At 33.2% G+C, this 57,741-nt stretch overlaps 4 protein-coding genes across 13 annotated transcripts; all 4 read right to left on the reverse strand.

Annotated features, from left to right (window-relative positions):
• Positions 1-1,951: 1,951 nt before the first annotated feature.
• Positions 1,952-4,511, reverse strand: LOC105115707 (pentatricopeptide repeat-containing protein At2g36980, mitochondrial-like). Its single transcript, XM_011012673.1, has one exon. It carries the CDS (start codon positions 4,256-4,258, stop codon positions 2,321-2,323), a length of 1,938 nt encoding a protein of 645 aa, XP_011010975.1. The 5' UTR covers positions 4,259-4,511; the 3' UTR covers positions 1,952-2,320.
• A 1,245-nt stretch (positions 4,512-5,756) lies between these two features.
• LOC105115708 (bifunctional 3-dehydroquinate dehydratase/shikimate dehydrogenase, chloroplastic-like) lies at positions 5,757-10,093 on the reverse strand. 2 transcript variants are annotated; one of them, XM_011012675.1, is made up of 11 exons: positions 9,933-10,093; positions 9,597-9,847; positions 9,410-9,515; positions 9,100-9,318; positions 8,541-8,887; positions 8,260-8,323; positions 8,040-8,148; positions 7,803-7,946; positions 7,066-7,214; positions 6,257-6,419; positions 5,757-6,164 (listed from the first exon to the last, which is right to left on the reverse strand). In XM_011012675.1, exons 1-11 carry the CDS (start codon positions 9,954-9,956, stop codon positions 6,124-6,126), a joined length of 1,617 nt encoding a protein of 538 aa, XP_011010977.1. In that variant the 5' UTR covers positions 9,957-10,093; the 3' UTR covers positions 5,757-6,123. The 2 variants fall into 2 exon arrangements, with proteins under 2 accessions (XP_011010977.1, XP_011010976.1); XM_011012674.1 differs by having other exon boundaries at positions 9,091-9,318.
• Positions 10,094-18,797: 8,704 nt separating this feature from the next.
• On the reverse strand, positions 18,798-40,242 carry LOC105115709 (chromatin structure-remodeling complex protein SYD-like). Of its 8 annotated transcripts, none has more exons than XM_011012678.1 (37): positions 39,508-40,242; positions 39,153-39,276; positions 38,995-39,056; positions 38,072-38,187; positions 37,299-37,952; positions 36,660-36,940; positions 36,147-36,313; positions 35,962-36,026; positions 34,927-35,535; positions 34,428-34,705; positions 34,194-34,291; positions 33,843-34,028; positions 33,492-33,672; positions 33,224-33,418; positions 33,066-33,109; positions 32,663-32,719; positions 32,372-32,468; positions 31,903-32,075; positions 31,597-31,810; positions 31,279-31,404; positions 31,071-31,160; positions 30,798-30,914; positions 30,608-30,688; positions 30,267-30,374; positions 29,786-29,955; positions 29,017-29,095; positions 28,854-28,928; positions 27,742-27,839; positions 27,537-27,644; positions 26,573-26,630; positions 26,266-26,496; positions 24,907-26,155; positions 24,214-24,818; positions 22,958-23,938; positions 20,049-22,199; positions 19,410-19,901; positions 18,798-19,214 (listed from the first exon to the last, which is right to left on the reverse strand). In XM_011012678.1, the coding sequence occupies exons 2-36, from the start codon at positions 39,264-39,266 to the stop codon at positions 19,464-19,466; spliced, it is 10,356 nt and encodes a 3,451-aa protein (XP_011010980.1). In that variant the 5' UTR covers positions 39,267-39,276; positions 39,508-40,242; the 3' UTR covers positions 18,798-19,214; positions 19,410-19,463. The 8 variants fall into 8 exon arrangements, with proteins under 8 accessions (XP_011010980.1, XP_011010986.1, XP_011010982.1 ...); XM_011012684.1 differs by having other exon boundaries at positions 19,410-19,778; positions 20,220-22,199; positions 33,843-34,031; XM_011012680.1 differs by having other exon boundaries at positions 19,410-19,925; positions 20,220-22,199; positions 33,843-34,031.
• Positions 40,243-48,355: 8,113 nt separating this feature from the next.
• On the reverse strand, positions 48,356-54,505 carry LOC105115710 (lipase). Of its 2 annotated transcripts, XM_011012685.1 has the most exons (11): positions 54,323-54,505; positions 54,173-54,244; positions 53,857-53,945; positions 53,698-53,763; positions 53,564-53,611; positions 53,351-53,418; positions 51,589-51,661; positions 51,341-51,502; positions 49,351-49,545; positions 48,874-48,962; positions 48,356-48,748 (listed from the first exon to the last, which is right to left on the reverse strand). In XM_011012685.1, the coding sequence occupies exons 1-11, from the start codon at positions 54,342-54,344 to the stop codon at positions 48,544-48,546; spliced, it is 1,089 nt and encodes a 362-aa protein (XP_011010987.1). In that variant the 5' UTR covers positions 54,345-54,505; the 3' UTR covers positions 48,356-48,543. The 2 variants fall into 2 exon arrangements, with proteins under 2 accessions (XP_011010987.1, XP_011010989.1); XM_011012687.1 differs by lacking the exon at positions 53,857-53,945.
• Between the last annotated feature and the right edge of the window lie 3,236 nt (positions 54,506-57,741).

The following is a 57,741-nucleotide window of genomic DNA, read 5'->3' on the forward strand; positions in this document are numbered from 1 at the left end:
TATATAAAGTAGACCTAAATCCAAGATCTATAACTCTAAATATGACCCAATTACCAAACAGTGTTTTGATTTGGACTGCACCAACATCTTTTTTCTAATTTTAGTCATCTCTTTGTCCTTTCAATTTCAGTTCTTAAACTCATTAATCAATCCTTTTATTTATGTGATACGCCTGCATTTAAAATGAACATTTATCATAAATTAAAGGTATCTTATATCATTAGATATCTTATTATAAAACATGCTTTAGTTAAGGAGTTATTGATACTTCAAGTGTAAAATGATGATATAAAACCTTATTAAAAATGTACTTTTAAGTACTAATCAGTATTGATTAGGAAATTCTTGGCCAAGATGGAATAAGGTTTGAAAAGAATTTCAAATCTTATTCAAACTATCAATCACTATTATGTAAAGAGCAAAGATGATTTAACATGGCAAACATACTTTATGCTCTACCATGTTAAATCGATGTCTGCCATGTTAAATTGAAATATTATTAATTAAAGGATATCAATTACATTGAGAAACCAGTCACTGAAAGATTAAGTCAAACCACTAATGACTTTTCTAATATTTAGGGGATTATGATATATTGTTAAACGATATACCTGATCTTCAAATATAAATTAATCAATTTTTGAGTTGATAATAAATTAATTTGCTTACTTTAGTTAATTCTATTTAATTATAATTATAATCATAATTATAATTTATGTTTGGGTCAATATATTAGAAACCTAATAGGTCACACACAATAAGAATCATTAGTCAAAAATTAAATTGGAATGATTTGATTAAGTATGACTTGACTAAAATATATTTTAGAAATTAAGTACTAGAATATGATGAGTACAGAGATTATATTTCTACACCTAGAAAAATCAAGGACTTGATTGAGTTAATTTCTAAAATTATCTTGAATTAAATATGGATATTATTCAAGGAAAAAATTGATATTTTTTCAATTTATAAGGCTTTCATATTTTTTTTATAAATAGTAAGGTATGCCTTTTATTTAGTATAGTTGTTTGTTAAACTAAAAAAACTATGTAAACATAAAATTAAAATTAACACTGTAGATATAGCAATCCCTCTCTTCTAAGTTATGTCTCTTATTCAAGAAAATTTAGGATATTTCTCATGGGTAGTTCGTGTAGATTATCATTTGAGGCTAGATAATTAAATAACTAGTTATTTATGACAATATAGTTTTTAAAGAATTATGTAAAGCCAAAGAAGATCAAATTTTCAAATAATAAATTCCTAAACAATTCTATATTTATCTAACAAGATGTCGGGGACTCCCAAATAATTTTATTTTATAGTTTATGTTATGTATATTGTATTCAAAAAAACTCAACATTCTAAAACTTCCTAAAATAAATGAAGAGATAAAAGATTTTTAAATTTCAAAAAAAATAGAAATATAAAAGATTCAAGCAAGGAACTTCCAAGATGTTTTGAATCCAACGACAAAGCAAACGTCAATGTAAATTGTTTATTTTTTGAAAACAAAAAGAAAAATTATCATCACAAAAAAACAATGAAAGCTATATTAAATGATGATTCGGAATAAAACTCTAGCAACGAAGAAGAGCAAGTGACAAACATGTACTTCTCACAACTGAAAGCAAAAATGAGGTTATTCGGATGATGAGTTTTGCACCCGATATATTATAATCACTATATACACCTTAGCTAATTGAATAGGGTTGCATGGAAAGTTTTGTTTATACAATAAAAGTGAGTATCGACTTAACTTAAGTTTTTTTTTTTTTACAGAAAAAAATTAATATTAAAGATCAAATTCTAAAACATTAAATCATGAAATTAAAAAATTTGCATCCATGGACCATTAATTATTATATTGTTATTATAAAAAAAAATGGAATTTTATAATGTTATGTCAAATTCGCATCCAGAATCTTTCTTCTCTACAAATGACAATATACAAGATGCATAAAGAAGCTGTGATACTTGCCCCATGACTCGAAAATGTAAGATATAAAAGAATACATCAATCCTAATCTCATCACTAATTCTGAATAAATGGTTTAGAATTGAACTACCATTCTTGCCAGTCTTTTTCTCTCTTTTTTTAACCTAACGACAGGGGAGCCCACATGCGCAAACGTGCCCGTCAAGATCTTGAAATGACCCCCCCGGCTCAAGGAAGGAGGGTTAGTGAAGTACTGGTGATAAGCAAGAAGAGACGAGGATGGGTGGGGAGAGGGTACTTACAAGGACAGTTTCGTCAGTTTGTATCAATAATAAGATTTCGCAGGGAGGAGTAAACTTCAGTGGCCTGGTTAGTTTATCAGAGTGGCAGCTGTTTGATCACTCTGATACTAAAACGATCGCTAGAGTTTAACACGAGAATTTCTTCAATTTTCACATCAATGAAGCATGGATGTCTCATTTCTAATTCCAGGAAATGTAATGTTGTGTGCAACTCTTCCATGCATGGTTGTGACTGTCCTGCTACAAATGCTGTTACCTTGTTTCCCACTTCAATCCAGCTACAACCAGGAATTTTCTTCAACCCTTCATCTACCATTTCCTTTCTAACCATCTCTGCTTCCTTCCATCGCCCGCTAGCGCAATACAAATTCGACCGCAACACATAATAGCTTGTCTCTTTATGAGGTTCTAAATCCTTTAACGTTTCCCCCACATTAGTCCCAGTTTCAACTTCACCATGTGTAGAACATGCTCCCAGCAGAGGTTCACAAGAGCTGGTCTTAACATCACCTGTTTTTGAATGCTCGATAGCCAACTCTTTTGCTTCTGCTAAGTAGCCACCTCGGCCAAGCATATCCACCATGCATGCCACATGATCCAAGTTGAAGGATAGCCCGTGAACTAACCTCATTGATTCAAAAAACTCGAGACCTTTAACTATTAGCCCTGAGTGGCTACAAGTCAGAAACAAGCCAATGAAAGTCACTTTATCTGGTTTTATCCCAGATGCTACCATATCTTCATACAGCTGTAGAGCTTGAGTACCCTTTCCATGCAACCCAAACGCAAACAACATGGAATTGAAAGAGACCAAATCCTTCTCGTAAATATCATTGAATGCTAGATTTGACCCTTCTAAATCTCCACACTTGGCATACATGTTAACTAAACCATTTCCAATATACACATGGGCATGAAAACCATGGTGAATTACACATCCATGGACCATTCTCCCATGCCCAAGTATTGCCAAACTTGAGCATGCATGAAGGACAGCTCCAAATGTAAAATCATCAGGAAGCAAGCAATTCCTTATCATTCCAACAAAAAAGTCAAGTGCTTCTTCTCCATACCCGTTTCTTGCATACCCTGTAATCATAGATGTCCACGAAACAACATTCTTATCAGGCATGCGCTGAAATGAGAGAAATGCTTCACTGGTATCTCCTGCTTTCATAAAAACATCAATAATGGCATTCCAAGACACCTGTGTCAGAGTTCCCATGGATTCAAACACCTTCACAGCATCATTCAAGGAACCAAGTTTAGCATAAAAGCTTAGAATTGAATTATTTGCCTCCATTGCTGAGCTCCAACCAGTCTTAATAACAACAGCATGCATCATACATCCATATACCAATTCTAATGACTCGTTGCAAGCACTTATGAGGGCACTATAAGTCCATTGGTCAGGCTCACAGAAACTCTCCCTCATCTCTTTGAACATTTCCAAACATAACTCAATTTCACCATACTGACCAAGACCAGAAATCATTATATTCCAAGCAACATCAACCTTTTTAGGCATTGATTTAAAAACGGAAGCAGCTGCGTCAAACTGACCAGAATTTGTATACGCAAACAAAAGGGAACCCCAGGAAACTTCATTGGAATCGATCATTTCTTGAAAAACTTTATTGGCACTAAACGGACACAAACACTTCCCATACATGTCAATAAGCGAGTTATTAACCGGAATCGAAGATTGACATCCCAAAACAATAACTAAAGCGTGAATTTTGGTTCCATTTCGAAGCGAACTTGAAGCCCCACATGCATTTAAAGTTGTAGTGAATGTGAAGTGATCAGGCTTGGTGTTGCTGGTTCTCATTTGGTGGAAGAGAGACAAGGCTTCTTGGTGAAGACCCAGATGAGAATAACCAGTAAGCATTGAATTCCAAGCAACTGCATCTCTCTTTGTCATTTCATCGAACAGTTTGCGGGCATGTGTAATGTAACCTGATCTTGCGAGGGAAGAGATCTTGGAGGTGATTTGGAATAGGATAGAATGCATATCATTTCTTCTTCTGAGGTTGCAACCAAACAGAGTTCAATAAAGCTATGGATATTAGTCAAGGATTTGATGTTTCTCAGGCTTCGCTGTATTTTTTTTTTCTTTTTCTTTTTCTTTTTTCCTGCTGTCTCAAAACGAAACAGAAGATATCTAGTGGCCATTTGATAGATTTCCCTTTTTGGAAGACCTCAATTTAGTCCCTAACTGTATATTAATTCTTAATTGCATGCCAAACTTATAGATCTTCTCAATTAGGTTCCAAAAATTTCTTAATTGGATCCTTTTCTCAATTTATTTTTTTATTTTTGATAAATTTCAGTTTTAAATTAATGTCTTTTTTAAGAAGACTTTACAGGAAACTTAACGAACATTGATTGAAAGACCTGATTAGTAATTGTTTGAAAGATTTGGGATCAAATTGATACCATTTATAGGTTTGGGCCCAATTGAGAAAGATTTACGTTTTTTTTTTTTTTTCAGCTATCAATCATCAACGATGAATATCTCAAGAGTGGTTATTTTTCCTTTATAAACTGAGTTGTTTACTAAAAATTTTATTATAATAATAATAATAATAATAATAAAATGAGGATTATGTTTTCAAAGTTTCTAAAAGAAATTGAGAATGGTTTAATCTTTTTAACGGAAATTAAAGAAAATCAATTATGAAACAGAATAAAGTTAAATTAATATATTAAAAAAATATTAAAAGCAGATGGAATGTTTTAAGTCTTTTACATCTGATTACCAAGCTAAATTTAAAAATTTTAAATTTAATAATCATACTAAACTCAAAAATTATGAATATTATATTCATATCAAACCTAAACTTATTATATTTGATAGTTATGTCAAATCTAATAAAATCTAATATTTAAGTCAAATATGTTGCTTAAGTCAAATATGTTGCCAAACTCAAGTAAACTTGAGATAAGCAAAGTTATCAGACTTTAATTTACTTTAATAATAATAATACCCAGACTAATAATAATAATAATCATATTAATAATACTAAAAATAATAATAACAACAATAATTATTAGATTGAAGACACTTAAATCTAGCAAATATATCTAATCCAAGTTGATTGGATCTTCCAACATACTAAACCCAAATAACTTGAATCTAACAATCATATATGATTTACAAACAATTAAAAAAAAATACACACTTTAGTTGTTAAAAGAGAAAAAAATATAAACAACTAAAAAAACATCTCATGAAAAAATAAAATAACAAATTAAAAATAAAACTACTATTATAATTTATAATAAAAAATTTATTAATCTACAGTTAGTTATTTTCTGGCACCATTTAGCTTTTGTTTTTATATATATCACTTAATTGGCATGTCGAGAAAAGATGCAAATTGAACAGATTCAAAGATGATCACAGAGATTGACAGAACAAGTTACCAAATTAAAAAACATGAGAATAAAAACGAATATTTGACAAACATTAAGATAAATGTAGGGTTTTGCCATAAAAGATAGGAAGAAATTACTAAAGACCACCAATGTTTTACACCCTTTTCACGTGAACATGAGATCCACTATAAATTTTATTCACCAATCCCTCCTTTCTATTAGAAAGCAGGAAAAAACCAAGAGTACTGAATAATTTTTTGGCAAGAAGAATCCCTACATGCAGCTGTGAACACGGGTTTGGAAGGGATCAGAAGAACGGTCAGACACAGCAATTGACCGAATAAACTTTCATCACTTCGCGATACATAAGGTTTCCACTAGAGATCACATAAATCCTAATCTATTTCATCAGTGAAAAATGAGTTACAGGTTGTGGGAATTGAGCCACAATGGAAAAGGAAACCAGCTGCAATATAATATTGGCGTTGCACCACCACTCTAGTACTTTGACATGATCTTCTGAAAGAGTTCTTTGGGTGCTGCAAAGAGAAAATGACAGATATATAGATCTGAATGAAACAAAAGAGTAATAGGGAGCCATAATTGTACAAGCTATAATCACTAAGCTTACCAGGTAATTCAGTAAACCTCTCAAACTGTTCGTATGCTTGCCCAATGAACATCTCTAACCCTGTGACAATCTTGGCTCCAGATTCTTCTGCTTCTCTCAAGAGTCTGGTTATTTTGGGGGTGTAAACAGCATCAAAAACCAGGGAGTAAGATCTCAAAGCGTTCTGCAAACACATCAAGCCTCTCAATACTATTTATCTCTGAAGGTGCTAACAGAGCAACCATATGTAATAAAAGAATCTTTTATTTAAACAGGAAGTCACTAAAAACCTTCTATAAACTTCTAAGATGCCAAATACCATTGCAAAGTGTCGAGCACGCAATCCCCCTTTTGGTCCATGTTTCCCTTGGCTCAGTGCTCTGTACTATTTCATAAGCTATCATCATGCTCTCACATCTAAGACACTTCTAGACCATCGTGACTCAAGCTCACAACATATTTTTCTGTCATTGGTTCATGTAGGCCATAGCACATGAGGAAACAACTATATGTAGCTTTCTTTTATCTCAATCACCATGCCCTCACAACTCACATGCCAGATTTAATGTTCCCTTCAAATAATGAACAATGATTTATCGATGTAGGAATAGTTGGTGATGTACAGAACATTTGCAGTTCAGCAAAAGATTAACCAGTAGGATGGGCACATATCCATACCTATGTTCTTAAGACTTCATAAATCTATGCAGAAATGAAAGTGCTGGCAAAAAAATTATATGGATGATCCAAAAGAAAACAACAGTACATTTTTCATTCAAGGAGATGCATAATAATTGACCAAGAAAAAAACAGCATGATGGTAGGGAAACCTTGGAAACAGGTGTTTCATCGACTTTTGGTTGCATTCCAATAGATGTTGTGTTTGCAAGAATCATGCCATCCTCTGGATGGAAATTCTCCAGATCAGCAAGAGTTATAGCAGCTCCTCCAATTATGTCAGCAAGTACTTTTGCGCGCTCTAGAGGGAAAACATATAAAATTAAAAAACTAAATCAAAATAAACAGGAAAAACACAGTTTGGGTTGGTAACACAGTATCCCGAGCAGAGCAAGGAGAATAATAATCCAACCACCACAAATGTACTGTGGAATTAAATCCTGTATAAAATTCACATGCACATGTGTATCAGACAAGGGGGGGCATATAATATGATTTTCTTTTATCAGCATGAGCATATAATATGATGGCTTAAGAAAAACAAAGTCACCCTTCACCAATGAGTGCCTTGAGTTTTCACAAATTTCAACATGGGAGTTTAAAAGAAACCAGTGAAGAGCTTTGGTTGCAGAAAAGAAACAGTGAAGAGAAGTTGAAAGAAGCGAAAGAAAAATAGTTTCCCCATTGCAAGACAGGCTGAGAACAGGGAGTATCAAACATAAAATTAAAAAGGCATCAGCCAAGATGGTCTCTAGACTATTGAATAAATGTCTTCAAAAACCCATGATATTTCCTCTACCAAGTATTGCTGAAACACAGATATCATGAATTAGGAAATGGCATGAGCAGGTAAAAAATATTGCACAAAGTGAATGTACAGGAACCTCACCATAGGTACGATTGGCAATGACAACTCTTGCCCCCTTTTCTTTTGCACCATAAGCAAGTGCCTTGCCGGCACCACCAGCACCAATGACCACAAACAACTTCCCAGATAAGGGTGAACCAACTGTATCGCTAACATTTTGTGAGGCTGCAAGAAAATGAATGGAACCAAAACAGCTTAGTGTCTTAAAGGAAGATTCTATCAAGAGAAAAAATGTGTGTTCTCTTAAGAACTAAATACCTCGCAGTCCTTCCTCAATAGCAGAAATAGCACCAACATAATCTGTATTGTAGCCAAATAGCTTCCCGTCATTTTGTCTTCTTATAATGCAATTAACAGCTCCTATTGACTGTGAGAGAAGATCAAGAGTAGATAAATCATTCATGTACAAAAGGAAATGTTTCAACACCCCAAGGTGGTCATAAACTTTAAAGTTAATCAAAGAGAGATAACACATTACCTTTGCAACTGGATGAACCTCATCACAGCACTTGACAGCATCTTCTTTGTGAGGAATTGTGCAACTGAGTTTTAAACATCACACCATCAACAATTACCACACATTGCACTTATATATACAGCACAAGTTCCTTTTCAGTTTGGCCAAGGACTCATTAGAAGACTACTTACCAAAGGTAACAAAATCACACAAAATGGTTTTTGATAAAAATAAAGCAGGCAGGATATTATTAATATGAAAGCTTTGTATTTAACAGCCAGCGATGCAAATAGAAATATAACCTGAATCCTGCAAAATCTGTGGATGAGTAAGTCTGGAGAAAACGTGCAATGTCATCCACTAATAAATGCACATAGACCCCATTGATACCAACTGACTTGAATGCTTCATTGAATAGAAGAGGTGATTTGCTGTGGCCAACAGGCTTCCCAATAATTCCGAATACTTTAGTATCAGGTCCAATTTGTCTGAAGTTGTATAGATCCAACAAATCCTTGATCGTTGGTTGACCAGGGGCTGAAACAACCCCTGACTCAAGGGTGCCAAAGGTGAGATAACCACCGAATTTAGCGCAAAGTATCCGTGAAATCAATCCCCTCTCACCCATGACAAGTCCAATTATTGGAACCTAGCAATTATAATTCATGTTACTAAAGTAAATTTAGTTGAAGTTCCAGAAAATCATAAAATTTTAGAGTTACTATTCACAACTACTAATAATTTTAGTTAAACCACCAATCTTTTAAGATCCTCTAATAGGAAACATATTGTTAACAAAATAATACAGCCTCCACCTTGCTCTCTAATCCATAACAAAAGCATACTACGTACGCTTCTTACTTGAGAATGAACAGTTATTTGAAAAATGCGCGCAACATCAGAAATATCCAAAGCAGTCGTGGCAATCTTAACAATATCAGCACCGGCAGCCTGTATTCTTGCCACAAGATTACCAAGTTCCTCAACCGAGGGAGTATTCTCATAGTTGTGAGAAGAAACAATGAGCTTGCACTTCCCAGGCTTGTTTCCTCTTAGCAAGTCATTGAATTCATGAGCAACCTTCACCAACAAAAATCAAACCGCAAATTAATAGTTTTTTTAAAAATAAAATCTAGCTTCTAGTTTCAAAGAAAAAAGAAGAAGGAGCAACCTTGAGCTCAACATCAATATAATCAGCTCCGAGCTCCATGGCTAATCGAAGAGCATCTAATCGCGGTTTTTCATCGCCGTTATACTGACCACCTTCCCACATTGGCCTGCAACAATAATTAAAAAAAATAAAAAGAAAAATCGAAAAAAGAAAAGGAAACGAAAAGTGGGGGAGGTAGGTAAGGCACCTGTAAGTGAAAAGAGTCGGTAAAGGAGAGTGAAGAATTAGGGTTTTGATATCGGAGTTAGGATTGAAATCCTTTAAACTATCCAAACGAATTTCAACCAAATCAGCACCCACAGATTTAGCTTCAGCCATAAGAATCGCCATCTTATCAACAGAATCAGCCATGATCGGCGTACATATTAATGTTGGATTCCTCCTTACTGCCCCGCTCCCCATTCCCACCACGGCAGCAGCAGAAGGTGATGAAGCCAGCTGTTATAGCTCCAATTTAAGTACCACTTAATCAAGCAAACAAATGCACAGCTATAATAAAAGGAAAATAAATAATGTTAGTTACCAGGACGTTGCTTGCAGAATCCATCTTTTCTTTCTTTCTCTTTGCTCTGAAAGTGCCTGTGCTGTTGTAGAAATGTTGACCGAGAGTTGGCAGGGGAGGGATAGAAAAGAAAAGAGAGAGGAAAAGGATAATTTGGTGTTTGGTGGAGTGCTGCTATTGTTGTTGTATGGTTCAATGAGATGGGGGACTAAATTATAAATTAATAACTTTTTTTGTTCATTTTATATTTTTTAATTTGTTTTGTTTTATTTTTATTTTTATTTCAATGAAAAAAAGAAAAAAAATAGATGACATTGAAGATTGATAGGAGAAGAATACATCTTTTGAAACAAATTATAATTAAATTAAGCATTGTAAACACTAATTAGTTTTTAAAATTAAAAAGGATTATTTAATTTGTTTTGTAAAATTTAAAGGACTAATTTATAATTTAATTCAATAAGATGATGTGTTGGTGTTTGGTGTGTTTGGGGTTTGGTGTGGTATGTGGTGTGCCGTTCGGAGTTCGGTAGTGTCGCTTTTCAAGCCTCTCTCTTATTCCCTTTTGTTGTTTTACGAAAGAAACAAGTCTATGTTTGGTCGGGAAGTGGTTCTTCCAAACGGAGTCGTTTCGAAATCTTTCTCTTTTCTTGGCAACGTCAGATTGGTGACTTGTGAGTTGGGATAGGCATTATTAATTAATAAAGTTTTTATTTACCGGAAAGTACTTGGTAAATTCTTAAAAAATAAATTATTTTTTTATATTTGATAATATTACAGAAAATGAGTTAAAAAATTATAATAATTGATTATCTCATAGAAAATAATTTATTAATATTTTAATTTATTTTCTCAAATTTATTAAAAAGTAAAGATCAAACTTAATTGATGAAAAAAGGTGAAAGATGATGAAATTGAAATCTAAAATCTAAAATAAAATAAAGACTAAATTTAATAGATGAAAAGGTTAAAAGATGATGAAATTGAAAAAAAAAATCAACTTCATAAATTGTTTTAAATAAAAAATATTAATAAAAAAATAAGGATAAAATCTTATAGATAAAAAAAAAATTCAACTAAGAAAAGGATAAGAAAAAAACAAATAACAATTAAAAGAATGAAGTCCAAGGCTGATATAAAAAAAAATTAAATCAAATTCTAAATGATAAAATTAAAAAAAAAATAAGGATTCAAAATAAAATTTATAGTAATCAAAAGATTAGTAACCAAATTTGATATAATCAACAAATAAAAAGATATTTTTAGATTTTTTACAATCTTTGAAAAGTGTATTACAGCCAAAATAAAAGAAAAATATTTTTTCTGAAATCTAAGTCAAATTTTTCTTTGACTTAAAAGATTTTTTTATTGACTAATTTTTCTAATAATAAATAAATATGAAAAATTGTGTTCCATGAACCAAACAAGGCGTTAATAGATAAAACTTCTAAAATATCATTGATAATTGTTAAACCTCATCGATTGATCTAGAAAATTCTTGATGTAAAACTTGATTCAAATTAAAATTTAAGTTAGAATGGAAGAAATATTGATACGAGAAAGTTTTTAGTGATCTGGTCAAACTTGACTGATATAACACTAATAAGTTTTTTTCTTGTTAACAAAAAATAAAAATATCTGATATGATTGACTCGATAACTTATAAATTGATTCTAAATTATCATTCTAAATTCTAATTTTGAATAATAAATTATAAGAAATTCAAAATTTTATTTTTAATAAATTATAAATAAATATAATTTTGAATTCAAATAAAATGAATAAAAAATTTAATTTGCTATATAAATTAAATGTATTACATAAATCTAAATATATAAGTTGGTGATTTAAAAGCTAATCCCATTTCAACTATCCAACATTGAGGTCATTTAACAAGGTCTATTTGTTCATGTATGCACAGACATGCTAAGTAAGTAATGCTGAATGCCATAAATTTTAAAATAATTGCGTAAATGTTTATATTCATTACTTTATAAGGATGAGCAAAAAAATTAAAAAATCAATTAAACTGAGAAAATTGGAAAATAAATAATTAAAAAAATCAAACTATAACAAAAAAAAAGATTAAACTTATTAGAATTTTGAAAAAAAAAAAAACCTTTATCATTTTCAGTTCGGTTTCGGTTTTATAAGTCTGAAACTAATAAAACCAGAAAAAAACCGAGCCAAACTAGAAAAAACAAACCAAACCAATTTGAACTAGTTTTTGTTCTAAAAAATCAAACTGAAACTAATAGATTTGAACCAGTTTCAGTTTTTTTTTTTTAAATTTGGTTTGGTTATTGTTTTTTAATAAAAACCAAACCGAACCGAAAATGATCACCCCTATTACCTTAATCAGTTTGGATAACTTTAAATTTTTTTTTATCAAAATGGAGTTCAAAATATATATAGAATTATAGAGAAATGGTTTTGACCTTGAATTTATTTTTTAAAAGGGAAAAGCCAAATAGATTTTATATGATCATCCAAAAAAAATATGATATAGATATTTATAACAATAAATAGCAAAACTGGCCCTAGACATCATAATAAATCAGCTTTAAAGGTTGACTTTAATAAGCTTGAAATGTTGACTTTAATGATTAACATAGGTTGAAAAAGGTAGATTATAGCTTTTGACTCACTCACATTCAGGACAAATTAAGTATCTATTATTAAAATTGGCATAAAGGTTATTGGATTTTTAAAATGTTGATAAAATTAAAATAGACATGTCTTAAATGACAACGTCAATTGCAAAAAAAATATGTAGAGACCTATGAAAGTATAAGAGAGCTTGCTAAAAAGGCTTAGAGAAGCAATAAAGTCCATATTTACTATGGATTTTATTCAGGATGTTCCTGGAGTATTCATTAATAAAAAAAAAATAAGTGTTACAGAATTCAAAATAAGATTTTTAGTAATCTCAAGAACAACAAGAATTTGATCAAGAACAAAATACTTAGAATGTGAAGGTAAAAAAGTAGTGCTATTATGAGTTATATGCAAACCTAAACTATCATCTACTTGAATTTAATGAATACCCACATATTTTATGCTAGTTAAAATTATTGGTCAAGTGATGAGTTGCTCTAGTATTAGCATGCCACTTCTAATCACTAGACATCTGTTTTTGAATAGTTGAGAGATAGAATTAGCATTCTAGGAAGATGATGGTGTTAAAAATTTCAGATCAATTCGCTTGAAGCATCCCAAGGCAGTATATACAGGCTTCTTATATAATTAGAACCAAAGGTTGTTAGGATTATGAAAAAAAGAATTTCACGAGCATATTCTTTAAAAGAAACAGTGCCATACCCATGCCTCATAGATTGTCATGTTTATAATGACTAGAAAAACCTTATTTCTTTATGGTAACATTAGCCAAAGTAGTATCTATTATTAAAATTGGCATAAAGGTTATTGGATTTTTAAAATATTGATAAGATTAAAATATACATGTCTTAAATGACAATGTCAATTGCAAAAAAAAAAAAAATGTAGAGACCTATGAAAGCATAAAAGAGCTTGCTAAAATGGCTTAGAGAAGCAATGGAGTCCATATTTACTATGGATTTTATTCAGGATGTTCCTGGAGTATTCATTAATAAAAAAAAATAAGTGTTACAGAATTCAAAATAAGATTTTTGGTAATCTCAAGAACAACAAGAATTTGATCAAGAACAAAATACTTAGAATGTGAAGGTAAAAAAGTAGTGCTATTATGAGTTATATGCAAACCTAAACTATCATCTACTTGAATTTAATGAATACCCACATATTTTATGCTAGTTAAAATTATTGGTCAAGTGATGAGTTGCTCTAGTATCAGCATGCCACTTCTAATCACTAGACATCTGTTTTTGAATAGTTGAGAGATAGAATTAGCATTCTAGGAAGATGATGGTGTTAAAAATTTCAGATCAATTCGCTTGAAGCATCCCAAGGCAGTATATACAGGCTTCTTATATAATTAGAACCAAAGGTTGTTAGGATTATGAAAAAAAGAATTTCACGAGCATATTCTTTAAAAGAAACAGTGCCATACCCATGCCTCATAGATTGTCATGTTTATAATGACTAGAAAAACCTTATTTCTTTATGGTAACATTAGCCAAAGTAGTATCTATTATTAAAATTGGCATAAAGGTTATTGGATTTTTAAAATATTGATAAGATTAAAATATACATGTCTTAAATGACAATGTCAATTGCAAAAAAAAAAAAAATGTAGAGACCTATGAAAGCATAAAAGAGCTTGCTAAAATGGCTTAGAGAAGCAATGGAGTCCATATTTACTATGGATTTTATTCAGGATGTTCCTGGAGTATTCATTAATAAAAAAAAATAAGTGTTACAGAATTCAAAATAAGATTTTTGGTAATCTCAAGAACAACAAGAATTTGATCAAGAACAAAATACTTAGAATGTGAAGGTAAAAAAGTAGTGCTATTGTGAGTTATATGCAAACCTGAACTATCATCTACTTGAATTTAATCAATACCCATATATTTTATGCTAGCTAAAATTATTGGTGAAGTGATGAGTTGCTCTAGTATCAGCATGCCACTTCTAATCACTAGAAATCTGTTTTTGAATAGTTGAGAGATTGGCTTGAGCATTCTAGTAAGATGATGGTGTTAAAAATTTCAGATCAATTCGCTTGAAGCATCCCAAGGCAGTATATACAGGCTTCTTATATAATTAGAACCAAAGGTTGTTAGGATTATGAAAAAAAGAATTTCACGAGCATATTCTTTAAAAGAAACAGTGCCATACCCATGCCTCATAGATTGTCATGTTTATAATGACTAGAAAAACCTTATTTCTTTATGGTAACATTAGCCAAAGGAGAAGCACAAGGAGTTGGTCAAAAGTGATGTTGAATTTGGACCTTACATGCAATTAACTTAAAAAAGACCTCCTTAAGAGTTAGGGAAGCATCATAAGCATCAATAATGATGAACAAAGAATAATAATTGAGTCCCAACCTCACAAAAAGACATATGATGATATCATCACATTTTAAAAGCTAATCAATAGAAGGTCATCAATAAGCTTATTAATATGCAAAAAAAAATATTTTGTAGTTATTTGAGTTGTCTTATGCATGTAGAGGATAGATGAGATCACATATGGATTGTTTAAGTCTAAGACTAGGAAGAAAATGTTAGTGTGAGATCCATCTAAAGTGTATTAGAGGTGGTATGATAGGTGACTTGCACCAAAACTTCATTAGTGAGCAAGGAAATGAAATATTTAAGGATTAAATTATCTTGAGTTTTCCAACTATCAAACAAGGGGTTGGGAGAAATGGTGCCATCAAAAACAATTAGTTGTTTGAGTAGAGGTCTAAGGGTTTCATCAACATATCTTCAGATATGAAAGCCATATGAGAAAATTTTGTCAACTAAACTTGGAAATATTAAGAGAGGAGAAGGGATCGAAAAGAAAGAGTTGGGTGGCTTACAAGTAAATGGTAGACATTATAAAAGAAGAGTGTGAGTGACATTGGTTTATTGGCTCTAATACCATGTAAAATTAAACAATAGATAGGATGAAAACTCTTTTCATTTATTATTTGATGTGTACATCTTAACCTATAAATAATACAACTCATATAACAAATATTTGAAACTAGTATAACAAACCACACAGATTTTGTAAAATTTTAAAAAATATAAATATTAAAAACTTCTATAAGATCATATTGCTCTTTTTTTGTTGCATGATACTTAACTAACAACTTCATCTTCAATTTTATTATATATAGAAGGTCCAAATGCTCCGATAACCTTTCGGCTAAAAAAATAGTAGGTGTTTTTCTTTTTTCATTTAACTCAAACTTTAATCTAACACAATGAGAATTATTGATTGCTCGCCAAACACAATGCATAACAAAAATCATATTTTAGATGAATCTTATAACGATGATATATAAAAGCCACATTGCTCGAAATCTTTACAATATTATATGCCTCATAGATTGCCATGTCCATAATGACTAGAAAAACCTTATTTCTTTATGGTAACATTAGCCAAATGAGAAGCACAAGGAGTTGGTCAAAAGTGATGTTGAATTTGGACCTTACATGCAATTAACTTAAAAAAGACCTCCTTAAGAGTTAGGGAAGCATCATAAGCATCAATAATGATGAACAAAGAATAATAATTGAGTCCCAACCTCACAAAAAGACATATGATGATATCATCACATTTTAAAAGCTAATCAATAGAAGGTCATCAATAAGCTTATTAATATGCAAAAAAAAATATTTTGTAGTTATTTGAGTTGTCTTATGCATGTAGAGGATAGATGAGATCACATATGGATTGTTTAAGTCTAAGACTAGGAAGAAAATGTTAGTGTGAGATCCATCTAAAGTGTATTAGAGGTGGTATGATAGGTGACTTGCACCAAAACTTCATTAGTGAGCAAGGAAATGAAATATTTAAGGATTAAATTATCTTGAGTTTTCCAACTATCAAACAAGGGGTTGGGAGAAATGGTGCCATCAAAAACAATTAGTTGTTTGAGTAGAGGTCTAAGGGTTTCATCAACATATCTTCAGATATGAAAGCCATATGAGAAAATTTTGTCAACTAAACTTGGAAATATTAAGAGAGGAGAAGGGATCGAAAAGAAAGAGTTGGGTGGCTTACAAGTAAATGGTAGACATTATAAAAAAAGAGTGTGAGTGACATTGGTTTATTGGCTCTAATACCATGTAAAATTAAACAATAGATAGGATGAAAAACTCTTTTCATTTATTATTTGATGTGTACATCTTAACCTATAAATAATACAACTCATATAACAAATATTTGAAAATAGTATAACAAACCACACAGATTTTGTAAAATTTTAAAAAATATAAATATTAAAAACTTCTATAAGATCATATTGCTCTTTTTTTGTTGCATGATACTTAACTAACAACTTCATCTTCAATTTTATTATATATAGAAGGTCCAAATGCTCCGATAACCTTTCGGCTAAAAAAATAGTAGGTGTTTTTCTTTTTTCATTTAACTCAAACTTTAATCTAACACAATGAGAATTATTGATTGCTCGCCAAACACAATGCATAACAAAAATCATATTTTAGATGAATCTTATAACGATGATATATAAAAGCCACATTGCTCGAAATCTTTACAATATTATGATTTTTCAATTATATTTATTTGTAAAAGAAACTTTTTTTGATTTATTAGAGTTTGATACCTTTAAGTGGGAAATATTATGATTATATTGGTCTAAATCCACTATATAATTGGCTTTTTAAGAGATAATGCACTGTGGGCTTATAATCTTACAATAAATTTTACCCTTAAAAAACATTTATCAGGGAGAGAGAGGTGATATCTCAAGCTTATAAGTCGTTTAATCCCTAAACTTCTAGCCAATATGAGATATTAATATCATTATAGCTACTTTAGTTGAGGGGCTTGTGAGAGCATATTGATCTATTCGATGGACTGAAACAATAGCAACCGACTCCACAAAGCAAAAATAAAAGCCCTACGAGGCATTGTATGGCTTTAGGCCCAAAAACTAGATTATTAGGAACACATATTTGATCATTTAAACCAAACCATAGTAAATTAGTTTAGCTAACAGGTAACACAAATGCAAATAAGGATCGTGAAGAGGAAATGAATTTTCATGAAGAGTTACCTTGAGATAGATATAAATCCAGACCTAATTCTGAATTTGATGAAATTTCATTTTATGATGTTAATTTTTTTAAGAAAAGATTTATGAATTGGTTGATAGAATGAGAAATTTATTTTTATTTTAACAAAGTTCTTTATCATAAAAAGTAGAACTTGATGTACACAAACTTTTTTATGGTGATAGAAAATGATGGTTTGAATTTCTACTTTAAATTTCATATTGATATTCATTTAATTTTATATTGGCAAGTTTTGAAACAATTATTAATTTTAAAGTTTTATGAAGAGATTTTATATTAGATAGATAAATAAATAGATTGTTATTATTGTTATCATTATTAGTATTTATCTTATGTTCAACCTTCTTAAGAGACAAGAATAAAAAACCTAAAAGAGTTTGATGAAAAAAAATTTATAAATTACCTAATCATATTAAAGAATGTAATCAAAGGTGGTGTTCCAGTTATAGTTTCAAAGAAGCTAAAAGCAAACTATAATCTTTCAATCATGGATGAAGATCTTACAAATAACAACATTGAAAACATGATAATTTCTAATAATTTTTCTAAAGATATGAAAGATTATCTTGATATTCATTTACATATAATGATTTAGAGATGATAAATGATGATGAGCTCTAGTTTGGTATTCATTTACATATAATGATTTAAGTATAAAAGATGATAAATGATGATGAGCTCTAGTTTGAAGTAAATTTCAAAAAACTACAAGTGGACTTTTCTAAAAAGAAACATATATAACATTAATTTTTTTTCCATGCAACTTCTTGAATAAAATAGCTATAAGGTTATTAATTTTTAATAGGTAACTCAAAAGTATTTTTCAGAAGTAAAGGAGGACACAAACATGAATAAATTTATTTCTTTTATATATTTTAATAAATCAATAATAACTTTTAATCCAGCTATTAAATAAAAAAAAATTAACAAAATTTTGTGAGCTCTATTTCATATTAAATTAAAATTTCATGATAATCAAATATCCTTTAAATAAACTTAGAAGTTAATATATAGGATTATTGTTTTTACTTCCCTTGTATTTGGATTTTTTTTTTCTATTTAGATTAACATCTTTAATTTAGTTTATATTTTACTATTTAAAAATTTTAATGATGGATGAATTTTATTATTTAGAAGAGTTTTAATTACAAATTATTTCCTATAAAAAAATTTAGAACTAATATAAATAAAATATCTAGTTTATTTTGATATTAAAACTATTATTCAATTTTACAAAACCTGAGTTTTCTCTAAATTTATCTACAAAATAGAAACACTAATATACACGGTACTCCACAACCAAACCATAAATTAGATCACTTAAAAAACTTACACGGGGCAATATAAAACCTGATTAACTTAGGTGTTGTCAGCCAAATTCAGTGAGCTTAAATATAGACTATATTTCAGGAAATTACAGTACAGCTGTACAGCAAAATTCTTGGTTCATAAATACCTGAAACAGAAACAGCCACGGATCTTTGTGATTCCTCTAGTGCCACTGACCTCCCAACTGGTCCTATTCAAATTGGCCCTCTAATCTTCCCGCTGATGTTCAAAAATGAAGCCAAGCTCGATGGTGTTTTCTTGGCACAATTCAAGTCCTTGGGTTTCCGAAATAGTGTAAAAAGAAGTGCTTCGAATCATTGCTATTTGACTCGGACCTGCTCTAAAAAAGTCGAGGCATTTCGAATTGTTTGTTGACACGGATAAAGTCAAGGAAAACCTCTGAAATTATTCCAATATTGGACCTTGGACATAGAATAGTTCCGAATCGAATCTCTTTAAAAAGAAGAGCTGAAGACAGCTTATCACTCTACAACTTCAGATAATTTTGGATACACCAATATTATTCAGCTGGATCTTTCTCTGATAAGACATCAGTCTTTTCCTCCAAGAGAGAAGACGAAGGTAACATATTCGCTGGAGCCATCCCATCACACTGAGTTTCATCATCGATTACAGTTTCAGCTTCCAGCCTTACTGATTCCTCTGGGACATTCAGAGAAGAGCCCTCGATCTTGTCTTCCTGCATCCCTGAGGAAGATAAGTCCTTTTCTGGCACGTTCGCTGGAGCCATCACACCACATTGAGCTTGGTCATTTGTTTCAGCATCCAACCTATTAGATTCCTCTGAGACATTCAGAGATGAGCCCTCAATCTTGTGTTCCTGCATCCCTGAGGAGGATAAAGCCTCTATCTTTCCTAGCATGTTCGCTGGAGCCATCACACCACATTGAGCTTGGTCATCTGTTTCAGTTTCCGACCTATTTGATTCCTCTGGGACATTCAGAGAAGAGCCCTCGATCTTGTCTTCCTGCATCCCTGAGGACGATAAAGCCTCTATCTTTTCTGGCATGTTCGCAAGAGCCATCCCACCAAATTTAGTTTGATCATCTGTCTCAGCTTTCCACCTATTTCATTTTTCTGGTAAATTCAGAGATGAGCCCTCTATCTTTTCTGGCATGTTCGCTAGAGCCATCCCACCAAATTGAGTTTGATCATCTGTCTCAGCTTTCAACCTATTTGATTCTTCTGGTAAATTCAGAGATGAGCCCTCAATCTTGTCTTCCTGCATCCCTGAGTTAGAAGAGCCCTTGATAATTTCTGACATGTTGGCTAGAGCCATCCCACCATACTGAGTTTGATCATCTGTTTCAGCTTCCAACCTATTTGATTCCCCTGGGATATTCTGAGATGAGCCCTCAATCTTACCTTCCTGCATTTCTGAGGAATATGAGGATTTTTCTGTGTTTCCATTTCCAGATGTATCTTCTGGTCCAATGCTACCAACCTGTGTGTGTTCGGAACTGGTAACAACAACTTGACTTTCTTCACATTCCATGCTACCAACATGAGATTCATTGTTTTCTTTTTCAAACTTTTTTAATTCCTTCATTGCTACTGACAGGTCACAAGAACTCTTCTTAGACGAGCCCTCAATCTTATCCACCTCCATTGTTAGAGAACATGAAGACTGGCAAATGTTCTCCAAAGAATTTTCAGGCCCGGTCATAGGAAAATCAGATACAACCAGTTGGTTGCTACTTTCAGTTTCAGACTGTTTTGATTCCTCTAGAGCAAGCAAGACACAATGAGAACTTTTCTCATATAAGCAATTAGTGTTTTCTGCCTTTGTTTCTGAGACAGATGGCACACAACTGTTTTCCAAAGAAGTTTCATGCACAATTCCACCAACCTCAGATACCATCATTTGACTGCCCTCTTCAATTGCAGATGGTTTTGATTTCTTGGCTACTGAGCTGTCATCTTGGTGGTTCTCAGATGATCTTGCAATCTCAGATTCCTGCATCCATATGCCCGTGTTAGTCTGAGATGGATTTACTTGAACCTCATTATTAGTAGCAGACCCTTCAGATGTCTCTAGTACTACTGAGAAGCCAAATATATCCTGCTCAGAAGAACCCTCAACCACTGGTGCCTCTGATACCAAGGATGATCTTGGCGAAACCATGTTCTCTGATACATTTTCTTGTACCAAAGTCTCAGCATGAGATGCATCTAGTTGCTCACATGCTTCAGCTTCTGACCCTCCTGAATTTTGAACTATTACAGAGAAACAAAGCGCACCCTTCTCAGATGAGCCCTCAACCTGATCTTCCTCTATTAAAAGAGAAGATGGTAAGGGATCCACAATTTCTTGTACACTATCAGACACCTTCTGCGCGCCCATCTGATTATCATTTTCAACTTCAGATCCCTTTGCTCCCTCTGGCACCACCAAACAGCAAGCCACATCATTCTCCAAAATGCCATTGATGTTTTCTTCTGCTTCCAAGGAAGATTGGGGTAGAACCATGTGTTCTGGTCTAATTTCTGGAATGATAACATTAGCATTAGATACATCCATTTTACTGGCCATTTGAGCCTCAAACCCCTTTGATGTTTCTGGTTCCATTGAGCTGCCAGCTAAACCCTGCTCAAATGGTCTACTGTCCTTTTCTTCCACAATTTCTTGTACACTATCAGACACCTTCTGCGCGCCCATCTGACTATCATTTTCAACTTCAGATCCCTTTGCTCCCTCTGGCACCACCAAACAGCAAGCCACATCATTCTCCAAAATGCCATTGATGTTTTCTTCTGCTTCCAAGGAAGATTGGGGTAGAACCATGTGTTCTGGTCTAATTTCTGGAATGATAACATTAGCATTAGATACATCCATTTTACTGGCCATTTGAGCCTCAAACCCCTTTGATGTTTCTGGTTCCATTGAGCTGCCAGCTAAACCCTGCTCAAATGGTCTACTGTGCTTTTCTTCCTCCCTTGCCAGTGAGGACGAGGGTAGAACCATGTTTTCTGACATAACTTTTGGCACAAATGCACCAACCTGAGAATATTCTGCTTCGTTACCTGCTTTAGATTTGTGTGGTTCCTCCACTACTTCTGAGCTTCCAACAAGATCATTCTCACATGGGCCATAGGTATTTCCTCTGAGTGGAGAAATATTTTGCAGCAAAATCCCACCAAACTGAGAAAAAGCATCCTTTCGATGACTGGCTCCAGCTGCAGAATTGTTTGGCTCTATCTTGTAGGAAGAAGACAGATATTTAAGAGAAGAGGCCTGGTAATAGCATTTTATTAGTTACCAACTGAATCAATGCACAAAAATTGATACGAGGAAAAAAAACATCATGCATCAATAGAGCAAGTTGTTAATCACCCACAAAGAAACAACACTCCCACACATGCATAAACTCCAAAAAAGCCCTTCCTAGATCCTATGTTATTTCTAAACCCAATGACCCTCACTGAAAACTGAGTGTTTGCAATGCGAATGACTAACAGTAGATTTAAAGAACAGGCTAAAACTATCCCTAGACTTCAAGCATACACAAACTCAAATATAAAACCAAACTGCCCCTTAAGTAATCTGCAAGTCCAGTTAAGCACAAACCATCATAAAGAAAAGGAAACTGCACATGGAACAAATAATGGGCAGGTCAGAAAGAACAACAGAGAGTTATGACAATATAACTAAATGATATGAAACTCTAAACCCTTAAGCAGTGAAATGTTTTGGCAAATGTAACTTTTCTGCAACCAAATATTATCTACTAAAAAAAAAATCAAAGCAAAACCGCCATATGTGGTAACAAGTCACCTAAGAAGAAAACAAAGAGAAACCCCAAATGGTGTTGGAAAAAAAACCAACACCTAAGAGGAGAACAAAGAGAAATGTCAGATGTTTGGGAGTCCTATGCAATATTGCCAAGTCTAGTGGACACCTCATTAGAGACAATTTACCTTTTAAAGACAAGCAAATGCTGTCCAAGTCTAAGGAAAATCGAGATAAGAAAAACAACAGAATAAAAAACAAACCTCTGATACAGCAGGATCAATTTGCATTTTGCAGACCTCCTCACCCTCAACCTTGGTTATATCAACCCCCGATTGAATTTGAGTTTTAGCTTCATCATCTCTGATTTCAAAAGAAGAATCTAGGGAGTCTTTCACAGAAGGCTTATTACTGCTTGATACACTATCAGCTACACTTGGGATATTTCTTGAATCTGAATGATCTGCAATAGGAGTAACAGTCCCTAAGGAAAAATAATCAGTATAATCAGGTTTAATGGATATTGTACTATTGCCAAGGCTAACAACATGTGGAGAAGACTTAGGAGATGCTTTTGAAGCCTCCGTTTTGTTTCCAGAGTCACTCCTAGGGTGTTCTGTTACATCTGAAACAGATAGGGTAACCATGGGAGGATCACCACCATCACCAAGAAGACCTTCAGGAGCAGGTCTCTGAGAAGTAATAGTGTCCCTGTCACCAGCATCAAGAACTGAATGATTGACTTCCATATTACTTCCCGTGATTGGGTTTTCAGTGGAAGCCTGTATCAACTCCGTCATTTTTTCAACAGGGCCATGACTGATCTTGATTTCAAGCATAGAGGGATTGATTTCAGAAGTAGGAGCCTTACCCAAAGCAGGAGTATGATCCCCTTCCATCTTGACACCATCTCCAGACCCAGGCTGTTTAGAATCATCAATTGAACTCCCCATGACTGGAACTGTAGCTTCTAAAATTGACACAGTGGATAGTGCTTTACCCTCTGAGCTTTGGTTTTTTGCCACCTCCACAGACATCTTACTTGAAACAGGGGCACTTCTAACTTCAACTGAAGAAGAGTCACCAATTTTATTTTTTGAAGAGCAAGTCTCAGAAAATATCTCCTTCATCACACGAGCAACATCAGTTACGTCAGCAGTCTGAATTCGGCCAACAGCCAGAATCCCACTAGCTTCTTTTCTTTTTGGATCTTGACCAACCAAACCACTGGGAATATGTGCTTCCTAAAAGTACAAAAGGAAAAGCAAAAACAAACAATAAATATTGAATATGAAACAGCACGTAAACAAAATATAACACTGATTTACTGTTAAAGAGTAGATGGAAAACAGCTACAAAGAAAAAAAAATTGCCCTGTTATACTTAGGACACAATATAATAGTAATAAATATATTCAGTTGTATCAACTCTAAATTGATATGATAGGGATATAATTATTTATCACCATGATAGCAAATAATTATATTGTATTGTAACAAATCACCAAATTACAAAATACCTCAACAACACTCTTCAACTCCTTGAGTTCATTTCCTTGCCCACTCCTCAATGATATGACCTTGCTCCCTAATGAATCTCTGGACTTATTTTGCATTTGCATTTGAGGATTTACAATGGGATCCTGACCAATTGAAGCATCCACAGCAGGTGAAACTGAACCCTGTTTCTTACCTCTTCGTCTAGGTGCTTCTCCTCTGGTAGGAGCTTTATGACCTTGCCTTTTAACTTGCATGGCTTCAGGAGTGTTAGATTGAAATACTGGAGTAACAGAAGGATAAGATGAAATTGGCTGAGAGCTGGAAGTAATCTTCGGAGCAAGCTGATGCACAGTTTTGCAAACACCTTCTACAGTGGCAGAATGGAGTAATGACTCAGTTGCAGGATAAACCACCAGGCAAGGGTTATCCTCTGAGTTTTGATTCTGGCCCACCTCTGCAAAGCGCTTACTTAATTGAGGTGTAGACAGGATAACTCCACTTTCACTCCCAGAAACTTCAAGTACTTTAGCTTTTGAAGAGCTATTCACTGCTGAAACCTCCTTCGTCACAGAAGCTACATCATGCATATCAACACCATGAATTTGTCCAGAAGATCCTGCACAAGCTGAGTTCTTCGATTTCAGTATGCAAGATATTATCAATTGTTTCCATCACATCAATTTCAATTCCATTTAGATATCTATAAATCTTACCCATAGATCTGGTAATACCATCATGCGTTGTAGGAGTGCTGGCTGGTTGCCTACGCTGGGCTACATCATCCAAATGCTCTGATGCTTTTTTATCCTGGCCAACTTCTTGGGACACTTGCTCCTGGTCAACATCTCTTTCCAGAGCATCATTCTGTTGGTTACTAACCATGAAAATAGCTTTACTTCCTGATTCCCCAGATTTATCCTGTGACAACGTTGGATTGGATTTTGAAAGCTGACTGTCTGAAGCATCTGGAACAGAAGGTGATACTGGCACCTCTTTCTTTCCTTTGCGTCGAGTTGTTTCGGTGCCACTTTGAGTCTTTCGGTTTTGCCCTTTAACTTGCATAGGAACTGAAGAAGTAGGAACTATGGATTGAATGGTAGGGGAGATAGAAGGGTTGGGAGGGTTTGGTTGAGAATCCAAAGCAGGCCCAGAATGATGAGTGGCTGCACTAATACCCTCTACAGCAGCAGCAGCAGGAGGAAAATTATTAGGATGTTGTGGCATGGGAGCACTAGAAACAGTTCCACCCATGGCAATTACGGATGGATTGACAGATACATTCTGTGATTGATCATTTATATTTGGATCAGGAACAGCAGAAGTTGAAGTGGTGGGTGAAACAGCCACTTGATTCTTTCCTCTGCGCCGTGGTGTTTGAACTGCACCTTGAACCTTCCGTCCTCGACCTCTTGATTGCAATGACACAGAAAGGGGGGCAGTAGTGATTTGTGAGCTAAGTGCAACAGAAACTGGAGTGGTTGGCTGAGCACTGGGAGCAATCCTTGATCCTAAATGAGGTGTGGCTCCACTATTACCTTCTAAATTAGGAACAGGAGAAGAATCAAGAGATGTTTTTGAGGAGCCAGACTCTATTCCCTTCTGTAACTCCGCATCCACTTTGCCAGTTTCAGGAGGTACTGAGAGTACCATTGCAGCTGGAGATTTATCTGAAGTTGCTCTTCTCGGCCTTCCACGCCCCCGTTTTGATGGAGGAGTTACCTCTTTGCTCTGCTGCAGCAGGAGAGGCTCCACAGGAGGTGGCAGCGGTGGCAGTTGTGGTGGAGCTTGAGGTTGTGGTGGAGCTTGAGGTTCTGTGCTACCAATAGCCAATAAAGACCCACTAGCCTCTTTTGGCAAGTTCCTCTCTCCTGTTTCTTCTTTCACCTTAGGAGAGTCTGGAGATTCAGCCTGACACATCTTCTCAAATTCCTCTTCTGTCCATTGCTCTTCATAAGAGCGTACCTAACAAAGTGAAAGACCAAAATTAAGAAAAAGGGATAGTGAAGGCATAACATGCTAACATGTTAGATGGCACATGCTATGACCACAAGAGTCGAATATAAATGATAAACCTCTCTAGCTCGTTTGCCCCTTCCATAATGTTGAGTATCAAGGCCCCCAACATGCTGTCCCTTACGCTTCACCCCTGCATTGGATTCTGCCCCAGCCTTTGGCATATCATACAACCTCATTGCTTCATAGAGTGCTTTCAAGTCATCATCTGTTACAAGGCGTGAAGGCAAAGATGGTAGAGGTTCCAAAGCATCCATCCCTTGACCCGATAACAAACTCTTCCATGTTGCCTGTAGAATTAGAAGTTTTATTTAGCTGACGAACCAGAGCAGTTAAGCCATGAAGGCAGGCATATTTTAACCATACCATCTCTTGATCCCGCCTTTGTTTGTCAACTGATTCAAATACATCAATCTCTGATTCACTGCCAACGTAAGTTTTAATAAATATGAAAATTTCAACTTGACAATATAATTCAACAAAAAGGCAATGCAATTGATAGCACGAATAATACAGACTGCTTCCCAAAGTAAAGTAGGCCAAAGTAGGTACATCAACAGGGAAGGAATTTCAGGATTCCATCGTATTCAAATTTCAAATCCAAAACAATAACTAGCCCTTCCAAAATGACTGCTAAGATAGTGACTGGTGATTAAACATGGCCTTTAAAAGTAGAATGGTCAGAAATAGTCACCAAGGAAAACTTCCTCCTCTTATTTAAGTTGAAATGTTATTCAGAAAGCTGCACTTATCTACATGAGTACCCCCACTTTTTGAGACAGTGAATTATCTTAGCTCTACAATGACTCACCTTTCTTTTTACCCAACATAACGTATTGCATAGGAAACCAGAGGATACATCTTATTTGCTGATAATAATAAAAAGGCTTTACAGTCCCACTGGATATCAACTAGAGAAACTAATTTAGAAGGCCCAGAAGCAAAGCAACATAAAGATGCAGAAGGAACTAATGCCAGAGGCCTCTCCATTGATCAGATACAATGAGATGCGGTGGAAGGAAAACACATTTGAGTCTATCATGGATCATTTATTTCTTATATGAAAATCTTAATTTATTCAATCATGGACAAAAAGAATAGATAAGTGAATTCAAAAATAGTTTGTTTACATTGAAGCCTATACATCATTTCCAGATAATTTCTAGCCACCCCAAATGAATCATATTTTTCAACTATGTGGACAAGCTATATATAAATTCTAAAATACAAATGAGCAGCAGCTTGTAAACCATACTATATTATGTGGATTACCAGTCACAGAAAATAGAATGCTGACTGACAAATACAACAGCCTTTGAAAAGGATTTACCTGCGAGCTAAGAGATCATTTAGAGCATCATCATCTAAAACAGGGGCAGCCTCCTCTTTCTTGCATTCACGCAAAAGGGACTCCAAGTATTCCCTTCGATCTTCTGCACTGTAAAAACAAGACAGAAATTTCCCCTGGAGCATCAGTTAGAAACCCTTTGGAATAATTTTAAAGAGCAATCACTTGAACAAATATTCCCGTTAACCTTGTATTATTGTCAAAGAAACCAGCAGTAATGCTCTGATTAGCAACTCCCAGTTTATGCTCAGCAGAAGCTCTGACTTGTTCTTCAACAGTTTGGACCTTATGACAATTAAATTAAAAAACATGCATCACCTTCCACAGTCCTTGTGAAATTCAAGATCCAGGGTTCACAACAAGAGAAATCAGGCATTCCTAGCATTCACCATTTTATTTTCCTCTCCATCTTTTTGCTTTGATTCTTGAACTTTCAAGCCCAAAATCAAAACCAAATTAGTTACACATAAAAGATGAACTATCCTTGAATTACTATTTCATATCCCTCTCAATCTAATGTTTAATTCCCCAATTAATGAAAAATCATTCAGAAATTATGCCAATTTACACCCTTTAGAAAAACCTAAAAGGAAAGATGAGAACATTGTATTACCAATATTTAGAACCTATGATCAGGCCCTTTGTTCAAGTATAATTTAGATGTCAACAAGGCATAAATGGAAGCACCACAAATACTTCTATAAAAAAACATTAAACTTCCTACATGGATGCTCATTCCGCTCCAGAGCATCAGCATTTAGACACTGCTCTGAAATAATGATATCCAAACTTAGAAAAAGATAAAGAAGAAAGGAGGAAATGAAGGATACCACCAAAGACATTCTAAAAGAAAAATACAGTATGGCCTGCCCCCCTGAGAAAGGACAAAGGCTGGGGGGGGGCATCTTCTTTCAAATCACATAGCAAACAAAAAAAGAGAGGGAAGAGTAGGTATTCAATACCTAAGTAGTTTATCAACTCCTTGATTCTTTTTTGTTTTATTTAGTTTTTCCTAGGGACTGGCAAAAGTACTATTTGTCTGATGCATTCCAGCAAAAGAAAGAAATGGCATTTATGAGATCAGTCCAAACCCTCAGCTGCCATTGTGAAAGAAAACTATATTGGTACAGATCATTTTTAAGTCTCATGAGGCCATGCACCCAGCCTCTCCGGTTTAACATTAATTCATTAGAAACCAGAGTCAGTTATCATAAAAAAATCTCAAATGTTCACATTTCCAAAATCAGAAAATCAATATGCACTAGCCTGAAAAGACATCAAGAGAAAGGAGAGAATTACTGTTTCAAATCGAAGAACAAGCACATCCCTCTTCTGGCCAATCCTGTGAGCCCTTGCTTGAGCTTGAAGATCAACCTGATAAGGTACCAACATAAACTAGACCAGTTTAGAATCAGTAACCCAGATAGAAAACAAATCAAGGTGTTGCAACTTCATTTATAACCTGAGGATTCCAATCAGTATCAAATATGATCACAGTATCAGCAGCTTGAAGGTTCACTCCAACACCACCAGCCCGAATGCTAAGTCCATATATTTAAAATGTCAGGCTTATGGAAATTAATTACACATAAGCATGAAAACACACATGTATTCAATATGCCAGGGCACATCAAAAGGTTTCTGAGATTTAATGTAATTTACTATTAACACGCAATCATAGTAATAAGGGTGAAACAATGAACTATACAAGCTCCACTGAAATGCAATGTCTCGTTGCATAACCAGCCAATCAACCATCTCATTTGCATCACAACCATTAACAAGACTAAAAAATCCCTACAAGAGTGTGCACGTGCCAAACAGTTACAATATACATGGATTACCTCCTCCAATATCTCATCTCCATGTGCACTCTCTTTTAAGAAGGAAGGAAACACAATGCAAATTATTAAACATCCAGAAACCAAAATTTCCTACCTGCAATATCCCAACCTCCAATTTCATGCCTCCACAATAGATAAATAGCTAGACAAACAAGGTCTAGTATAATTTTGATGTTGGAAATAAAAAAAAATTATCCCTCTTCTATCTCAAACTCATCCAATTTTCTAACCTTGGCATGACTACTATACTACCATGCCTAGGTAAACACCAAAAAAGATCCTAAATATCAAGCATGCATGACACATGACTCACCACATAAAACAGGGAAAATCTGGTTGGTTACACAGAAATATCTAAATATCAAGTATATATGAAAAACTGATCACCTGAGCAAGAAAATAAAATACGGAGAATCTTGTTGGTTAAAACGGTCAATGAGCGAACCACGGTCACCTCCAGAGGTATGACCATCCAAGCGAAGGTATCGATACTGTTTCCAAGTGAGATACTCCTCCATAACATCAAGCAGCCTGGTCATTGTGGAAAAGAAAAGAACCTGTATGGATCCAGCAATTGGCAAATCCTCAATACTGGAAAAATAACAGATTCAAAACTAAAGCCCATGGTAATAGGAGCTCTAGAAAACCAACAGAGCTTTCATTTATGAAGAAAACAACATTGAGATGTTTAGCATGCATTTCAACAAAATTAAGAAAAAGGTAATAGGAAAAAGTCTAGAAGCACCCTAATATTCACCCTACAGCAAAATGGTTATAATCCTGCCAGGCACTGGTTCAATTTACTCAAGAGACAAAATAAACTTCTAGCAAACATTAAGTGGCAGATTTAATACAAGAATACCCATACCCGATGGTCTGTTGCTTTCAATTTGGGTAGCAAACGATCTAGCATCTCAAGCTTTCCACAAAGTCTAATAATTGGTGGCAGAAAATGCTTAGGTATCAAATTATCAACCTACAAAAAGTAATTTCATATTGAGGTTAATGAGAGAAGAAGCAAAATGGTATCAAAATGGACACATAAGACCTTTAACCCAGATTCAGCTCCCAAAAGGAAGAGTAAAAAGGGCACGGGAAGTATTTTCACAAAGAAAGACAGAACTCATCATAACAGAATTTTATTTTCCTTCTTCCTTGAGTATTATATAAAGATTCAAATAAGTCAAAATAAACAGAAAAAGAGAATGCCTCATCCGCATGAAGCTGGCTAAGGTATGGGTGATTGCATATGTTACGAAGCTCCATAACTGAGTTGTGCACTGATCGAGCCTGCAAAAGATGGGTCTTCTACAGTTAAATAATGGTAGTAGTTTTTAGCAGTTACTGTTCATGGAGTACAACCATCAAAAAATGCAGGAATAAAATGCATGTAGGAGACCTTTGAATTTCCAATTGAGCCAAGATTCTCTTCCACTCTCTTCATAAGAAGCTTCTGATATGCAGAAGCCTCACACCGAACAAGTCTCTCAATCTTCTCAGGCAGTTGATTCTCAACCTAACAAATGAATTTGAGAATGCAAGCAAAGATGTGAGAATAAATCCCAACACCAAATTTTTCATGTCTAACAAGAACAAAAAAAATCCCTTGTGATATTTGCTATCCATGCATTCAGATGCGCCAGTGTATGTAATATACAATAAGTTTAAGGACCTTGTGTTTCAGTCTCCGAAGTACAAATGGTCGAAGAACTTGGTGGAGACGGTTTATGATCAACAAATTTTCCTCCTCAGAAAGTAAGGCCTACACACAGCCAGTGATGGTTACATAAGAAATTTGAGAGAATATCAACAAAAAAAGCACTCGATACAGTGAAACATCTTTAAAAAAAAAAAAGAGAAGAACAGGTCAAAAGGCTTACTTCATCGGCTGAATTATCACCATTACTCTCAAATGGTTTGTTGAACCACTGAGAAAAATCCTCTGCTGAGTTAAATATGTTAGGTAGCAAAAAGTTGAGCAGTGCCCACAATTCCTCAAGATTGTTCTGCACGAGAGAACAATAATATTGAATTAGATAGTAATATCTGCAGAAAATTATCAAAGGAGGAATGTACAAGGCATGATTCTGTAACAAGAGAAGACACTTTGCATATGTTAAACCATTGCACTCGAAGAATATAACCAACCAATCCAAGAAATAGCAGAACTTGGGGGGAGGGGGGGGGGATTTTGTTACCTGTAGTGGTGTTCCAGTTAATAACAACCTGTGAGAACTCTGATAATGCCTCAAGTCAGCATTCAATTTGCAAGAAGCATTCTTTATGCGATGGCCTTCATCAATTATTATATAGCGCCAATGTATCTTGCTCAGTTTCGGTCTATCGTGTTTGTTCATCAGATATTCATAAGTTGTCAAAAGGACATTGAATTTTTGATGCACAATCTTTTCCCTGAAAAAAAAACAATGATTGCACTTACACTTGCAATTCAATAATCCAGACTGCAAAAAGATATGGAGAGTCTCATTCCCATTTGTTATTACTTAAATAGCCTGCGCCTCTCCTCTGGAGGCCCGGAATAGACAATTTTAAGGATTCCAGGTGCCCAGAAATTGATTTCAGTCTCCCAGCCAGGTAAAACTGAAGAAGGTACAACCACCAAGAAAGGCCCTCTATCATTTTTTGTTTCCATCAGGTAGCAAATTAGAGAAATAACCTACCAAAAGAAAAGAATGACTGGATCATTGGCATATACAGCTAGGAAACAGTGTGACAGTAAATAGGAAGAAAACTGATCTACAACAAATAAATCATAGAAAAACTTAATACAAACTGATGTGGAAAGTGATAGCTGGTTATATGTGGGCCTTAGAAAATTGATCGAACATGAAAAGTAGCTGCCACATTACTTTGTAAGAAATTTTTGGTTGATATGTTTGTTTGAATAGTTATAGTCAGAAAGGAAAAGGAACTAGAGTTAGAATACAATAACAAAAAAAAAAAAAAATGTACCTGAACAGTTTTCCCAAGACCCATTTCATCAGCAAGAATGCCATTCAAATGATTGTTGTATAGTGAAACCAACCACCTTAGTCCATTCATCTGATACCTGAAGATCAAAACATCAACTTAAGAAATTTCAAACTGGAGAACAACAGCACAAAGTTTAACCTGAGTCTACAGGAAGGATCATTTGCATCTGATCTATTAAACAACCTAAAAGATTCTTATCACTACACCCAATGACCCAATAATCTAACAAACAGTGATACACAGTATTTGAGCAACATGGGTTCTACTCACTCCCTTAATTTTCCGCCCAGGAGACTTGTTGGCTGTTCTGCAATGCTTTCTTTTACACTGCACAAAATAATGTCCAATGTAAAATACTGTAAAATAACATAAAAATTCCAAAGTAAAATACTTTGGACTAACATAAAATTTGAATTGTAAAACAGGATAGACAGGGGAGTAGCCTCCCAAGAACTTGAATGTCAAAAGACAACCTAGTAGCTCCACCACTAAAGAACATCATAACATTTATAGGCGCACAAAATAGACAAGAATTAAGAACAAAGGCTGCTTAGAGCCCACAATATACATGATATCAAATGGTAAACTTAATCCACTCTCTTTTCATAAAAAGATAAATTATTTAAATGTCAAACAAAAAAAGTTATGAAAAGATAAAAAGTGGCATTCATACCTATGAGCCATCAAATAGTACTTCTCATTGCTTTCCATGTAATGCTGCGAAGTAGATCAAAGAGAATTAAATGAGAAAATTTAAGCAAGCAAATATAGAATCAAGAATGCACAAAAAAACAAAATAAACTTGAGAAAGTGCACAGCCAAGCAGCTTGCCTTGGCCTGGTCACTTTCATCTTCATTCTCAACAGAAGTTTCATTCTTCTCAACAACAGCAGCATGCCGTGACTCATCCATATCATTCTCAAATCGGCTTGCCATAGACTTAGCTTCCTGTAGCTTGGATCCAAGCTTTTGAAGATACTTCTCCGTCTCTTTCAGCAGTTGCTTAACACGGTCTGATTTTGCATCCTGTGCAATAGGCAAAAGGAGTGAACATAGGATACCAGCCTCACATCAGAAAAATTGGCAAGCCAGATCTAACCTGCACCATTCGCAGATACCCCTCAACATCATTGATTTTCAATAAATTAATCTTCTCACGCTGGATTCTGTCAATCTTCTCCCGATGGGTACGCTCCTTCCTTTTATGGAACTCTTTGACATATTTATTGAAACCTTTCCAGCGTTCTCTCTTAATCTTAAACACATCTTCCAGTCTTTCCCTAAATTAAGGTTAACAAGCAGTGCAAAAGAAAGAAGGATATTTTATTTAGTGCAAGCCATTAGACAGAAGATAAGCATCCAACACAAAGCATTTAAAAAAAGTTTAAAAAAAAATATTACAAGGTGAGGAGGGGGCATGTGCTCTAAATTAACCCCAACAAAAACATACTTGTGAACTTCTATCTCAGCAAAGAACTCCTTCTGCCTCTCACGTATCCTCTTTTGTCGTTCTTCCTTCATTTTCTGCTCATACCTTTCAAGTTGTTTGATCCTCCTACCATGCTTATGTTTCTTATATGATTTCAAACGATCCATGTCATTTGTGATGGGCTTAAAAAAATCATTGAGAAAATTACTGCCGAAATTCACACAAAACAAGGTGTCAAAGAAAACGATAACTAAAATGACAATAAGCAACTAAAGCAACCAGACATGTGGTAAACATCATGGTCTGACTGCAAATCATGATAAAACATACACAAGCTAACAAAATATAGCAAAATTTGGGAAAATCAATCACCTCCTTAGACAGCGTTGAAGCTCCAAGAGCTGAAGCTTTTTCAATTCTATTACAATTTTGGTTTTTGCAGATATGTCTTCAGACGAGCTAACAGTTTCCTGTACCGCAAATATAAGAGGAGGGGAACAAAGTGTGTGAGCAAAAACCAGCCCAGAGGAGCAAGAGAGTGCAAGAATTGGTAATCACAATAAGATGACAAAGCACCAAGCAACCAAGAAGAATCTCCAAACAAACCTTTAACTTGTCAAAACAAGTGGCAATTCTTTGTTTTGTTTTCTGCTGTTTTAGAGCCCAACCTTGCTCGGTTAAAAGTTTCCTCCTCTGCTGATCCATAATCCATTTCTCTAACATGGTGTACTTTGGAGAAGGTGGTGAATCAGTAGAAGCGGCTGACTTATCATCATCATCTTGTTCTGTTGTAAAAGAGACGTCATTTCTTAACAAAACATCAACTGAAACAACTTTACACGCATCTAGAGCATATCTTGTTTGAAATTCGAATTTTGAATCATCTGCAGACGACAATTAACATAAGCAGCATGAGAATCACAAAAGCAGTTCATAGGATATTGTTTGTTCTAGAAAGCCAAATCCCCTGCTAAGACAAGTGTTTCGTATCACATCTGCATCCTTCATTTGAGCCACCATGCGAGATCATTGTCAAATCCTGAACTAAGAGCCCAATGCTCATTTACTGAAATGTAATAGGAAACATTATGACCAGATTTGTTACCTGAAGCATTACTATTGCCAAGAATGTGAAACTGACTAGGAGCATTATCTTTTCTGTCTGGAACCAATCCGAGCTGAATGGAGCCGGATGGTAGGGATTGACTGCCAATTCTAGTCCAGCTAACTGCCTCAGGGATTGCCTGCTTACTTATGAATGGTGCAGAAGAAGCATGGTCAGTTTTTCCAACTTGAAGAAAGGCATTCCCCATGCTGTCCGCAGGGTTACTCAAGGGTAAACCACCCCTTGCTGAATCAGGCTGCTGCATTGCAGTGCTGAAAACTGCCTGTGATTCCACTGCTTCCTGCCTTTGTATTTCAGCATCCAGTTTCCTTGTGGAGTATAGATATTTCCTTTCATCTGCAAGCATCGAGGGGTCAGAAGGTAGACCACTTTTGTCCTCCATCACTTTAAGTTTATCAGCTTCTTTGGATGCACAGTTTTCATCCAAGAATCTTCCCCCCAAACCTGGAAGCACTTTATCAAATTCCTTTGCATTATTCAGCCTTCCACATGGCATTAAAACTTCAGGAATATTGGTTGGCTCATTAGAAGATTGTGCCTTTCCTTTATGATCAGTCAGCTCTTTGCGAGGACCATCCAAAGTGCCACCTGATTACCACCAAGCAAGAGATAGTTGCTGAACAACAATAACAACAAAAATAACAACAAGAACAGAACAATAAGAAGGTGAAAAATTAAAAACATATGGCAAGTAGATCAAGTGGAACTGATCGTGAGACCTAATCTAGGCCAGGCATTCACCTCAGGACAGAGGCATGATGCCTAGGCCACAGCCTGGTCCCACCCATGCTTATAAAGCCCAAGAGTTGTCTTAAACACAAGTTAAGCCAGTGTATTACATATGTTTTCTTAGCGCAAAGGAGGCCAGGCTTCACAGAATTTTGCGAGTCAAGGCCAGCCATAAACTTGGATAAACAAGCAAGATTCCTTTTCCAAGCCCTAGCATATTAAGCTAGGTCCACTAGCATGGCCAAGTAGAACTGCCCATGATCATCTTTAATCATGAGTTCTTACCATCTTTAGTAACAACATTTCCAAGTGCTATATCCAGATGAAGTTTCTTTGGCGGCAAAACATTTCTGCAACACAGAAACCAGGAGGACAAACCAATAAAAACCAGCAGAGCAAAAGAAAGGCTTTCTCAGCATGACTCCCCATCTAAAAGGAAAAGTACATGCTCAGGGAGTGGTGCTATCTACCTGAATGCTAAAAAGACAAGGCACTGAGCTCTGAGCTGTCTCAGCTGTTGTTCATTGAAAGGCATGCCAGGCGAGACAGAACCTTGTGAAACAGGAGATTTTCCAACATCTCTAGGAGGTGTTGATCTAATCATTGTCAATTCTGAATTACTAGATTGCCTGCCACCCTGGTGATGAAAAAGAACATATAAAAAGAAGAGGCGGCCTAATACATAACATATCAGAGAACAGAGTTTCATACTCGGAACAGATTATGGTGAAATCAAGATTAAAAATGATGCATGATGAGACATTATATTTCATAATCCTAAAAATCAAGAGATCAAACATCAAATGCTAGACCACTGCAGGATAGAATATGAATTAACACTTACTAGTCTGGCATTGCATGAGCTGTACATCACAATGCAAATGAAAACCAAAACAGAGCTAGGATAAAGACTATCATTCAACAGCAATCTTTCATTATGTCTAGAGAGGAAAAGCCATAGTAGTTTTTTTGGGGGAGAGTACCTGGATAATTTTATTTGACTCTGCAAACATGTTTGAACTTCCTCTATCATTTTCTAAAATCTTTCCAGTTGAAAGTGAAGTGGGAAAGTCATCCGCACGGTTAGCAGAAAAAAAGCCTTCTGAGGTTTTCTCAGCAGAACTAGCTACAGCACCCTTTGCCAATCCATGTTTCTGATGTTCAGAACCACTGTATTGCACTAGACCTGCAAACCCTGGCTCCCCCATGGGCCCTGCTGAATATGAAGTGGCAGGCATCCCTCCATGAACCTTGCTAAAAGCACCTAAGACATCAGTAATACCAAGTACCAGATCACTAATCACTAATCAATGAGTTACTTAAATAAAATGGTCAGAATCTTTCTTGAGAAATGCTCGAACCCCATAAAACATTATCCATTCCCTGATGTTCCTAGCAGCAAAGAAGAAAACATCTTTCTAGACAACCAAAAAAACAACTAAACAAAAATGTTATCAATAATATGTCCTCCAACTAAGTGATTCACTTTTTAAGTTTTTGCTCCCAGTCTTTGAATATGGTTAAGATTGGAACAAATCCTGCTTTCACCGTCAAAAAAGACCAAATTTATGATTTCGATCCAACCATATTCTTTTTATTTGATAGCATATTTTAATCCTTACTTGATCCAAGAGATGAAATTGCTGACTGCTGCAATGGAATTTCTGCTGTTGCATTACCAGAAACAGAATTCGAAGAGAATCTCGGAACTTGAGATCTTTCATGGGGTAACCCTGCTTTATTTTGATTCCACATACACCTGGAAGTGAGACTTTCATGTGCAGATGAAAGAGAACCCCCTTGCTGTTGTCCTGCAGACACATAAGAAGACGAAACTTCCAGCTGACCACTACTAGGAACCTTATTAAAGCTGGTATTTTCACCACCTCTAACTGCATAACTCCCTGGTGAGTCAACCTTGTTCATTTTCCCCTTCCTTGGATTAACTATGGTATTGCGAGGATCAAGTTGTTGGGGATTGTCAACATGCATTTCCGAGTGTAAAGATGAATCACCCCTCTTCCTCTTAGCAACAGCCTTTTTACCATCCTTCTGATTCGTTCCTCTTTCTTGGGATTGTGAATTGGCAGACCTAGTGTCCAAACTAGAAGGACTTTCATGATCAAACGACTGGCTGCTCCTCTGAGTTCCAGATCCTTGATAATAATCATGGCCTGCACTACACCTACTGGAAGCAGAAGGATCAACTTTGGATATCTCATTTTCAGCCAATCCAGCTTTAGAGTCTTTCCCAACTCCAACTGCCTGAGAAGATCCTGCATAAGGGTATAAACGTTTCTTAATGATTAATTCAATATGCTATGCACTAGCACAATAAATACAGTAAAAAGATTCACTGGGCAGAATGGTGGCAGTATGAACAAAACAACTTCACCTCCATATTGTGCAGTTGAAGAATCCCCCATTTGAGTTCCACCGGTCAAAGGAAGGCGTGATGACCTCAAAGCTTCAATATCAAGACCATGCTGATTGATGACAGTCTCCATGGCCCTTGGTTTAAGAAAAAAATATGTCAGGGAAACAAATCCACCACAAAAGGTTGAGCAAAGAAGAATTTTCAACTAAAGAGTTGCAATTTTGCCACAACTATGATGATGACATAACAAACTGAACTGGTGGAATACCAGATAAGCAAAAAACAACACATAAAAAGTTAAGAACAGGCAACCCAGAGAGAGACCAAGAACAAATCAGAAAAGAAACCGTATAAAATAATCTGGCAATCCAATGGCAAATTGGGCAACCAACTCGCTGCCATATGGTACTTGACTAAAGATTATCTAGTAACAACATATTCATGAAGGAAGCAGTCACCGGCATCAAATATTATTCTATTTAAGTTTAATTTTTTCAACATAGGAGCACATTTGTGTTGATAATGCAGGGTTTAAACTAAAGTTTAGTATGAAACGATAAAACTGGGACTTCACAAGTTGCAAAACTCAAATAAATCTTATTTCCTAGCCATGCCAGTGGAACCTTAATAACCAAATGACATGTTAGAAGTCGATTGTCAGGTACAAGGACATCACTTCCAAAATCAAGATATAAAAAAGGAATCACATCATAATCTAACTATATAAAGAAAGTATATAAAACTCATGCCTTCTTGCAAACTCAATTTTTATTAATTATCATCTCAACTGATATAATTTAATAAATCCATCCAAGACGAGACAAGAATAAATGTCTAACAATCCCAGAATCATTTACAGTGAATAAGCTGTCTCCAGTATCTAAGAAACACGCCATCTTTAAAAACAAAGATAAAAACCAAATGCAACCAAAATGTTTCACCTTGATATTACTTGATACGGCATCGAATGTTCCTTCCCGCTTGATTTCATGTGTTGCAAAATCTAAAACACACAAATATAAGAAGAATGCACATAATTACCACCACAGTTCAAACATAGTAAGAAAAATAAAATTTTATTTAAGTGCAAACTACACACCACATAGAGTTTTGTAGCCAGTTTCGCAGGCTCATCTTTAGAATCTTGAATGAGTTTGTGTAGAAACTTGGCAGCCTCCAACTCCACATTTTGTGAAGATTGTGAAGACGCCATCTCATTTCAGCTACAAAAATTAATTAAAATTAAAAAAAAAAGGCTAACTATTTTAATTAATGAAAAAATTACACTAAAAATATCTCAGAAAAATGTACTAATTGAATTTTTCAACTTGTAAAAGGATTCAAAAAGAATTCAGTTTCATGAGCGACGATTAGCTGGAAAATTCAATTTTTAGGAAAACTATTTTTGCAAGAGGGGAAAGAAAAGGAGGCGATGGGGAAAAAAATGAAATTACGAGATCGTCGAATCCGAGTAGGGAATTAATTGCAGGAAAAAGATAGCAGCAGGGAGTGAGCTACATAGATAGGTTGGTACTTTCTCTCAAATGGTGAAGGAAGTTTGAAAACGAAGTTCGGGAGCTGCTGAGTTAGGGCGGAAACTGCTGTAAAGGAGACTGGGAAGCGTGACCTACGCGCTAGAGAGTTGTCATGCGATTGGTCGGCGGCGCGTGCATCTCACGAGCGGAGATGAACCCGCGGGAAGAAACAGGCAGAAAACGATCTGGTTATTTGGAGAAAAGGCAGCAGTCACTGTTGGATTCTTTGGTGTGGTTTCTGGTGGAAATTTGCTTGGTTTCTCGGCCTATGGTGGCTATTATGTGTTTTGGTGGTGTGTTGATTGATTAGGGAAGGCTGATCGGATGAGGCAAATGGCTGTGGGTGTGGCTGGAATCTGTGGTGGAGTTCGGTGATGGTGTAGACGGCTGCCGGCGAAGGGCATACTGTGTGGTTGTTGGCAGCGGCGGCGCTGGTATGTTAAGGAGGTTGCCTAGGTTTTCGCCGTGGGAGAATTTTATGGCTGGTCTGTTTTCCTTTTTCTTTTTTTTCCACTGTTTTCTTACTTTCTAATTCCTGCTCTCTTTCTCTTCCTGCCTGTCTTTTTTTTCTCTCGGTGCCCTCCGCCCTCTCTCTCTCTCCGCTCACTCGTTCATCTCTGGTTACTTACTGTTTCACTCTATAATTTTTATTTTATTTCAAACGTATCCCACCAAACAAAATAAAGCAGATGAAGATGTCAAAAATTATAATTATAAAATTAACATAATTTGCTTGGATTGCATAAGAAGATATTTTGTAAAAGAAATATATATTTAAAAATACGATAGAAATTGACGGTAAAAATGAATTATAACAATAATGAACCTTTTAAAATAATAATAATAGTAAAAGTAAAATAATAATAATAATAAAGGTATTCTGTAGGGTTTTTGGTATTGGTTTACATTTTCTTTGTTTTTTCTCCTTTTTTTAATGTCAATTAGTGCATGTTATAAAGAAATAAAGCAATTTCATTTCATCAGAATTCCAGCAGCCAAAAAAAAAAACAGTCTTTTTAAAACAATAATAAATCATTGTGTGTTTTAAACATGGTAATTGTTAAAAGTAAAAGGAAAATTACTGATTAAAAAATAAAATCATACATGGAGAAGGTGGGAACGCGAACGAAATCGTGGGACCGGTAAAGTTAGAAAAAAGTAAAAGGAAATTGGGGAGTCCTGATCGATGGGACCGGTAAAAGTGAGACCAGATTGCCCTGTGAGATGGGACAGGTAAGGGAATCCTGGTTAACCTGTGCGAAGGGACCGGTATGCAAGAAATAGAATGTTTGGGAGGGTGAAACAGTTGTTTGTTTTTAAGGTATTTTTTATTTTAAAATAATATTTTATATTTTAAAAAAATTATTTTTAACATATCATATTAATCTAAAATATTAAAAATATATTAATCATGTCATATTAATCTAAAATATTAAAAATATATTAATTTAAAATAAAAAATATTTTTTTTAACCACAACTAAAACATTACCGGAATAGTGTCTCATTGTTAGGTAAGAATTGAGCTAATGAATGATTTAATCATGATTAAATATAGATGCTCAGTAAATTATTTAAAAATATTATGTTGTTGTCATACTTGATATGCAGGGAAAATAATTAGCTCCAGGGGAGTTTGTTTATGGGATGAAAAGTGGATTTTTAGAAATTATTTATAAAACAATTTTGCATTTTTTATTAAAAATATTTGTTAATAAAAATTATTTTTTAGTTAAATAAAAACATGGTTATAAAAATATTTTTCTTTATTTTTTCATAGAAAATACTATTCAAAAGTTATGAAAAATTTAAAAATATCATATTATTTTTTTATTATATTAAATTTGGTTTTTAAACTTTTGATTGCTATATATATTTTATTTTGAATATTTTTTTCAATTTCATCCCTTAGAATTTAATTTTTATATTAACTTTGGTCCTCATTTTTAGAATTATTATTTGTTTTTCTCTTTTTATTTTTAATTAAAAAAATTTATTTATCAAATTTAGTCCTTATTCTTTTAATTGTTACTTATTTTATTTGAAATAATTTATAAAATAGTAATTATTATTATTTTAATTTCTTCATCTTTTAATTTTTTTATTTGTTAGATTTGATTTCTATTATTTTAATTATTATTTATTTTATTTGATATAATTTATGAAATTATATTTTTTTTCAATTTCATTCTTATTCTTCTTATTCAAATTTTTAATCTATAAGATTTATTTCTTATTATTTTAATAAACTTGAAAAAAAACACATTAATAAGTTATTTTTCAACTCATTTTTATGATATAATAATATACTGAAAAGTGTTTTCCAACTTATTTTTCATTATACTACCAAACATTGAAAAATAATTTATCTTTTAAAAATTTATTTTTCTAGAATTCACTTTTTAAAAAAAAAAAATTACTTTCCAGCAAACAAATATAACTTTAATTTCAACTAATTTCTAAGATCAATACCATTAGGTAGATTTTAGTTGCTTGATATTTCTCTTTTCTAAAAGTTAATTATATGTAATCATGAAAGTATTAAGCATTTTATTTTGAAAAAGAATATCATTGTAATTATATTCCACTCTTTTATAATATCTTGGGTATTCAAATTAAATGTTAAATCATGTAACGAATGAATTTGAATGCTTTGTTAGACTTAATTGATTTTACTATTAATTGACATATTTTAGTTCATTTGAATATTGTATAGTTGTAACTAATTTTATGGTATATATTATATTTATGATAGGCTTATTTTATGGCTTATGATTTTAAATCCTTGTGTGTTGTTAATTATGTGAAGAATGAAGGTGTTTTGCACACATTGATATGCTTTTAAAAAAATAATTTTCTTAGATTTTCACATGTGTTATTGTGCAACAAATTTGGTTGTTACACTTACATTGAGTTTTAGATTTTGTTATTTTATTTGTCTTAGAACATAATCTTTGTATTTATGGTCATATGTTAGACCATCAAGTTTTTTTTTTAGACTATATAAATACCATTTTGAAATGGAATGCAAGGGCTACAAACCTTGTTATATGAATTATATATGTGTTTGAGATGATTCTTACACATTGATTATTTAAATAATTAAAAATTAACTTATCAAAAATAATTATTTTTGTGACATCACTCCTTATGCTTCTTCTTCGCAATTCATTATAATTATTGGGTGAGGATTTTATTCCAATACTTCTATTATCTCAGTTCAGGTAATTATTGTGTCAAACTTCTATCTTAAATTTAATTTTTAGCTTTCTTATGTCTATGTCAATCTTCATTATGGGTTACTTGTTCACGTGATCATGGGATTCACATCATCCTAAAAATAGAGTAAGGTTAAGTGGTCAGTCGTCAAAAGTACAAAACTAAAATTAAACACATTTATGCAAAAGTTATGATATGTGCAAAAATATGCAAAAACATGTTTGGAGACCCTAAAAATTGCTTATGGTTGCCGTAAGTAATTGAAAGCGTAAGATTATAAAAAATAAAATAAAAACTTGTTTTATTATTTTTTAGTGAGCCTATAAAAACATACCTTGAAGCCTTAAAAGTTGCCTAAGATTGGCTGATACAACATCAAAAGAGCAAAATTATTGGGAAAAAAAACACATTTCTGCAGAAGTTATTGTTTTTGTTTGGTGATGTGCCTTAGCCTTCTAATTCGAACAAACTAGCAATTTGATATAAAGATAAAGAAAGGTAAGTGTGGTTCTCTAGTTCCTTTTTTTTTTTTTTTTTGGGGTTTAGGTTGAAAATTACATGATTTGTAATGGAAATGAATGATAAAGTCTAAATGAAACTCTTTGATAAGTCGAAGATGACACAATGAAATTCCTATTAAGATAAAAACATCGCACTCTTTATGATTAAGAATGAAAGATCTGAATTATTCTTCATCTAATTCTGAAAATGAAAGAACAAGGGAGAAAATTTCTTAAATGAGAAGTTGAAATTTTTTATATTATTTTAAAGGTGCTAAATATTTGGTTCAAACATCATTATATATTTGCAACAACTCTCCAAATCAATTTAGTATGTTAGAGGACCAAATAATGTGAGAATCTCTCTCACACAAATTGAATAAATTTGAAAGTAATAGTATTATCAAGTCTTAATATGTTAACCTTACAAAGAGTATTTATACTCTTAAAATAAAAACACTAATAAATCAACCATTATAGGCTAAATTGAGCGATTTACAAAACTGACTCAAAACCTATACTAAAAACCCTGAATTTATGGATCCAAATAAGGCTTAGGTCATAGCTGAGAACTACTTATTAATTAAGCTTAAACAAGTATTGGGCTTAAGTTAATTAATCAAACTTATACCTAATATGAACCAAGCTTATTAGACACAACAAAAAAAACTCATGCAGATAAATTATCTTTCCTATTGTGAGAGAAGAAAAGAAATCAAAACAAATCTAAAACAAGGCTAATAAAGCCTTATTGATATCGAACAATGTAAAAATGATCAAGTTCAATTTCTAACATGTGTTCCCAAATATCCATTTTTATGGTAACATGCTTAATTCTCAATCTAATTATTGGATCATATTGAGAATTTACCTAGTGTTTCTAAATATATTATTAAAATTTGGTTTAATGTTCTAGATCAATCTGAGTTCAATAAGGCAAGACAATACAGACAAAAAATTATTGTACAGGTTTTGTTATCTAGTTCCTTTTGATTTATGGACTTTTTATTAGTCATGAATTCATATCCTAATGTATGACTTTAACCATTTTGTTCCTATTGATTTGGTGACTATTCCAATTAATAAAGGTATTTCTATGGATGGGGTTAAAAAGGTAGAAATTATATAAAAAAAAACTCCACGAGCAAGTTCGATCTCATATTAAAAAGAAGACAACAAAGTATGCTAAATATGCTAATAAAGGGCGAAAAATGTTCAGATTTGAGTCAAGAGATCTTGTTTGGATTCATCTTAACAAAGATGTATTTTCATGCAAGTGAAACTCCAAATTGATGTTGAGAGTTGATGGACCATTTCAGGTTGCCAAAAACAATGATAATGCTTACAAGGTTTACCTTCCTGATGAGTACAATATTTTAACTATGTTTAATGTAAAAGACTTTTCACCTTGCTTGAAAGATATTGACAATTTTAATTTAAGGACAAATAACTTTCAACTCGAGGGTGATTGTATGCACCATGATTATAACATGGAATGAGCTAATTCTAATATGTATGGGATTCAAATAGTCCAATGAGAAGAGCACGGGTGAAACAACTACAAAATACCTTAACACATCAGATTAGCATAATTTAAGCTTCGATGAGTTTGGAGGCTTGCAAAACTGAATGAAAATGATTCAAATATGTTTGTTTGTTTTCAAATAAGGTTTGGATCATGATTAGGTAGTTTTAGAGAGTTTGGGTTTACCATCAGCCCGTGGGCCAATTTGAGCCTAGATTTTCACCACTTTATTACTTTGAAAAATAAGCCTATTTTACATGATTTCCAAGTTTAGAATGTCATCTTTTCATTTTTTTTTTCCAGTCATACATGCATTGGGGTTTCGTATAAAAAGTTATAGTCGTTTTAATTTTTGTGTTCGTGTGTGTGTTCTATATGTAAAAAACATGTGTTATTTTTTATTTGTCTAGTTTTGAAACAAGTCATTTATTAGGGTCTCAATTATGTCATTTTTATATTTTCTAAATATGGAGAGTTATTCCAATTATATAATGATGCTTCAAACGAAATATTAGAAACTTTTAAAACAATATAAAACTTTTTAACTTCTTTTAAATAGAGTTTTCTTCCTTGTTCTTCCATTTCTAGAATAAGTTAAAGAACAAAACTTTTAATCATAAAGAGTATGACGTCTTTATCCCGATTAGAATTCCTAATCATGTGATTTTTAACCTAAACATCATAAGAAAAAACCATATATCAAATTGTTAGTTTGTTCGGATTAGGATAGCTAAGGTATTAAAAATTGTCCTGAACAATACATTTAAAGCAACCGATAAGGTCTCAACCGAACCACATTAAATTTCCTCTCTTAACCTACCCAAGTGTTGGGCTATTGTTTGCTCTTCAAGCTCAACAATATCGCACTTAAGCATGAGTAAGTCAAATTCCATTGTATATTCTTCTACGGTCAATCCAGATTACATCAAATTATGATCTTAAGAAAAGTCTCTTACCGATAGTGTTCAATTAAGAATCCTATCAAGATCCCTTTTCATGTTCTCCTAAGACTTGATCTTGCTTCTACCATTACGAGCCCTTTGATTTTTAAAATTCTCCCATTATAAGAAAGTATATTTTCTAAGTTTAAGAGCCATTAACTTCACTTTTCTATCAAGATACTCTTTGAAATAAAAAATTCTCTCCGTAGTTTGAAGCCAATCAATGAAATTGTTAGGTTGCATTTTCCCCTCAAATTCAGAAGCATCAATTCTCACGTCAAAATCTTGATAAGCTTAGTCTTCTATGTCTTCTTCATTGATGTTAAAAAGAACAATTGTCATTAGTATTATGGTGTGGCTATGATGGAAAAGATTGACATCCTCTTTATTATTGTTAGAGGAACCAATTTCAAAGTTATTCTTATCATCATTGTCATGATTCTTATACCATTTAAGACACTCCTAGAGGTGCTTGATTTACCTTATCATTTAATCCATTTCAAGAGCACAGATGTCCCCCTTGAATTCTTGCACACGACACCCGTGAACAACCATGGTTGTAAATCCAAAACTCTTATACCAATTTGACATTAGAAAGGTATGGAAATCACAAAGGTGCACGTCAATCATACAAATGATAATTTTTGCTCACTATTCTAAGGTACAAAACCAAAAAGATACATAAATAAATAACAAACTCACCACTTTAAAAAGATGGAATGATACTATCCAAGAAATGGTTGAATAATAAAATTCAAATTCTAGCGTAATTATACATATTATCCAACTTTATACTATCAAACATAACTCTCAATCCAATTATTGGATTGAGCTAAAATTTAACCAAGAGTTTTCAGACATATTTTTCTACATCAAGTTAAAATTACAAGTTAATCGTAGTTCTATAAGGCATCATGATACAATTCAGAAGATGCAATATGATTTTGATATTTGTTGCCTTTTGACTCGTAAACTTTCTATTTAGAAAGGATTTTTTTTTCCCCTGAGATAAGGCATTTGGAAAGGATTCCTTTATTGATAATGAAAGGATATTCAAAATCTAATTTTAAGGTTTTTTCTAATTCTACAAGGATCTTTAATCGATAACAATATAGTTTTCAAATTTGACAAGGATTTCTTCAATGTTCAAAAATCTTTTTTTACAATGATTTTTGGGTTGATTTTTTCTATTATATATTTTTACACTAACAAGTATGATTTTTTATTCAACAGTTAGATATAACTAAAATTTTATTAGACGTTTCCAGAGGTTTTGTTTTATATCATGTTAAAAGTTTAAATGAATCCAATATCGAGAAAGGCTTGCATTAAGATCCAGGAGCTCACTTGTAAGATTTATATTAGTTTCTTAGTTAATTTAAGATTTATTTAAAAAAAAAATTATTATTTGTTTCAAAATTGTTTACGATGTCTTGCATCTATTATGACATCTATTATCAATAGGATGATTAGAGTGTACCTGGGTTTTTTTAGCTTTATCATAATGTTTTAAATAAACTAGTGTTTTGCATAATGCAATATTTTTCTCTTTATTTAAACAAGCAATTCAACTTATTAAAATATAACTGATTTTGTGGTGTTCTTCTTTGTACTTCTTATTCACAAATTGGTATTTATAGAGTTGGGTTTTTTATTTCAATAGTATTGATGGCATGGAGCATGTTTTTATTATGTCATATTTTTATTAGACTTGTTTTAGCTTTTCAAGATTTGTTATCAATCTTGTTATAAGTTGTGTAATCACAAGATTTGCATCACAAAATTAAAGAATAAGTCCACCACTTATAAAGAAGATGCAAAACTTGATATTATGCCAAAAAACTAAGTCAAAAGACTCGATTCAAATTTTATCAAAATATCTCAATACATGGTCTAATTCAATTATATATAATTGAAACAACCTTCTATGTCTAGGTGTTATGAAACTCATGATCATACAATCATGTAATCCATAACAAAAGTAGCTAACACAAACTTGAAAAAGCTAAAAATCAAATTTAAAAGTAACATTACATAATAGTTATCTATCTTGAAAGAGACAATAATTCTATTGAAAATAAGCCCTCCACCAAACCATGATAACAAAAAATTACTGCGAAGACAATTATCCTTCAATAAATTAATTTTCAATTCATTTAATAAATTAATTTTCAATTCATTAATTTTCAATTCATTTAAAAGTTTAGAATCTTCTAAGCAATTCCATTTCATTCAAAAAAACATCCTAGAGTTTTTTGAGTTTTTTCTTTTTTTTTGGATAAGGATTAAAAAAATAGTTATCCGTTCTCTTTTAAAAAAGTACTACCGAGTAAAATATAAAAGCTTGAATAATATACAAACAATTTAATTGTTTCTAAAGTTATTCTTTTGTGCACTGCTTCATATTTGGATTTTCTGATAATATTTTCATTATTTATTTATTTGTTTCTTACTTGGGTTTTAAGAGAGCCTCTCTCCAGAATATGCCCTTGCTTTCTTCTTTGTTGATTTAGGTTAAGCGGGGTTGTGTCCCCCTTTCCAAGCTGTGTAGAGTTCCTTTTATTTTATTTTTTGTTAATACACTTCCCCAATAAAAAATATAAATAAAAAAGATTTAGATGTACAAATCAATCTATATACAGAACGCCCCCCTCGACAGTGGTCATCAGCTACACGATGGGCTAAGAATAGAAAATCAAGAAAAACCTACATGGGGAAGAGTTCACAAGTGGCCTCTCAGCCACCTTGCAGGAGAACCCAAATTCTGAATTCTACATACGATCTCCACCCATGTTTGTCTCTGTTTTCATTCTCAGAATAGAATCTCTGGAAAAAACAATATTTCCTTTGACATCCATTTTGCCGTACTCTTTGGCAAGAGAATCCATCACGATTCCACAAGATCTCCATGTCTCACACATCAGCTCAACACCAAAATAAACTAAATGATCTGCAATACTGTTCCCTGCCACCGACCTGCACAAAAAATTCAATGCTGAAGAGGTTGTAGCAATGTTTTGGGAGAAGAATCTCGCTTAAACTGTGTTAACTATGTAGTTATTTCTACATATCTCAAATATCATTTACGCGGGGAAGGTCACCTGCTACAGTTTGGGTCTTCACCAGAACCATCACAGACCTTCTCCACTTCATAAACCAGACTTCCCACTCCAATGTTATGCAGCCAAACCTGCAATTAAGAGAAAGGTTATTACTGTTTTAAAAAGCTGAAGAAACCCAGTGCATGCGCATGATTCCCAAAGAACTTTTCTTTACGGCTGTAAAGGTTATTACTGTTTTAAAAAGCTGAAGAAACCTAGTGCAGGCGCACGATTCCAAAATCTCACGATTCAAGGACAAGGCTGAATTATCAGAAGGCTAAATTGCATAAGTGCATATTTTAATAGAAGATCCAACATGTCCAAGCAAAGCATCAACATCAATGGATTGATTTATAGCTGTGCAGACTTTTAAAAAATAGAATTATCAGAAAATTCACATGCCTTGACTATATATCCATTGCATTGCAAGCTTAATACTAAATCCATCGATAATTCACCTGAGAAAGCAAATGTTACCTCTCTTGGGAAGTGATGGTATGTCTTTTGAGGGAAATAACGATAGAATGGAGGTAGATGTGGTACAATATCATGTTCATTTGTGACTCGGATTGTGTTTGGCACAAGTTGACTGTAGTAAGAAGCAAAAGCTGCATTGCCAACCCGAGGCTGTCCAAATGTCATAACCTGAACATTCTTGGCTTCAGTATTAACCTGGAGATAGACAAATGCATATTCAATACCATTTCAAAGGCATCAACAACCAAACGTTGCAAATAAAATACAATAGTAATAATATGGAAGTAAAGTCACACAAAATGTAGAATATAAAATGCATTAATAATATTCTCAGCTATAATTCAACTTTGGTACTTTTGTCAACCATCACAATCCGGCTTACACCATCGCTTCCTGTTATATTATTATTTAAGTAGATCTCAATAATGAATTCTGATATGTAAATTCTGATGGTGTATATTTTAAGTTAAGATAATATCACGCTATATTAAAATAAATGGCTACCTTAATGTATGGATAACCGTAAATATATGGTGACATCGTAATACTTTTGATTGTATTGTCATTTCCCTGTGAGTATTGGTTGCATGAGCCAAATGTAGTTTGGATTGTATTGCAGATTTTAACCAGAAACAATTTTTTTAAGATAGGACCTCCGTACAAGGAAAACTTTACTGAAATTTTATTAAATTAGATAAATTCATTATTTTAAATGGTAGATCCATTGCACGGTTAATATGGTTGTGTATACTATGGGTGTTATAAGTTATGTCAAAACTGTTACGAGTAAAATATGAAGTAGGATATAGACAAGGCAGTTTCAAAAAAAAAAGAAAAGATTCACTTCTTTTACCATAATGATTGTTTGCAGGGGCGTTTTAAAAAATCGATCAATCAAGAAAAAAAAAACCAAATACCGAACCGAGAAAAGAAACTGAGAAAAAAAAAATTTAAAAATAAGAAAAAGCATTTGATCCAATCCGGTTTCAGTTTCAAAAAACTAAAACCAAGTAAACAAGTTCAACCGAAATTGAACCAACTGTCAAAAAATAAAGTATAAATAGAAAGTTTTCACCTAACCCTAAATCACTACTGTAGCCACACTCCACCCCCCCGCCCTATCTCTAGTTCTACCCTATCACTTTCCCTATTAGCCTATCTTCCTTCCACCCTCTGATTCACTTGAAGAAAGTCTCTTAAGTTACTCCAGTCCTCAGCTTCTTCATTAAATAATCCTTCACTGGCTCCTCTTTTCTTCAATTTCAGTGCTAGTGCAAGCACCAGCAGACCCACTGCCATGGACCTTTGGCATTACACTACAGCCTGTACACGAAACCATGATCGATGTATGGAAGGCATTCTATATTCTACTAGACTGAACATAGTAGCTTCACAGTGTATTGTCCTTCTTGCATGGCGTGGCCTTCTCTCTATATCCAAGCTTGATGGCTAAATGATTATACTTTATTTGCTTTTATGTGTGACATGATCCAATGGGTTCTTAAGATCCAATGGGTTCTTAATTTGATTGATTTTTTTTGTTGCAAACCCTGGATTTTTAGTGCTATTTGTTGAATCTTGAAACTTGACAGGTATAAATATTTTTTCGTTGCTTCATTTTGGTTAATTAACTTTCCTTCTATTTGGAGATTCAAATGGAACAGTTCAGGCAGATTAGGGAAATGTTGGGAAGTTTGAAGGCTTTGATGGTATTGGATTTTCTAGTTTTTAAAGCAAAAAAACCAACCCAAACCAAACCGATCCGATTTGGTTTGAATTGATTTTCAATTCGGTCCATGTAATTTTTTTCAGAAATTAAAAACCCGGTTCAGATGGATTTTTGGGCGCAAACCAAACCGGTTTTTGAACACCCCTTGTTGTGTTTTAAAATACTATAATAATGTGACTAGAAAATCCACAATTCAACACCTATGAAAATTTGTTTGTGTGTGATATGTGCTTGTTTCAAGAAATGGTCACTCATAATTACCACCAAATCAAGTCCGCAAAATGCTGCCATGGCTCCTCCCATTGAATGTCCTGTCACGATGATATTAAGATCTCCATAATACTTCTTTGCTCTTTCGACTGCATTTAGAATTCCAGGTCGAATTGTTGTATTGTGATATGCAGAATAAAACCCATGGTGCACCTGAAACCAAGAAAAGGAAAAAGGAGTGGATTATGAACTCCCGCATAAACCCAATCAACAAATTCAGAGAGACTTGAAATTCACACCATTGCATCAGGCATGCCCGGGTAATTTATATCAAGTTGTTTCCAGTATAAGTCTTCAATCCAATTCTGTATGCTGTCAATATGCAATTAAACCACATCAAAAACCAGTCAACAATAGTTCCAACAACTGACCTCACCAACTTAGACCTAATTCAGAAAGAGATGGAATCAAATTCACATCAAGTTCTTTCTGCACTATCTGTGAGCATCAAGAACTTAATAGATTTTGCCCCTAATAAGAACCACGATACCAATCAAGCACACATCACACATAAGCAACAAGGATAATCAAGCATCAAAGACTTGTAGTTGTTTGTTGGATTCTTGTCTCAAGGACCAAACAATCAAAACATAAGTCATCAAATTCAGCATGGAGGTTCTTATGGTGGCATGCAGCTTAAGTTACAAAAACAATACTTGTCACTTTTACATCTTTCATCAATATTTGGCCTATGAAATACATACACACAAATCATATTGATTTAAATGCACTACTGATGAGAACCAACGAGCACCATAAAAAGATTCATTAGGGGTATTAACTGGACTAATTACAAGGACAAGAGCCAAGAAAATTAAAGAGGCAGTTTTGAGCTTTTTTTTTTTTTTATATAAAATTTTTAATTTAAAAAAAAAAAAAAAGCATCAAAACTGCCTCTTTTATTTTTTTTGGTTTTTTTTTTTTTTTACAGTTTTAAGTTAACAAACATAACTTTCAATCCAACCATTAGATTAGACTAACATTTTACCAGAAGATTCAAGAGAACTTTTCTATAGGATTAAAATTTCATAGCAATCAAAGTTCAGAAAGGCCTTACAACAAAAACCAAAAGCTATTGTGCGAGAATTGTATTATTTTTCTAATTAGTTTATGATTATCTTTCCTTTTGATTTAAGAATTCCAAAAAGGCAAGGATTCCTTTTTATCTTTGGACAGGCGACAATTTTTACATATTCAACAAAGACAACTTGGAATTGTCATAGTTTCCATGTTGATGAAGGATTCTAAGTTAGCAGCTTTTCCAAGTCAAAGCTTCCATGTTGATTAAAGATTCAAAGCAGCAGCTTTTCCATGTTTTTCAAGGACATTAAAAGTCAACATGTCGAGCATTATTTGAAAGGATTACTTATTAAGGTATAACTAACATTGTGACGTCTTAGCATACTTCGAGTTTTTGATTTGTTATATTCAACAGGTCCAAGTTCAATTTATATTATTTTCGATTTTTATGTACAAAGTTATTTTTGGCTCAAGGTTTTCTATCCAAATTTGATTTTTGTTTTTATGGGTTTTTCATCTACTTTGTTATGGGTTTCTGGATTTTTATATCCATGGAATTCGCATCATGTTCTTTCTTGTGTGAGTTCAAGGGTTCTTACCATCCAATTTGCATCAACTACCAAAACTTTCCATGTGCAAAGAACTCAATACAACATTAAACAATCAATTTTCTGGATACTACAAAAACTTTTGCATGTATAGGACTGCTGATATTGTAAAAGTGTGTGATTTTGTTCTGTTGTGAGCATGCCATGCATTACTGTTTTGAATGTTCATTACACAACATAAGAATAGTATTTTCATATTTTCACCATCTAACATTTGTGTTTTATATCCTCTGGAGAGTCTGCATAGCTCAGTTGACTACACAGCTGGCTTGCAGAAATTGCGAGCAATCCCCTATAACAGTTAATTTGAGAATCGGGGTTCATTGAAAAGGTAAGCATAATTGAACCAACATAATATACCCATATGACAAACCTGTGTTCCTGAGTTCCTCTAAAGGCGATGACTATAGCATTAAGATCCTTCGCAACTCCAACAAATGACTATATCCAGTCATCATAGCATCAGAATTTTTGACAAAAGAGCACCACAAAAAACAAACCTATGAGTTATAATATCAGAATAAAGCAAAGGATATCAGGATTCATTCTCTTAAATCAATATATGCAAGTCATAATAAATGCACACCTGTAAGCAGTGCTCAACATCAACAAGCAGCTCTATAATGTCAAATCCCTGTTTCCACACAAAGATGTATCAGTCCAATTTTGAAAGAATGAAAACCTGATTGAAATTGAAAATGTTACAACTAATGAGAGTACCGCAGTCAAACCAGAACACCTCGAGCATGTCCAAGTAAAAAGTTGTGTCAAATCTGACATATATACCTGCAGCCACAAAGCTTCTTTTAGTCATCAAATCATATAAATCTTTAAAAGCCCCGTTCCGGTTCATACTGGTCTTGAGTTTTTTGTTATTACCGCAGAGGCATACTCAACCAATATTGTTGCAAGAGAGTGATTGTAAGCGGTTAGATGATTATCTGCGTGCTTATGCTCGGCCATAAGTTCTGCAGCAAATAATAAAACCCCTTACAATTTCTACTCCAATAAACCTCAATCTTTTCGTATATTTGCATAATAACAAGTAGAAAAAAAAAATCAACTAATATATATTCCATGCCCAAAAATCTTTAAAAAAAATGAATTGATCACACAATTTGACCTAAAAACTTGTGCAATTACCCTTGACAGAAACAAGAGAGCAATAAATAAATGTATTAATTCATAAAATTACCTCTTCCACAAGAGAAAGCAAACAGACATACAAAAATCGCCAAAATAAACCACCTCCTTTTCCCCATATACTCTGCAGTGATAACCCATAACAATCCATTAAAATCAAAACATAAAAGCTAATTGAAAAACAAAAATTAAGCAAAAGGACCTGGTTGACCCGCTACCACCATGAATTTGGAGCTCCGATTTTAGGGTCTCCGGCGACCGTACGATTATATTAGACGGAAAGACTGCAGCCTTGTCGTGTTTTTGGATAAAATAGAGTTCGAAGAAAAAAATAATTTGATTAATTGAGGAAAAAGATAAGGAAACAATGATTGAGAGACAGAGGGGGGGGTTAATAATATAAGAACAAAAACCACTGTAGTTTGGTTTCCTTCGGTTGTTTATTACCTATAGTACCCTTCTCACTTTTCTGGTTTCTATCTCCGTTTGGGATTCTAAGGAGATGTTATGGTAATTTCAAGTTATTTTTTTAATATTTCTTGAACCTTACACTTTTGCCCTTGTCAAATGTCAAGACCCAAGCTGATGATGCATTTTCCAAACGACTTGTCAAGGAACGACGTTCTCCCCTCTTTCGTTACCTCAGGAGTCCAGTGCCCCGGCGCCCATTAAATTGGCACGTTCCAAGACTGAAGTCGGAGTGAGGTGCGTGAGTGTCGTTCTTTTCAGACGCCAGTTTCTATTTAATGCCCTGCTTGAGGAATAGAAATTTCATATAACTTATGCTAGATAGAAATATTAGATTCTATAGAGTTGATGAATAAAGTGAATTTATTAAAAATTCACAGATAAAAATATATAAAATAAAAGAATAAAAAGCACTCATTTTCTTTTTATATCTTATATCTTACGATTTATTGTATTATTACCCTAGTAATTCTCTTTTTTATTTAATAAAAGCCTGAATTTTGAATTATTAATGGATGGAAAACTTGTTTAAAACCACCTATAGGCAGTTGGTGGTAGGGTGGAGTTATTTTTTATTAAAATAATTTTTTTAATTTTTAAAAATTATTTTTAAAATCAGTATACCAAAATAATTTTAAAATATTAAAATATATATTATTTTAGTAAAAAATTTAAATTTTAAAAGAATAAATTAATTAGATTGTGAGAAAGTCTATGTGAGTTGTTTTTTCAGGTAGCATAGGATTGAATTGGATTTTCTTAATCTCAATTTATCTATCTTATAATCATATGTTATTTGAATATGCTCATCAACATTGCACGGGACAAAACCAAAGCAATCTTTCAAATATTAATGTATATATAATATAGTTAATCAGTTGATTATATTGTAATAACTATGTTTATATAAATATATTTAATTTATGTTTTTTTATTTTTAATATTTATCATATATTTGATTTATAATTTAATATTTAATTAAGTAAAAATAAATTTATGTGAAAAAAAAAATTTATAAATAAAATTATAAAGTTGTTATAATTACAATATTTATATCGCATCAAAGCATTATTCCTAAAATTTTCATGATCAATGTTATGTTAAGACTAGTATTAATTAAAGTTGTTAAGAATAATATATATTTTGTTATTTTTTATATGAATAAACCAATTGTTCTCGTAACTTAAAGTATGAGGAATACCTAGAACTAATATATAGGTGGTAGATGATATGTACATTAAACTAGCTTACATGATAATTTTATATGAAGAGGTCATTTGTATTTATCGAAAAGCTCACATGGCAATTGTGTAAGTGATTCTTGAACTTAAGATCATTAAATTATCTTTATATAAGAATTGTTATGTTTTGATCTTATTATATGTTATCCTAATCGGGAGTAATAAATGGATAGATATTGAATATAATATAAACTATATGATGATATTTAAATAATCATGAGATTATTCATCACCCTAAGTGAATTAGAAAAAATATTTTATTTGTTCTCAAATAGTATTGATTGTGAATCCTTATACAAGGTGAAATGAGATTTGAAAAGAGTTTTAAATCTTTTTCAAATAATCAATGACTATGGAGTTTAGAAAAAATATTATTTGACATAATAGACACTTTACATGTTATAATGTCTAGATCAGAATATTATTAATGAAAGAACAATAATTACACTAAGAAATTAATTATTGAAATGTTGAGTTAAATCACTTATGACTTTCTTAATGTTTAGGGGATCATGACAAGTTGTTAGACATTGTATTTAATCTTCAAATATAAATCAATCAATTGTTGCAACAATTGATAATAAATTAATTTATTATATTAATTTAATTCTATTTTATTTAGGATTGTAATTTATATTTGGGTCAATTTATTAGAAAATCTAATGACTCATGTACATAAGAACCACTAGTTACAAATTAAAATGGAATGATTAATCATGTGTGATTTTATTGTAAATAAGTTTTAAATATAAGATTAGAGTGCAATTTACATACGGAATTATAATTTTAGATAGAAAACTCAAGTAGGGACTAGATTGAATAAATTTTTTAAATTATCCTAAAATAATATATGTGATATTATTAAGGGAGAAATTGATATTTTTCTATTTATAGGGTTTCAAATTTTCTTATAAATAGAATGTTATGCCATTTATTTTCTAAGTAGTACAATGTATAAAAACTATTTAAGTTACAAAATACCTAAAAAACATTAAAGAAAAGAGCTAACACTCAAAAGTATAATAATTACTCTCTTCTAAAAGAGTTTAAGAGATTTCTCACTACCGAATCATATAGATTACAATTAGAGGTTGGACACATGGATACCTTATAATTTACGACAACCTATCATTAAAGCAATTATTCAAAGTTAATAAGAATATATGATCTTCAAGTAATCTTCGTATAAACTCTAAAATCCTTCAGATTTATCTAACATGATCTTAGAACTCTAAGAAAAAAATCAAATTTGTTATTCTCATTATATATGTGTTTGGAAAACTTAATTGTGGTAGCAAAGCAATTTTATAGATAATTAAAATTATTGATTGTAAGTTTTAATTTTATTATTATTATTAACATTAATTGTGAATTAAATTTTTATGCAAAATTATTTTCCCATAAAAGCATTTTCTCTCATGATTTTTCAAAAATAATTGGCTACTGCTCCGGTCAAAATTGGTTGAAAACTTAAAAAAAAAAAAAATAGTTTTAGATGGTTGCAGTCATTAGCGTCATTGTTGGCAACAAACATAACAACACCAGATGTTGTTTTGCGTAATGTCAGCTGGTGTAGTACAAGGGTTGTTGCCCTGTGCTGCCACCAAGTACAAAGCCAACATTGCTCCTGAAGGTTGTCACTAGCATGGGCAGCCCATACCAGCATCAATAGGTGAAAAACCAAGGAGAAAAACATATAGGCATTTTCATCTTGATATAATAAACTTAATTAAATATAATGAAAGAAAGAAAAATAAATAAACAAAATAAGAACATAAATAAGATAAAAGTTAACTAAGTAAAGAAAAAGAAATGAAAGGTATAAACTTGATGTTAATGAAAACAAAACCTAAACACAACAAAAATACAAAAAGAGAAACAAAAGCATGATCTTGATCTAGAAACCAAAATA

Source organism: Populus euphratica, unplaced genomic scaffold (genome assembly GCF_000495115.2).
Source record: "Populus euphratica unplaced genomic scaffold, PopEup_1.0 scaffold752.1, whole genome shotgun sequence".
Lineage (NCBI taxonomy): Eukaryota > Viridiplantae > Streptophyta > Magnoliopsida > Malpighiales > Salicaceae > Populus > Populus euphratica.

Coding starts and splice junctions, on each gene's coding strand:
- LOC105115707 (XM_011012673.1), bottom strand. CDS start 4,258: ATGCATTCTATCCTATTCCAAATCACCTCCAAGATCTCTTCCCTCGCA.
- LOC105115708 (XM_011012674.1), bottom strand. CDS start 9,956: ATGGATTCTGCAAGCAACGTCCTG. Junction 9,516..9,596: donor CCGACTCTTTTCACTTACAG/GTGCCTTACCTA, acceptor TTATTGTTGCAG/GCCAATGTGGGAAGGTGGTC. Junction 8,149..8,259: donor AGGTTCATCCAGTTGCAAAG/GTAATGTGTTAT, acceptor CTTCTCTCACAG/TCAATAGGAGCTGTTAATTG.
- LOC105115709 (XM_011012677.1), bottom strand. CDS start 39,266: ATGGCGTCTTCACAATCTTCACAAAATGTGGAGTTGGAGGCTGCCAAG. Junction 36,027..36,146: donor CTTGTCTTTTTAGCATTCAG/GTAGATAGCACC, acceptor TCTGTGTTGCAG/AAATGTTTTGCCGCCAAAGA. Junction 26,631..27,536: donor AATGATCTCTTAGCTCGCAG/GTAAATCCTTTT, acceptor TTACGTTGGCAG/TGAATCAGAGATTGATGTAT.
- LOC105115710 (XM_011012685.1), bottom strand. CDS start 54,344: ATGGTGGTAGCGGGTCAACCAG. Junction 53,419..53,563: donor ATGTTGAGCACTGCTTACAG/GTGTGCATTTAT, acceptor GACTGGATATAG/TCATTTGTTGGAGTTGCGAA. Junction 48,749..48,873: donor GAAGACCCAAACTGTAGCAG/GTGACCTTCCCC, acceptor TTTTTTGTGCAG/GTCGGTGGCAGGGAACAGTA.